A 72,089-nucleotide genomic window follows, 5' to 3' on the forward strand; every position below is an offset into this window, starting at 1 on the left:
TGCGTAACACTGCCCTCTACTGTCAGTTATGAAAGGTCCTGTAGCAGTCAGTTGTATTTTTTATGTCTGATACAATAATACAAATATTCCACTAATATAATCAGGTTGGTCTACTGTGAAATGTCCAGTGAGACCAGACGGCCCTAAATGGGAAGTGTGCCTGTCTTCAGACCTTCTATGGTTCATGGTGAAACATCGATTGTAAATAAAAAGGTGACATCATCTGTTACAAACAGCACAAGTCCGTCCTGGTAGAAGAATCCCTCATACATGACTCTCTCTGGGGTCTCTATGTTTTTTCCCCTATTAATGGGGTTTCTTGGTAGTTTTTTCTTACTCTTGCTAATTGATCGATTAACTGATTGATGCTAACCTGGCTTCACCATACTCTCACTGGTTGGAGGATATGTTGTTTACACCCAAAAAATATGGGTTAGTGTTAGGGTTACTGTAGCAAAGTGTGACAAATATACAAAAATAAAATAAATCAGGAAAGGGGGTGTTTGGTTCCAGAATCTTAGAACTGGGCAACTGAAGCTCCAGTTTTCATCAATCCTTGCCAGTGTACCCGACCCTTAGCATCAGCTGGGGGCCCTTCGATCTCTTCTATAGCCTCTATAGTCTCTAAAGTATATAAACGCTTCTCTCATACCATTATCTATGTTGTTATCACTAGTGGTAGTAGTCCACACATATATGTTGTTTTTAACAGTGAGTAAATAAATCCTACAAGATCTGATTATGATTTCAGATTAGAATTCCCGACATCAGTGGCAAATACTTCACATCTCTGTATCTGAAAGACATCAAGGAAGTTAAACAACTTTACATGAACTCGTATCACAACAGTCTCAGCGGCTAATGCCATTTGTCCTCACTTTTCACATCAGCAACAAAAGGTTTTGATAATCACAACTAATGAAATTCCACAACTTCTGTTATAATGATAACTGTTCATTAGATGATTATCCTAAGTTCAGTATAAGGTTAACAAAAGTCACTATTATAGGACATTTGTGAATAACTGAAACTATTGTGCAAATGATTAGGGTCAAAAGGCACTGAGCAATGAAGGTACAGGCTGGTATAAGCTATTATCAATACACTTCCCACAAAGTTAATAAAACTGTACACAGTTACAAAATGTATACTCACATTATAAGTGTAGAATAGAATTTAGACATCTCAAACATTTAATTGAACCTTCACATATATTGCACAGTACAACAAACAACAGTAGACTACACCTCAGGTTACCCACTAACAAACACACTACCTTCTTTGCTCTTGGGCTTACTTACCAATAAGCATGTTGCCCACTGAAATCAGACAAAGTCAAACTGTCCATTTTATGAATGGAAAATTTGCCTAAAACAATGCGTTGATTGATGACGCGTTTTTCAGTCCTGGAAATGTTGAATTTGGTCAAATAACTCATATTTTGTAGGGAAACCTAGGGTTAGTTGATATGTAGCAGTTTTTTTCCCCTTTATGAATATGACCTAGACATATATATGACCTAGCACAATGTGCGGCACACATCATCCTGCGGTGCACATCATCACCGCACATTATCTTGCAGCGCACATCATCCTTCGGCGTATATCTTCATCACCGCATCATCATGCAGCGCACATCATCATGCGCCGCAGGCACATCATCGGCGCACATCATCGTGCAGCGCACATCATCCTGTGGGTTGCCTGTGGCGCACATCATCACCTCACATCATGGTGCAGCGCACATCATCCTGGGGCATATCCTGCAGCTCACATTATCGTGCGGCGCCCTTCATCCTTCAGCGCACTTCATCCTGTGGCGCACATCATCCTGCGGCCCACATCATCACCGCACATCATCCTGCAGCGCACATCATTCTGCTGCGCACATAGCAGTGCGGCGCACATCATCTTGCAGTGCATCATCGTGCGGCGCACATCATTCTGCTGCGCACATCACAGTGCGGCGCACATCATCTTGCGGCGCATCATCGTGCGGCGCACATCATCCTGTGGCGCACTTCATCCTGACGCACACATTATCGTGTGGCGCACTTCATCCTGCAGCTCACATCCTCCTACGGCTCACTTCATCCTGTGGCGCACATTATCACTGCACATCATCCTGCGGCGCACATCATCCTGCAGCACACTTCATCCTGCAGCGCACATCCTCCTGCGCCGCACTTCATCCTGCGGCGGACATCATCATCGCACATCATCCTGCAGTGCACATCGTCCTGCGGCGCACATTGTCCTGCCAAGCACTTCATCGTGCAGTGCACATCATCGTGCGGCCCACCGTGCTGCTTACATCCTGTAGTGCACTTCATCCTGCAGCACATTGTCCTGCAGCACACATCATCCTGCGGCGCACTTCATCCTGCGGTGCACATCATCCAACGGTGCACATCATCACCGCACATCATCTTGCGGAGCACATCATCCTGCAGTGTACATCATCCTGGGGCGTACATCAGCGCACATCAGCGCATATCCTCCTGCAGAGCACATAGGCCTGCGGCACACATCGGCCTGCAGCGCACATCATCATGCGGCGCACATCATCCTGCAGCGCACGCACATCATCCTGGGGCGCACATTGGCACATCCTCCTGCAGCGCACATCGTCCTGTGGCGCACTTCATCCTGCAGCGCACATCATCATCGCACATTATCGTGGCATCTATTGCACTTCTGTCCGTCCTGGGAGAGGGATCCCTCACATGTGGCTCTCTCTGAGGTTTCTACATAGCCCTATGCGATCAATCAATCAATCAATCAAATTTGTTTGTATAGCCCATATTCACAAATTACAATTCATCTCATAGGGCTTTAACAGGGTGTGACATCGTCTGTCCTTAACCCTCAGCAAGAGTAAGGAAAAACTACAAAAAACCCTTTTAACAGGGTAAAAATATGTAGAAACCTCAGAGAGAGCCACATGTGAGGGATCCCTCTCCCAGGACGGGCAGAAGTGCAATAGATGCCACGTGCAGGAAAACATCATCAATAATCAAAGTCTCTAGAAGCATTGATGAGGGTGGACATCCCGAAGGACAACCCCAACATGACATGCCAAACAGTCCGGCTGCAAGCACAGTCCATGCTCAGCAACCATCTAGACCACGATCCACCATCCAGACCAGACGCCACTCCAGTCCTCAGTCACCGTCCACCGCCGCCCACCAGGGCAGATGGTGACTGCCTCCCGAACTGAAAGTGGTAGATTATTCCACAGCCGAGGGGCTTGATGGCTAAAAGCTCTGGCTCCTACTCTACTTTTAGAGAATTTAGGGACGACAAGTAGGCTTGAATTCTGGGAGCGGAGTGCTCTAGTGGGTTTATAAGGTATTAACAGCTCTTTAAGGTATAAAGGCGCTATATTATTAAGGGCCTTGAAGGTGAGGAGGAGAATTTTAAATTCTATTCTAGATTTAACTGGAAGCCAGTGTAGCGATGCTAATATTGGAGAAATGTGCTGTCTTCTCTTTGTTCTCGTCAGGACACGTGCTGCGGCATTTTGGACAAGCTGTAGAGTCTTTAACGACTTCCTGCTGGAGCCTGATAATAATGAATTACAATAGTCCAGTCTCGATGTAACAAAGGCGTGGACTAGTTTTTCTGCATCTTTTTGTGAAAGGACATGTCTAATTTTTGAAATATTACGCAAGTGGAAAAAAACGGTCCTAGAAATTTGTTTTAAGTGACTATTAAAGGATAAATCAGGATCGAAGATCACTCCCAAGTTCCTGACTGTTTCATTGGAAGCAAGGGCAATGTCGTCTAGCACAGCTATATCATTAGATAATGCATCTCTAAGGTGTTTGGGGCCAAGTATTATAACCTCTGTTTTGTCTGAGTTTAATAAGAGAAAATTGCGGGTCATCTAGGTTTTTATGTCCTTGAGACATGTTCGAAGTTTAGTTAATTGATTACTTTGTTCAGGTTTTATTGACAAATATAACTGGGTGTCATCCGCATAGCAGTGGAAATTTACCGAGTGTGTCCTGATAATGTTTCCTAGTGGAAGCATATATAATGAGAATAAAATTGGGCCGAGCACAGAGCCCTGTGGAACACCATGATTAACTTTGGTGCGCACAGATGACTCATCATTAATTTGCACAAATTGGGAGCGATCCGAAAAATACGATTTAAACCAGTTAAGGGCGGTTCCTTTAATGTTATTTAACTGTTTTAGTCTTGGTAATAAAATTTGATGGTCAATTGTGTCGAATGCTGCACTGAGATCTAACAGAACGAGGACAGACACAAGTCCCTGATCTGAGGCTATAAAAAGGTCATTAGTGACTTTTGCCAAGGCTGTCTCTGTACTGTGATTGGCTCTAAACCCCGATTGAAAGTCTTCATATATATTATTTTCCTGGAGAAACTCACACAGCTGATTGGCTACCACTTTTTCTAAGATTTTAGAAATGAAGGGGAGGTTAGATATTGGTCTGTAATTGGCTAAAACCTCTGGGTCTAGGGTGGGTTTTTTGAGTAGGGGTTTGATGACAGCTATTTTAAAAGACTGCGGTACATAACCTGATGATAATGACAGATTGATAATGTAAAGTAACAAACTATCTATTAGGGGCAGAATTTCTTTAAGTAATTTGGTAGGAATGGGATCTAAGATACAGGTTGTTGGTTTAGAACCTGAGATTAATTTGGTAAACTGATCACGGGTGATCAGAGAGAAGCTGTCTAAGTAATGGGTAGGATTCTCAGCCGTTTCTGAGATCTCTGTTGTTGGGAGGGTATTAGTGCCAACCGAGGGCAGGAGATGGTTGATTTTATTTCTAATAGTTTGAATTTTATCATTAAAAAAGGTCATAAAGATATTGCTATTTAGGGATCGAGGAATACTGGGTTCGGTGGAGGTGTGACTCTCTGTCAGCCTGGCTACAGTGCTGAAGAGAAACCTGGGGTTGTTTTTATTCTCTTCTATAAGTTTTGAATAGTAGGCGTCTCTTGCTTTGTGGAGAGCCTTTTTATATTCTTTAACACTATTCTTCCAGTCTGTGAGGTTTTCAACATTGTTGCTGGAGCGCCACTTCCTTTCTAGTTTTCTTGATAATTGTTTTAACTCATTTGTCTGGGAATTATACCACAGAGCTAATTTACTATGTTTGACATTTTTCTTTTTTAGAGGCGCTATTGAGTCTAATGTTAATCGTAATGAGTCTGCAGAGCTATCGACGAGGTGGTCGATCTCAATGGAGCTCAGGGTTTTAAAGAATTTGTTGTTTATATCTACTGCTAATACGGGTTTAAATGTAATTGGGATTATTTCCTTAAATTTAGCTACAGCACTATCAGGTAGACATCTAGAAAATGAATTTTTTATTAGTGGCATATATTCAGTTATTGAAAAATCAAAGGTTATTAAATGATGGTCTGATAGAACTGGATTGCGCGGAAGTACTGTTAAATTTTCAATTGCGACACCGTACGATAATACAAGGTCAAGTGTGTGGTTACCACAATGAGTAGGTTTGTGCACACACTGACTGAAACCAATAGAGTCTAGTATTGAAATAAATGCTACGCTAAGGCAATCTTTATTATCAACATGAATATTAAAGTCACCAACAATAATAATTTTATCGGTCTTTAGGACTAAGTTTGATAAAAACTCAGGGAATTCCTTTAAAAATTCAGTATAAGCCCTGGGAGCACGGTAAACTACGGCAAATATGATTGGCTGTTGGTGGTTCCTGGATTGGCGTGGAAGACTAAGAACCAGACATTCAAATGACTTGTAGCTGAGTTTAGGTTTAGGATTAATTGATAGACTGGAGTTAAAAATAGCAGCAACTCCACCTCCTCGCCCAATTTCTCTAGGAACCTGTGAATTGAAATGACTGGGGGGAGTAGATTCATTTAGACTGACATAATCATCAGGATGCAGCCACGTCAAAGTGAGGGACAATAAATCTATGTTGTAATCAGAGACTATTTCATTAACTAAAAGAGCCTTTTTTTCCAGTGATCTAATGTTTAAAAGACCACATTTAAAAGTCTAGGTTTCCTGTATTGTTTCAGAGGTTGTTTTAATTTGTATTAAATTTTTGTGTGGAGTTCTCGCTCTGTTATTGTTTAATTTCAATAATTTAATCGGACGGTGAACAGACACAATCTCTATGGGGTTTTGTGACTGATCCAGAGGGAGCGCAGAGAAGTGTTTAGCACTGCAGCTCTGCTTCCTGGTCCCAACTATGGGTTGTCATGTTATAGACTTAGTAATATTCCTAGATAAGAGAGCTGCTCCATCCCAAGTGGGATGAACGCCGTCTCTCCTAACAAGACCAGGTTTTCTCAAAAAAGTTAGCCAATTATCTATAAAGCCCACGCCGTTTACAGGACACCACCTCGACAGCCAGCGGTTAAAAGACAACATGCGGCTAAACATGTCGTCACCTGTTGTATTAGGGAGCGGGCCAGAGAAAACTACTGTGTCCGACATCGTTTTAGCAAAAGCACACATCGACTCAACATTCAATTTAGTGACCTCCGACATGCGAAGCCGGGAGTCGTTGCTGCCGACGTGAATTACGATTTTATTGTATTTACCTTTTTTAGTTTTAGCCATTAACTTAAGTTTAGATTCGATGTCCCCGGCTCTGGCCCCTGGGATACAATTAACTATGGTCGCTGGTGTCGCTAACCTGACGTTTCTCAGAACCGAGTCGCCAATAATCAGAGTTTGTTTATCAGCGGGTGCCTCGCTGAGAGGAGAGAATCTATTTGAAACGTGAGATGGTGGCTCTTTAATCGTGGGCTTTCTAAGTCTAGCACTATGCCCCCTATGGAACGTCACCCATCTGCCCTGGGCTCCCGGCTGCACGGGACTAGTCTGGGGACTGCTCGTTAAGGCTAAGCTACGTGCTAAGCTAGGTGGCTCCGCGGCTAACTACAACTAACGGAGTTTCTAAGCTGCTGAGCCGAGCTTCTAAGTCATTAAGCCGAGCCTCCATCCGTATCAACAAACTACATTTATTACATGTACCACTACTGTTAAGGGAGGCAGAGGAGTAAGTAAACATTAGACACTCGGAGCAAGAGAGAGCAGTAGAGCAACAGGGAGAGAGAGAAGACATCGCTGCTATAGAGCTACGAAAGTGAGCTCAGACAGAACACAGAATCACTAAGCACGATAGAATAAGGGTTGGTATGTGCAAGTGTTTAACTACAGACCGGTGATTTTAGCCGTAGTGCTACAGAGAAACAGTTGTGTTTAGCAGCGGAGCTAATTCGCAGAGCGACCACCACCAGTGGCAAGAAAACAGGAAATGACGCAGCAAGCTTACCGCAATGACGTCACACAATGCTGTGGCCTTACGAATAATTGTAATTTGTGAATATGGGCTATACAAATAAAATGTGATTGATTGATTGATTGATCGTGTGGCTCACATCATCCTGAGGAGATTATCATCATCCCGTACATTATCCTGCAGCGCACATCATCCTGCTGCGCACATTGTCCTGTGGCGCACTTCATCCTCCAGCGCACTTCATCCTGCAGCGCACATCATCATCGCACATCATCGTGCAGCGCACATCATCCAGCAGAGCATATCATCATCCCGTACATCATCCTGCAGCGCACATCAGCGCACATCGTCCTGTTGCGCACATCGGCCTGCGGGGCACACATCATCCAGCGGTGCACATCATCCTGGGGCTCACATCAGGCCACATCATCCTCCGGCGCACATCGGCCTGCAGCGCACATCGGCCTGCAGCGCACATCATCGTGCTGCGCACATCGTCCTGTGGCGCACTTCATCCTGTGGCGCATATTATCGTGACGCACTTCATCCTGCAGCACATCGTCCTGCGGTGCACATAGGCCTGCCCCGCATATCATCCTGCGGAGCATATCATCAACCTGTACATCATCCTGCAGCGCACATCATCCTGCAGCACACTTCATCCTGCAGCGCACATCATCCTACAGCGCACATCATCCTATGGCGCACATCATCACGCACATCATTGTTCTGCGCACATCATTGTTCTGCGCACATCATCCTGCAGCGCACATCATCCTGCAGTGCACATAATCCCTGGGCGCACATCAGCGCACATTGGCCTGCAGCGCACATCATCCTGTGGCGCACTTCATCCTGCAGCGCACATCATCCTGCAGCTTACATCATCCTGCAGCACACATCATTCTGCTGCGCACATCATCCTGGGGCGCACATCGGCGAGATAATTATCCTAGAAAACTGAATAATTTTTTTGATAAGTGATTGTAATACGCTTCTGTAGAAGAAAGCTTATTTTAAGTTCCTAACATATTTAGGGTGTTTTATTCTCACTTTCTGTACGTCCTATAGCGACCATTACATTATGCAAATTAGGCGATGACGTCATTTAGCGACATCTAGCGACTTTTAGGACAGCCAATAGCTACTTTCCTTACTGAGGAGTTGGCAACACTGATCAAGCGCTTGTTGTGCCCATAATGATTGTCGGAACTATCCTGCGCTGTGCTTAGTTTCGGTGGGACACTTACTTAGTGAACTCCAGGGGCTTGACCTTTGAAGTGCTTCCTGTCTGGCTGGCTGTGTGGCTTCCCCTCCAGCAGCAGACTGTGGAGACTGAATGGTCGGACCTGTCAACATGTTTCTGACGAGGCTGTGTGTTCCTCTGATACCGCGGTAAGAGCTCCATAACGTTACATATCTTACAGTTCATACAGTAGATACCATACAACCTGGTGGTGAATGTGCCTCGTGCAAGTACAGAGCACACAAACGCAGATACATGTTATTTAACCTTGTTCTCTAGTGGCGGATCCCACATTTTCTCTCTCACTCTCTCATTTTCTATGTCTATACGCGGGTGTGTGTGTGTGTTCGTGCACTCGCAGGTGTGTTTGCCCCGTGGTCACGCGGACAGTGTCCCCGCTCCACACTCACACAGCTCAGCTGGACTCGAACAGGACGTCCGTGGTGCGCTGTGGTCGACAGAGGTATGAGAGGCTGTACCCGGTGATGTTGGTCCGCCCTGACGGCTCCACAGTCAACATCAGATACAGAGAACCCAGACGCATCCTCATGGTCAGTGTCGGTCCTGGCCTCCGCTCTCTCTTTCCAGCGCTCTGATCTGTTCAATAACATGTTAATGCCTCATTGTCGGGATCGGTTTGACTGTGTTACTTGTCTTCTTTAAAGCAGGTGCTGAAAATGAGTTTCACAATGTTAAGGCACCTTATAAAGGGAAAGAATCCTTAGGCAAGCTCAATGTTAAAGTGGAAAACAGGATGCAGAATGGATGAAGGGGTGACTTACATTGGGCTGTGTTGTATCAAGCATCCACCATGATATCTTGATCGTTATTTTAAAAGGGTTAAGGGCAGACTCACTAATAACGTGTGTCGGCCACGAGTCTGCATATTCAGTGTCATGTTATAGTAGGATACCGTACATGTGTGACAATATAGGCATACACAGCTTCACAGTTAAGCTAGTGTAGCTGCCTAAAAAATCATGACTGAATTAAAAAATGTGAGAATAAAAAGCAAGAGGAGGGAAAAACAAAAAGCAAAAGCATTAAGTCGAGTTATGAATCGGTTCTTTAACCAGTTCTTGTGCTTGTACAAGACCTGGCTAACTTAACTGAAGAATGAAGAATGAATCACATGTTGTATCCTCTATGAGCTTTAGTTTGACCCACAATGTATGACTCTGATTGAGGCCACACTGTGATGGAAACTTTTGTTATTACTAGTCATAGAAAACATAGGGTCCTGTCCTGGGGCGCAACTGCACAATTCTTTGCTAATATGCCAGTGAATTGGTCAGGGTGTGAATGTTCACTGCATGCCTCTTGGTGCCTCAAGTGTCACCTATTTGTATGTGTGGACTGTGGAGGGGGTGCCAAAGTGAAACTATTAAGAAGTGGCAAACTAAACATAAAATTAATTTATAACTAGGCCCTACCACCAATAATAAAACATTAAAACATATTTTGGTAAAGAAATGTTTCTAAAAAATATTATTTATTTTTTATATGTAGCATTTCCACCTTTTCAGCACCTAACAATACATCATTAATTTACTAATATTTTTGCCTAAATGTATCCTTTATCAGGTTAACCCTTGTGTGGTGCTCATAGGATTAACCCTAACCCTTTTGATCACCCAGCCAATGTTCGTGGGTCTGGTGGACCCACCGCATTATTCGGTCTTTCAATTAATACAGCTACAACAATATATGTAAAAATACTTAACAGATGTTAACTTTATCCCAATAACAAGCAATATAAACAGCATATATGGTTAATGTTTGTCATTTACCCCTGTTAAATCACATTCATAAATAAAAGTGCTATCCGTTATTTGTGAAAAATGCAATTAAACAAAGAAACATGAATTACAATCAAGATATGTTCGGAAAAAACAAATATGAAACAAGGTTTTTCATCAGTATTGACGTTTATTTATTGAATTTAATTAGAAATTGAACACACTCATGTCAGTCTACTAACGAGCCCCAAAGAACAGATACAGTATCTAGAAATGATTTTTGAAGAGAGAACATCTTTGGAAGACAATGAAGGGGAAGAGTTTAGAGAATATGAAGATCATGTTTCTATCAATTCAGAGTCTGACAGTGAGTTTGGGTTAAAAGAGGATGAGATTGACCATCAGCCAGCTACGTAAAAAGTTAATCTGCAGCCAGTCCCAAATCCAGGCCAGGCCATCAGCAGCCAACATATGGATGACAAAAAATGATGACAATTTAATGGTCTTTTTGCACTTTAGCCACCCCATATGGCTACCAATGTAATAAGGTGCAATCAGGGTCGACACGGATAGCAGTGACTCATGTGCAGGACATCAAACCTTCTTACGAACTTTTCACTATGAAATTCATTCTGGATTGCACTAATTTGGAGGGACAGCATGTTTTCGTAGAAAGCTAGAATGAGATGGACCACACCAGTTTATTTGCATACTTTGGGGTTATTATCCGTGCTGGAGTTTTCAAATCCAAAGGGGAATCAACAGAAGCCTTGTGGGATGCCGTAACTGGCTGAGAACTTCTACGTAATGTGCAGGAATGTGGGAGCAGAGGTGATTGAAATATAAAATTTAACACTTTATGTAGACCTGGGTCCAGTGGACCCGAACATCACATATGTAATATAATGTGTGTGGTGGTGGGGGGGGGGGGGGGGGGGGGGGGTGTAAAGTGTAAAGTCACTGAATTTATGTTACTCTATATGTTCATCACAGCAAATGAGCCAAGGCCAATGAGTCTCATGTTGAAATTTTTTTTCTTTTAGCAAACATTGAAAACGGGTCCCACAGACCCAAACACCATACAAGGGTTAAACCTACACATCTCTATTAAGCTTCAGACTTTAACAGATATTAACATATATAAATAAAACAGTAAAAAAAACTTAAAATTGCACTCTGCAGCATACTGTTGCTGTTCAGTCCCAGCAGTAACCCTCTCAACACACAAAACCAGAGTCATAAGCTTCTTGTCTATAAGGGTGTTACTCCATTGTTCATGTTTTGTAAGTTGATTTGTGTCTCTGTGTGTTTTTAAAGATGCCAGTCAATCTGTCCACTCTGTCTGAAGAGGAGCGCCGAGCCCGACAGAAAAAGAGGGAAGTGAAGAAGCAGAAAAAAGAGACGCCGGTCCACTATGAAGACGATTTCGAAGCTGACAAATATAGCCAATTCTGGAAGAAGAAATGAACCCTTAAACAGTGAACTATGGCTGAGGCAACAACCCTGAAAATCCAACTCTCACTTAAAGCTTCCATGTGTCCCTGTGCAGTGTGTTTAAATTTGGTTTCATTTTCATTCCAGTAAAGGGATTCCTCCAGAAGATTCCATCAGAATACTGAAACCCAGTGTAATAATGTTTTTTTTTTATGGCACCATAAACTCTGCTATTGAGTTTTACTGTGACCATAGATTTCTTCTTAAAAATATAAAACAACCTTTTGAAGCTGAAAAATAAATCATTATCCATTTGATGAATTTTCATCAAATACACAAACTTGGTTGAATTGTTTTTGGGCCTGCTCGTGGCCTGGCCAGTGCCTGAACAACTAACGGCCTGCGGGCCTGATGCAGCCCTTCTGAGTTTTCCTATTTCCTGCAAGACTCTGGCGGATATGTGTGTGTATGTGTGTTATATTAAAACTAAGATCGTACTCTTTGCAGACAGATCCGCTCCCTGATTTTCTCTTCTTGGAGCTGCATATGTGTGCATACACACACTCACAGATGGCGTGATCACAACAAACACTTCGCTGTTGAAGTTAAATGCGAATATTTAAGAAAAAGCTGAAATAAAAGCTGTCTGTAGGCCGAATGATGATGTTAGTTTGTCATAAATCTGGTTAAACTCTTATAAACTTGTATAAATTACATTTGTGAATTATCTTGTCTCTTTGCTGTATTATGCTGTGTGAAACAAAGTGAATGATCATTCTTTAATTTCAAATTTCACTATTAAATAATCCCATTACATATTAACAATTTGGTATAAAACTAAATAAAATGTGCAATATTTTGGCATACCCCTGGACTCCTGTAGCTGGTTTGTTTTTCCCAGTGACTGATTACTCGTATTCTTGTGGATGGAAAGTCATGTCTGCTCTGAGCTACTTCAATCAGAGTTAAGTCTCAGTTGATACTGTTAATCTATATTCATTTTCTTTTTCTACATTTGTTGATATGGACCTGTCGGAAAAATTTGAATTTAGCTACTTGATATCATAGTAAAATAGCCTTGATACAGGCTGTTAAAGAAGACGGAGGTAGCAGTTTGTCACCTTCCTTCTGGTTACACTGACTCTACAGATTTCATTGGTTATGGAGGATCTCTGTACCTTCCTGGTAATTAAGTAATTATGCACATACATACTGAAACAAGAAACGTATACAAGAAAGTATCATCCATTAAAAATGGCACAAACCAGTATTAGGTATAAAGGGCTATTTTATTGCATATAACAAATGGAGGAAACGTATTGACCAAAGGAAGCCAAATAAGGAATGTGGTTTTAATTACAGAAAGTCATTTAACTAACCATGAAATGTGAAAAAGTATATTTATTCTTATTCTGGCTTTATTCAAGTCTTCCTACTCCATCCATTAGGTGGCGGTAATACAACATAAACCGGGCCGCTAGCCGACAGAAACATACGAGCGTATTACATGCGAAACTTCCGTAGTAAGTGTGTGTCCTTGCTAAAGCAGAAATGGGCTACTGGGACGTTCCAGAGGGCACAGGCTGCGTTGAAAAAACATGGATAACCACCAAACTGGGCACAGCTCTGGGTAAATATCCGTTATAATTAAACCAGTATTGAGCCGTGCAGGTTGTAGATGTAAACGCTCGTTTTGGGTCGTGAATGCAAAGTGTTGAACTAGCGTACAGGCTAACGAAGCTAGCAGGCTAGCCTGGTGTTCCAGTTTAACTGGTGATCATGGCAACTGGGGAAATGTTGTCTTTATTCCAGATGTTTCTGGTCGATTGCAGAGTGCAGACTCCGTCTCATCAGATTTAGACATTTTAAAGCCTTTGGATTTCTAGCACTGAATTTGTTCACGTTGATGGCATTACCATGTTCATTGTAGAAGAGGAAATACTCTTCCATACTTTAAGCCTTTCATGCACAAACTATGCAAGTCGTGTTATATTTGTGTGCAGTTGTATGATCTAGTTAGTGAGACTGAGTCTGACTAATAATCCAGCTGTCTATCACTGACACTTTTCAGTGTGATGCTTTCTACATGACTATAGTTTCCATCGTCAGCCCTGTGTGACCTATTGTTGATTTCAACCTTGTTAATGTGTGTTTGTCTTTGTCTGTACTTCTTCAGGCCTGGTGGGTTCAGCCTATCACATAGTGGCATTCCAGCCTGATTCTGCGTTGGCAGCAGTGCAGAGGGCGACCAGCACGACTGTCACCTTGGGTACATTTTGTAATTACTCATGTAAAGAGCTGTGAAGTATTAAGTGTCGTGTTTCTGATCATAAGAGGTCCAATTCCACTGCAGAAAATCATGGAGATGACCGATTTCTCCTGCTGATCCACTGATATTATCCAGTAATGTAAACATTAGAAAGATTAATTTAATTTTTTTAAATGGGCTTGTCATACTCCTGAGCTGTGAACTCAGCAGTAACAAATGTTCCTTTACTCCACCTGTTTTATTGTTATTTCTGTTCTGGAGTTCAGCGTACTCAATTCAAAATTAAAGAATAACCAAGGTTAATTTGAGCTGTATATGAAGAGTGTAGGAATAAAGAAGAAGAAGACAAAAATCGTTTGCAAAGACTTGATGTGTCTGACGTCAGCACATGCTTAGTTCTGTAACTACTAATTCTCTGATTCTTTATCAGTTCAGTGATTGTGGGAATATTATGGATTAAAACAATGTCTGTTATTATTTATATAGACTTGCAGCACTATCCCAAAATGAAAGCTGGAAGGAGGTACCTTATAGTTTGATATTACATGTACATGCGTCAAACTTGATAATGCTGATATTTCTGTCTGTCTGTGTTCTATCAGCCACCATGGGGGCTGTTTTTGGTATGGCGACCTGTCTCACTGCTCAGGCCCGTGAAGCTCCAGATGACCCACTTAATTACTTCATTGGGGGCTGCACCTCTGGAATCTTCCTGGGAGCCAGAAGTAAGTATCTGATCACTCACTGCAGATCACGTCAAGTATGTATAGTCAACGGAGTGAGGGAATTTAATGAGGGTCAGAGTTCAATGAGGCTCACCTCAACTTCTTGTCAATGCAATGTGCGTCTTTGAAAGCAAGATGTCGGTTTTGTTTATGAAATGTTTCAACACACCAGCAAACAAGCTAAGAATACATTATTCAACCAAATTGACCAGAAACAAATAGACTGTTATAAATTATTTTTTAGTAGTACTGGTATTTCCGGGTTTATTTTAATCTATTTCATCTTTTACCTAAGTGAATCCATATTGTCTGCTCTTTGTGTCCATATCCAGCCCACAGTGCTATAACGGGTACGTCAGCTTGTCTTGGTCTGGGAACACTGGCCTTCTTCACAAAAGTCAGCAAGGTGGAGGGATGGAGGCTTGTTGGACCACCCAAACTGTGAGGATCAAGATCACTGTAAAATAACGTATATGCTGTAAAAAGAGTTCATGAAATAAAGTTATTATGAAAACGATAAAATATTCAAGTCAGTGCACTTGATTTCATCTATGTTGTTGAAAACCATACTGGTTTAATCCCTTGAGCATCACCATTTAGGGAAGTTAAATAATTGGAAAAGTTAAGAAATCTAGATATTTACAATAAAATAGACTTATGCCTTTATGGTTATGAATGAATATAAAGCACACGTGTGATGGTATGTCCTGGGCCACCTTTTGGGACAGACTGCACCTTGAAATGTAGATCATAGGCTATTTGAGCGGTCAACAGATAGTTACTGAACTAATTGTGTGTTCTTCTGTTCATAATTTTATATTGGGATCAAAACTGGAAAAATACATCATAGATTTTTCAGAAAACAACAACCTGCACTAGTCTATATTAGTGAGAAAATGAGGGAATGCTATGAAAATTGAAGATCTATGTCATCAAAAGAGCCATCTTTATTTATGAGAGCTGGATTCCAAGACAACTACCTACAGATTGATCTTGTATCTAGGTAAGCATCAGAGATTTCAGACTCAGAATCAAGACCAAAAATTGCCTCCACATTTTCTTCATCCTGTTCATGGAGCAGTATCTTTATGAACATTTCAACTGTAAGTCTGAAATGATTGCGACCAACCTTCTGGATAAAGTAAATCAAAAGCATATTTTCAAATGCATATCAATCAGTCTATTAAGTATATACGGTTATATTCTGCCAGAAGGCAGCCAGGAGAGGGCAAATTAGCTAAATTTGTTCTTCAACAGGTTCATTGCACAGCACTCATATGTCCCCCCACCATACTCCCAGACTTCACACCCTCTCTGCCCCCAATGCTTCTGCCCTCCCCAACTCTAACCCCCACTGGTGTGCTCCTTGGACATAACCCCCTCACCATCAAAGTGCTGCTCCTCCACTGAAGGGATTAACATCTTCCACGTCCCCCGCCTGTCTGTGAGAACTGGCCAGGTGAGGAGACAGCTGGAGAGCTTCATCGATGCAAGGCCTTAGGACCAGACAGTGTCAGCTCTAGGGTTCTGAGAATCTTTGCCATCAGGAGAAGATACTGGTGCTGTGGAAAACATCCTGCCTGGTTCCAGACCCCAAGAAGAAGACTCCATCTGGCCTCAATGACTATCGACCAGTTGCCCTCACAACTCATGTGATGAAGGGACTGGTCCTGGCCACTCTCAGCCCACAGATGAAATCTTAGCTGGACCGCTCTACAGTTCGCCTACCAGTCTTACCTGGGAGTGGATGATGCAACTATCTACCTGCTGCAGCCAGCCCACTCACATCTGGATCAGGCTTGTCGCACAGTGAGACTCACGGGACTGTACTGTCGCCCTTCCTCTTCACACTGTACACCTCTGACTTTCAGCACAACTCTGAGTCATGGCACTTGCAGAAGATCTCTGATGACCCTGCAGTGGTTGGGTGTGTAAGTTATGGCAGGGAGGATGAGTACAGAGCGCTGGTGGACAGTTTTGTGGAGTTGGCCTGTAGAAATCATCTGCTTCTGAAAGTGGCCAAGACCAGAGAGATGGTGATCGACTTCAGGAGGAAAAGGGCTTTTCTCACAATTCTCACCTCTGATAGTTTCTATCCACACCAAAAATCTCAGAGTAATCCTGCAATAACTGTGAACTTGTTTTGTTTTGCACATATTATATTTATATTCATTTTTATCAATCAAATTTTATTTGTATAGCCCATATTCACAAACCTCAATCCTCTCATAGGGCTTTAACATGATGTGATATCCTCTGTCCTTAACCCTCAACAGGAGTAAGGAAAAACAGCTAAAAACCCTTTTAACAGGGTAAAAATAACGTAGAAACCTCAGAGAGAGCCCAGGATGGACAGAAGTGCAATAGATGTCAAGTGTACTAAATATCAAGCAGTCCTGCTGCAATCATAGTCTATGGTCAGCAGCCAGCAAGATCAGGATCCACCATCAAGATCGGATAACACTATAGTCCACAGTTATTGTCCACTGCTGCCAGTTAGGATCCATCATCAGCTGCCTCGAAGGTGAGCAGGAGAATTTAAAATTCTATTCTAGATTTAACTGGAAGCCAGTTTAGCGATGCTAATAATGGAGAAATGTGCTCTTTTTTTCTTTGTTCTTGTCAGGTAACGTGCTGCAGCATTTTGGACAAGCTGCAGAGTCTTTAACAACTAACTGCTGGAGCCTGATAGTAATGAATTACAATAGTCCAGATCCGATGTAACAAAGGCATGGACTAGTTTTTCTGAATCTTTTTGCGGAAGGACATTACTGATTTTTGAGATACTATGCAAGTGGAAAAAGGAGGTCCTAGAAATTTTATTTAAGTGACTATTAAAGGACAAATCAGGATCGGAGATCACTCCCAAGTTCCTGACTGTTTCATTGGAAGCAAGGGCAATGTCGTCTAGCGCAGCTATATCATTAGATAATGTATCTCTAAGGTGTTTCGGGCCAAGCATTATAACCTCTGTTTTATCTGAGTTTAATAAGAGAAAATTGTGGGTCATCCAGGTTTTTATGTTGTGATGGTCAATTGTGTTGAATGCTGCACTGAGATCTAACAGAACGAGGACAGACACAAATCCCTGATCTGATTCGATTAGAAGGTCATTAGTGACTTTTGCCAAGGCTGTCTCTGTGCTGTGATTGGCTCTAAACCCAGATTTATAGATTAGATTAGATTCGATTAGATTCAACTTTATTGTCATTGCACAGTACAAGTACTTATACAACTAAATGCAGTTTAGTGTCTAACCAGAAGTGCAAAAAAAGGAGTTAAAGTGCAGAATATTGTGCGTATATGAAATGTAAATAAATAAGATATGTACAGTAGCAAATATATATGGAATAATACAGTATTGACAGGTATTGTATGATATAAGAACTATGAGCAGTAAATAAAGGAAATAGTACAGTATTAACAGCTTTTGTATGATATAAGAACTATGAGCAGGATAAATATATAAAAATATATAGATATGAATATACTATAGGTGTATATATATGCTAGTCGGGGAACGGAGGACCCTGTAGCGCCTCCCAGAAGGGAGGAGGGCAAACAGTCTGTGGCTGGGGTGAGAGCTGTCCTTGACAATGCTGCGCGCTCTCCGCAGACATCTCTTGCCCTGGACAGCTGCAATGGTGGGGAGTGAGGAACTGGTGATGCTTTGGGCAGTTTTAACCACCCTCTGCAGTGACTTCCGTTCCGCAACAGAGCAGCTGCCATACCATACTGAGATGCAGTTGGTGAGGATGCTCTCGATGGTGCAGCGGTAGAAATTCACCAGAATCTGAGGAGACAGATGAGCCGTCCTCAGTCTCCTCAGGAAGAAGAGACGCTGGTTGAGGTGTTGAGGGTCCAAGAGAGGTCCTCAGAGTTGTGGACACACAGGAACTTGAAGCTGGTGACACCCTCGACCTCCGTCCCGTTGATATGGATGGGGGTGTGTGTGACGCCTTTCTTCCTGAAGTCCACAATGAGCTCTTTGGTCTTCTTGCTGTTGAGAGCCAGATTGTTGTCACCGCAACACACCGCCAGGTGCTGGACCTCTTCTCTGTAGGCCGACTCATCGTTGTTGCTGAGGAGGCCAATCACCGTAGTATCGTCTGCAAACTTGACAAAAGTATTAGTTACATATACAGGAATGCAGTCATACGTGAATAGTGAGTAGAGGAGAGGACTTATCACACAGCCTTGAGGCACGCCGGTGTTCAGGATCAGGGTTGAGGAGGTGTGGTTCTCTAACCTAACAGACGGGAGTATGTTGGAAAGGAAGTCCAGTATCCAGTTGAAAGTCTTCATATACACTCCTGATCAAAATCTTAAGACCAGTTAAAAAATTTTATGAATTTGCATTTTGCACTGTTGGATCTTAGGAAGGTTCTAAGTAGAGCTTCAAAATACAAAAAGAAGAAATGGGAACAAGAGACCAAAAGTTGTGAGCAGGCAATTTATTGAAAACAACAATTTAACTCAAATAGGCTGTTCATCAGCTGATCAAAAGTTTAAGACCACAGCCTTTAAAAGCCAAAATCTGTGCAAAAATTTGGATTCCATGTCATTTCCTGTCAAGTAATCACACTGTGAAGATCTCTTGATGGCAAAGGCAAAAAAGCTCACCGTCTTTGAACGTGGAAGGATTGTTGAACTGCATAAACAAGGCCTCTCACAACGTGCCATCGCTGCTGAGGTTGGACGAAGAAAGACAGTCATTATGGATTTCTTAAAAGATCCTCAGGGTTATGGAACAAAAAAATCAAGTGGTAGACCCAAAAAAATCTCACCGGCGCTGAGCCGGAGGATCCGAATGTCTGTCTGTCAAGACACGGGACAATCCTCGTCCCAAATTAAGACCATTACTGGTGCTGACTGCAGCCCAATAACCATCAGACGGCATCTGCGAAGGAAGGGCTTCAAAAACAAGAAACGTCTTCAAAGGCCACGTCTCCTTCAACGCCACAAAATTGCCCGTTTAGATTTTGCAAGGGAGCACCAAACATGGGACATTCAAAGGTGGAAGAAAGTTTTATTCTCTGACGAGAAAAAATTTAACTTTGATGGTCCTGATGGCTTCCAACATTACTGGCATGACAAGGAGATGCCACCTGAGATGTTTTCTACGCGGCACAGTGGAGGGGGCACCATCATGATCTGGGGTGCTTTTTCCTTCAATGGAACAATGGAGCTCCAGGTTGTGCAGGGGCGTCAAACAGCAGCTGGCTATGTGGAGATGTTGCAGCGGGCATCCCTCATGACTGAGGGCCCTCGTCTGTGTGGTAACGACTGGGTTTTTCAGCAGGACAACGCTCCAATCACAATGCCCGTCTGACCAAGACTTTTTTCCAGGAGAATAACATCACTCTTTTGGACCATCCTGCGTGTTCCTCTGATCTTAATCCAATTGAGAACATTTGGGGATGGATGGCAAGGGATGTTTACAAAAATGGACTTCAGTTCCAGACAGTGGATGCCCTTCGTGAAGCCATCTTCACCACTTGGCGCAACATACGCACTAGCCTTTTGGAAACACTTGCATCAAGCATGCCGAAACGAATTTTTTAAGTGATCAACAATAATGGTGGAGCTACTCATTACTGAGTCAGTTTTTGACCCTTTAATTTCTGTTTTAGGAGTTTTTTTTTTTTTTTTTTAGCGGTGGTCTTAAACTTTTGATCAGCTGATGAACAGCCTACTTCAGTTAAATTGTTGTTTTCAATAAATTGCCTGCTCACAACTTTTGGTCTCTTGTTCCCATTTCTTCTTTTTGCATTTTGAAACTCTACTTAGAACCTTCCTAAGATTCAACAGTGCAAAATGCAAATTCATGCAATTTTTTAACTGGTCTTAAGATTTTGATCAGGAGTGTATATAATTTTTCTGGAGAATCTCACACAGCGGATTGGCTACAACTTTTTCTAAGATTCTAGACAGTAAGGGGAGATTAGATATTGGTCTGTAATTTGTACAAACCTCTGGGACTAGGGTGGGTACATCACATCTAACAGTCATATTTATTTATTTTGGTCATGTTTCAAACAAATAAAACTTATTTTGTTAATAACCATAATAACTAGGGTTAGCTAGCCAGAAAAGAAGCTAGCTAGCTAACAGCTAGTTAGTATTGTACATATTTCTCTTTCCCACTAGTAATAGATTGCATTAGATGTGCAAAAGCAGCTGTGTGAAATGAATTGTAAGGGTTCCCCAGTGATTATATACTGTATGGGTCATTTTGGACCCATGTGTTTTAAAGTGATCTAGAAATACAAAATTTACATTTGTTCATAAAGTTAGAAAGAAAACAAGATATTTAATGAATACTTTTTTGATTTATATATTTCTCAAAGAAACTAATGAATGAAATAACACAGGAAAGGAACACGGGTCATTTTTGACAAGGGTTGCCAACCGTCCCTTGAAAAACGGATTCGTCCCGTATTTAAAAACAAAAGCACCCGTCCCGTATTGAGCTGAAAAGGGACGCTCTTTGTCTCGTATTACTGTGAGATTTTTCTGTGTGAGATTCATCCTGCGGCACACATCATCCTGCGGAGCACATCTGCCTGCGGCGCATATCATCATCACCGCACATCATCTTGCGGCACACATCATCCTGCAGCGCACATCATCCTGCACCAAACATCGTCCTGCAGCGCACCTCATCACTGCACATCATTGTGCTGCGCACATCATCCTGCGGCGCACATCATCCTGCAGCGCACCTCATCCTGCAGCGCACATCATCGTTGCTCACATCATCCTGCGGCGCACATCATCCTGTGGCAGACATCATCTTGCGGCAGACATGATCCTGCGGCGCACATCATCCTGTGGCAGACATCATGGTGCGGCAGACATCATCCTGCTGCGCACATCATCTTGCGGCCCGCATCATCTTGCGGCAGACATCATCCTCCGGCGTACCTCATCCTGCGGCTCACATCATCCTGCGGCTCACATCATTCTGTGGCGCACATCAAAGGAGGAGGGTTGGCCCTAGAGCTAGAAGTTCCACCCCACATAAAAGCCTTTTCATTAAATTTGATATTCTAACTAGGGCTGGGCAAGTTAACGCGTTATAATCGCGTTAACTCATCAATTATTTAACGCCGACAATTATGTTATCGCGCATTAACGCAGGTTTGATTATTTATTGTATTATTTTGAAAGTCAGGCTTTTATTTTCTGAAAGTCTGTTGCTGACTGCTGCGAAACCGGAAAAGAAAAGAATTGGCGGATAAACAAGCATGGATAAGGGTACGGATCTTTTACATGGCCATTTTCATTTTAAAGTTCTTCCAGGCGGCGGAGTCAACAGAACCAAAGTAATTTGTAACCACTGCCAAGTTGAATTTTCTTATCACCGGAGTACTTCCAGTCTAAAATATCACCTAAATGCAAAACACACTGTTGATACTAGTAAATCATTCAACGAAACAGAGAGTGGAGCGAGGCTTCGGCAGACTACGTTAGATGCAGGGAGGAGTATAGATAAACAACGTCAAGAGAAGCTAACAAATGCTATAGCGAAGTGGATAGCTACAGACTGCAGGCCGATCAGTGTTGTGGAAGACGTCGGTCTGAGAAACATTTTGAGAATCGCAACAAATGACAGCAGGTATGAGATGCCCTCAAGACGCACCATCACACGAAGAATACACGAGTTGTATGAAAAGGAGAGGACTGCTAAAGCGACAACTTTACAGCGTGCACCCGCTGTTGCGCTCACTGGGGACTACTGGACATCACTCGGTAACCACAATTACCTCGGAGTTACAGTGCATTATATTGATGAAAAGTGGGCGCTGCATTCACATGCTCTGACTGTGATGAAAACACAGGAGAGACATTATGCTGAAGCGTGCGCGGGACACTTTACTGACGTTGCACAGCAGTGGAATGTGTTAAATAAAGTCACCACACTTTACGATAGTGCACGAAATATGATCGCTGCTGCGAGACAGCTGACTTTTGATCATGTCCCCTGTTTCGCGCACAGTCTCCAGCGTTCTGTCACAGTATCTCTGCATAACAGTGCGTTTGACAATATCCTGGCCAAGTGCAGAAAGGTTGTGGGGCACTTTAAACATAGTCCAGCAAGTGCAGCAGAATTAGAGCAACAACAAGTTGAAAATGGACAGAAGAAGGAGTCGCTAATGCAGGACGTTCAAACCAGATGGAATTCTACTCTGGACATGATAAAAAGCATCCGCAGAAACGAACAGCCACTGAGGGACGTCCTCACCACAAACACCAAGATTGTCATGCCAACTACAGCTGAAATGGACAAACTGAAGAGGTTGGAAACTCTACTGGAGCCTTGCAGGTATGTTTTACATCATATTTCTCACTCTCCTGTCTGAGTGCATGTAAGAGAGAAATAGTGTAAATGTGTAAATGCAGCATGAATATGTAGAAGTTATTTTTTCTGTATACTGTAAGTGAATGCAATTTATTTTTGACTGAAGTGGAGTTGATTTTCTGTTGCAGATATTTGACTGAACTTTTGGGAGGAGAAAAGTATGTCTCCTGCTCTGTGGCTCTGCCTGCTTTTTGCCATCTGTCCCGGGTGATGGAGAGCTCAGATGATGACCCTGCCTACGTGACCAAGTTCAAGACTACATTCAGAAACGACATGGAGACACGCAAGGGAAATGCCAACATTGCATATCTGAGGATTGCTACTGCATTGGACCCTAGATTCAAGGACCTCAAGTGTATACCCAGAGTTGAAAGGAGTGAGGTGTGGGCCTCAGTCACCAACTTAGTCAAGAAACAGAGGGTTATTGCAGAGAAACCTAGGGAAGAAAAAAACTCAGAGCCACCAAAGAAAAAGTTAACCCTATTGGCTGTTTCATCTGAGTCTGATTCTGAACAGGAAGAAGACTCAATTGAGAACAGCGTGTGTCAATACAGAGCAGAGCCCGCCATCAGTTCAGACTCCTGTCCATTAGAGTGGTGGTCCAAACATGCAGGCTCACACAGCAGGCTGGCCCCCTATGCACAAAAGTACTTGGCCACACCGGCAACCTCTGTCCCCTGCGAAAGGTTGTTTTCTCTTGCTGGTCATATTGTCCAGAAGAAGAGAGCTTCTTTATCATCTGAAAATGTAAATAATCTTGTGTGCCTTAGCAACTGGCTTAGTGCAGAGGAGTAAAACACATCAAGTTTTAGGAATCTACAAACTGCACTGAAAGTGTTTTCTGGTTCTTTTATGAACAAAGGGAATCCAGTATAAACATGGACTTTACAGACTAGTCCTGCACAGTTAATGCAAGCAGTGACTTTTTTGGTGCATCACCACACTCTAACATTAATGCCCTTTCAGTGGCAATAAGCTTTAGTTCTGTGTTTGTTTTGATAACATTGTTTAAGTTGAGATTTACAAAAAGTATTTATTTAATTTAACTGCTACTATATAAAAATGCTGATGTTAAGTGTCTGTTTGCACAACAAATGTTATGGCACTTTAGTTCATATGGCAGTACATTTAAAAAAACAGTGTCAAGTTCTAGGAATTGACAAACTGCACTGAAAGTGTTTTCTGGTGTCTCACTCTAACAGGGATATTTGGTACTAGACTGGTTATGCTGTTCCCTGAAGAAAGTAAAATGTTTCTGCTGTTACCACAGAAATTGCCTGTTTTAATGATATGATTGTGGCTCAGGATTTTGTGGCCAGTTTTTTTCGTTTTCATAACGAAGAGGATAACATTAATGCCCTTGCAGTGGCAATGAGCTTTAATTTTGTATTTGCTTTGATAACATTGTTAAGTTGAGATTTACACTGAATATTTTATTTAACTGCTACTGTATTAAATGCTGATGTTAAAAGTGTTTGCAGAACAAATGTTATGGCACTTTCGTTCATATGGCAGAACGTCGGAAATAAAAGTGCGCTATACACTACTTTTTAATTCATTATTGGATTTTGCGTATACAAATGCGATTAATCGTGATTAATCAGGGAAATCATGCGATTAATCGCGATTAATATTTTTAATCGTTGCCCAGCCCTAATTCTAACATTTAACAATACACACAAAATCGATTTTTGTATGTGGGTCTAGATACAGCATTAAAGTCATGAAGTTATTTTGAGAAGTGATGGCCTATTTAAATGGCAAGATAAAAAAAAAAAAAAACGAATCAACAAAAGAATACGGAAACCTATTGCATTCACTTTTATTTTTTATTTTGTTTATCCCAGAAAAACAGAATAATTTTTTTGTGAAGTGAATGTAATGCGCTTCTGTAGAAGAAAGCTTATTTTAAGTTCTAAACATATTTAGGGTGTTTTTTTCTCACTTTCTGTTATCGTATATTTGATGCAGCCGAGAGGTCAATGATGTTGTAGAAGTTGTTGATGATGAAGGAAGGATTCCGGGGACCCAGTAGTTTCAGTGTAACAAAGTTTATTACAAGAAATTACAGGTCGGGACGGGCATCTAGATACCCGGAGACACACAGCCAATAGTGAAAGTCTGACGTGCTGGGGTCTTACACACATTTATATAGGGAGTTTGGTTCCACCCATGACTTCAGGTAAAACACATCCCACATGGGATTTCTGACTAAATAAGGGCCTGTTTCTGTGTCCGAACATGAAGACACACAGGTCAGGAACATTCCTTCTTAACCCATCCATTAGCTGGTCAGAGATAATTCCCTAATTCAAAAGTAATCCCAAAAAGTCAGAGTGCAAATAACCCAAACACCTGGAGGACTCTCCGAGAATGTCTGAGAGTCCAGAAGTATATAAGCCTGTCTTTGTGTTTAAGACACGTCCCAACATGGTCTACTCTAATGAATATACACGACACTGTACGTCCTATACATTAAGGAAATTAGGCGATGACGTCATTTAGCAACATCTAGCCACTTTTAGGACAACCAATAGCTACTTTCCTTACTGAGGAGTTGGCAACACTGACAGTGAGATCAGAGCTCGTTCACCTGAAGCAGCCGCTCACTGACTCACCGGCTGCTTTTTAACAGTGGAACCAGTGAAAACACAGAGTTTCTCTGGTCTCAGCCGCTCAGAGATCAGTGCCGCAGCTTCTTGATCAGAGCAGAAGCTGCAGTTGGTTTCTACCAAGCTTCAGTATCCAGAGGTGTGGACTCGAGTCAGACTCGAGTCATGAATTTGATGACTTTAGACTCGACTTGACAAAATGTAAAGAGACTTGCTACTCGACTTGGACTTCAAAATCAATGACTCGTGACTTCACTTGGACTTGAGCCGTTTGACTTGATAAGACTTGCTCCTTTCCCCAAAACACAAAGATTAAAAAGTATGTTATTAAGGAGCGCTCTGTATCTGTCATCGTGTTTGTGTGCGTCTGTGTGTGCAGCGCCGCCGCTCCCAAAACGCGCACTACGCGCTGTGCGTCGGGCACCAAGTCCTGAGGGGGCACCAAAAAAAAGCAACTGAAAAATTATCATAGTTATTATAATTATGTAGCCGAGCGTTTGGTTGTATCATAAGTCCGGCTTCAGCCGACAAAGGACACGAGAGCAGGTCATGCGCTCGGGACAGCACACCCGTTTATTCTCCGTTCATTTTACAACTTCACTCATCACAGCACCCACTTCCTTTAAAACCCCTTTCAAAATAAGAGTCACTACCAACAACCCACTTAAAACAGGAAATACAAATCAACCCTCAACAATAACGTCATTAAATAAATTAGCTTACAATTATAATGCCGATATTATTTCAGTATAGAAATATTAGGTACCTTTTAGCCATGTATATCACAAAAAAGGCAGAACAAGAGATATATTAAATTGCTCAAAAAAAGTTAAAGAAGATTGACTATTCTTGTTTGTACTTATTGATGATTATTTAATGTAATCATAGAGGAGTTATGCTTAGGGCACCAAAATGGCTCGCAGGGCCCTGACATATAAAAAGCACAACCCTGTTCATTGTTATGTTCAAGTATTTGTTATGTTTCTCGAAACATAGCAAATGAAGAATATGAAGTATATTCTTGCAAAATATGAGTTAAATGTTAAAAATGACTGGTTAATAGTGCAATAGGGAAGTGCAATGTTGGCACAATTTTTTTCTGCAATTTCAATTGCACTTGTTTTAATAAATAAATAAATACAGATTTTAAAAGCATACATGATCTGTGTAAATATATTATTACTCAGTGATCAAAAGGACTCGAAAAGACTCGAAACTCAAACTGCAGGACTTGGACTTGACTTGAGACTTGTCAGTCTTGACTTTGGACTTGACTTGGGACTTAGCTGTCTTGACTTGGGACTTGACTCGGGACTTGAGGGCAAAGACTTGAGACTTACTTGGGACTTGCAAAAAAATGACTTGGTCCCACCTCTGTCAGTATCTGTGTTCGTCTCCAGTCTGACCTGCTCTCACTTTTAATTTTCACATTCCCCAACAAAAATATATATGATTGCATGTATGTTGTTTTGATCTATTTCAAAATAGGGTACTTCTTATTTCATACATTTCAAATATGGGGAGGACTCAAATAGCCCTATAGTTCTGTGTTTAATTTATTATAAAAAGTAGGCCGATACTTGCCCGTGTATTTTCTTCTCCTCTTCATAAGCGTTTGGGGTTTTCTTTTGTTGGAATTGGTAAAAATAGCAATAACAGTTTTCTTTATTGTCGTTCTATAATTTCATAAATGCAACAAACTATAGTTTAGTATAGTATAACTTTGAAGCGTATATAAAACTTTATTAGCTTTGTTATCAAATATGTTTTGCGGCTCAGACAAATTTTATTTGGGGGAAGTGGGGGCAAAATGGCTCTTTTGATAGTAAAGGTTGCCGACCCCTGCTATAGACCTATGCTAGGTGGGATATCTAATGGACATCCTAAGTACTGCAAGCTAGACTAAAACTAAGAAGGATAAAAATGACTAGATGTGACTAAAACTAATATGCATTTTCCTCTAAAGACTAAGACAATCAAAAATAGCTGCCAAAATTAACACTGCTTTATATGAAAATTTACAGTAAACTTGTTCCCAGGCAATGTCCTGCTCTGGGATCAATGAGCTGACAGCATATTTACACACGAGTACGATGATACAGAATACGCTCATCCCATTGCTTGCGGAGAAGATAGTGCAAGATAAGTAAGTATAAGGATAAGATAGTAGAAGACAACAAAGCAGCATGGGTGACAGTGACACAGACGCCGATGCTGCTTTAGAAAGAAATACAAGTGGAAAAAGTAGGCTATCTCCACATAATGTGGTATTGAGCTGTTGAGTTCATGATTTTTTCTTCCTGTATTACTCTTACTACAACTGTAGCCTACAGTCATGGCCTTTGAGGCACAAATATGTTTACAATTTTTCTACAGACATTCTGTTTGCACTTTTGTTATTGCACTAAAAATATGCACTATTTCAGGATGGATGTTATGCTTTCTATCTATTGTTTTATATTAATGTATACAGTTTTAAGTTAAGCAAGACAGGTTTCTGTTTAAGAAAGATTCTTATTTTATTCAGTTAATGAATTAGTTTATTATTAAAGTGTATTGCTGAATAATAATTTGTTTTCCACATGTTCATGTCACTCAAAAATATGCATCTAATTCAATTCAGGGTCAAATAGTTAAAAAATCGTTTCACTCACAAAAAAAGGGCTAAAAGAATTCACCAGGCCAGGAAGGGTGAAGGCAATGGGGTCGGCCAGCCCTGCCAATGAGGTGTCCCTTATTTATTTTAAAGGGAGTTGGCAACCCTATTTTTGACCCATGTTGTACATTAGAAAGGTACTTATGAAAAACTATTTTTATTCAAAATGTAACAAAGGAAAAAATAAAACAAGGATTTGTGAGTCAAGTTAATTGGGGAATACCTGAAATACTGAATGATGAAATTCATGGCAGCCCTAGTGCAGGGTGTGATTTAAAATGTTAAAAGACGATTTTGGACAAAGTCTATGTATTTATTTGATCTGTAGAGTATAAAAAACATATATCCCCCGCCTGACCGCAGCTGGCGCTGTGGGCGGCTTGCATAGATTTTTTAGTAGCGCTGTTTCTGTATATGTTAACACTTCCGGTGTACGTCATACTGCTAATTCAAGTATGTTTTTTTCCTGAACATTTAACAAAGCATTTGTCCAAACACAGAACTTGCTGACTGGTATCCGATCCGAACATTTGTGTCTGGCAGGTTCGCAGGAACACGAGTCAATCATGGACATCCCCACTGCCCCCGAAGGTGAGCGGTGTGCTTTCCATTGAACGTTAGCTAGCAACTATGTTTCCAACACAGCTAACCGCTTCATTTAGCATTTCAGCTAACTCCAGCAACACCAGTGGCTCACTGTTAATCTCAATAAGGTTCTTATTGAGATTAACAGTCCTCTCCAACACTTTGAACTGTAATGAGAGAATAAAACAGTAACAGCTGGCTAACAAGTTGGTGCTTATGTTGCTTTTTCTGATTAAGCTGACGGCCAAAGATATGTTGTGATTTCTCCATTACTATTTTTTAATGTAGTGCGATTATGAAACTATCGATAAATCTGATATGGAGGCATCGTGAGTCATGTACCTCACTTAAAGATGGGTCTTATTTACGTATGGCACTCAATTAATGTATCCAACAGTCATTGTAATGTGTTAAAACAGCGGTTGCTGATGCCGAATATGGATTAGGATGAATTAAACAATAAACAACACACTTCATTCATACACAATAAGTTAGATGGCTGTACACAGTTGATACTAATGTATATGTAGTAATAGTAGTATTAGGGCCTTCGAGATTAAAAGCAAACACTGATGATTAAAATCATCTCCTGTTTTTTCCCACTTTAATGAGAAATACCCTGGTCTTTTGATTGGTATCTGCTCAATTCAGAAGGAAGAAAGAACGCTGCTTACCAGATTCAATGGCGTTTCCTAATCCAAGCACAGACGGTAGCCAGAAGTGACACATTTCCTTACTTAGTTTGATTGTGGATACAATTTCCAAACTTGTATTTTTACTTCTAGGTTCCTTCTTGTTGTAGATTTACATACAGCTGCCTAAAGAGCAAACTTTGTAGTTTGCAGGAGATGAGATACTCTTTCATTTAGATTGGTAAATCCTTTGCTGCAACAACATCAAAATAGACATTGAATAATTATGTCAGAAAATTGACCTTAAATCATTACAATTAAAGCTTTGAGTGTGTCTCAACATTAATTGTTCTTTCTTTCATTATTTGCTCATCATCACTTTTTGACAGATCGGCTGTCCCAGCTCTGACCATAGGTTTTTCTGTTTCAGATCAAGAGCTGAGGAATGTGATTGACAAACTAGCCCAGTTTGTCGCTCGCAATGGGCCAGAGTTTGAAAAGATGACGATGGAGAAACAGAAAGACAACCCAAAATTCTCCTTCCTCTTTGGTGGAGAATACTTCAGCTACTACAGATGCAAGCTTGCCATGGAACAACAACAGCGTATGTAGTTAAAAGGACAGCCTACCAAAAATGAGGATTTTTACATAGATAGTTGTGTGATGGTGGAATGTTAAACTCATTAGGGATATAGTAGCACTTCTTCAGTACTACATGCACTTTGGGGAAAAGTATGAAAAATAACAGAAGAAATTAAGTTCTCATGGAGCTTAACATAATCAAGAGATGAAACCCCGTTTGAACACCCTTATAGAGATAAACAGTCCAGTATTATTTCCTGTTTATGAGAGGAACTGTTGATTGAACACTCATGCTTCATAGTGATCGTTAGTTTTCTGGGAGGGGATTTTTCTTTTGTGTATAACCATAACCATATCGCAAACAAGGCAGACTAAAATGATAAACCCTGTGATATTTCACAGGGTTTTTCATGACTGAATCCAATTTGAAAATCTACCTGTATATGCTAGCACCTGAAGTTCTCTAATTAAAAGCAGTAGAGTACAGCTCAAACATAAATGTCAAGCTAAATCAAGTATATCACAGTATCTCCTAGACCTATTGCTATTTGATTATCAGCTTATATAAATATAATAATAATATAATAATAATAAATATATCTCCTTCCACCTCATAGGCCACCTTCACTCCTAAAGTTTTAGTATTGTTTATGAATCAGTTTGATTAAGTACTGTGGATGAATTGAAATACATCATCAGATATAACCTGAGACACAGTACATCATGAAGGAGGAGCCCTTTAGTCAATATAGAAAATATCTTGAAACTGAATGGTTTTGACTGCTTCCGGTTTTCAAAATAGGTTGTTAACACAGGGTACTGAATCACCTGGAATCAAGATAAATTAATATTCACTGGAAAGTAAAACCAATAAATGGAGTATTTCCTTCAACATTTCATATATTATTTGGTCGTGTGTATCGTGCATTATCTGCGCTGAATGTGATGTGTGTCTGACAGCATTTGTCATGATAGACACAAGCCGAACAGAGCTGAATGTACCTGGTACTCAAGAGAAATTACTGTATCTGAGAAGTGCACATCTGATAAATAGTGTTTCCTTGTGCCAAGAGCAGAAGCAGAGAAATATAAATATATAAGTTCTTATACTAGCTTTTAAACACACAACGTATCTTCTTAACCAAGTCATTCCAACTATAAGAACGAGCAGATGCCACTAATGTCACATCAACTATATTTTCTGAATATGTAAATTAACAATGCAATTTCCTAAATAATTCAAAGCGCATGTTAAAGTTCAAGTGTTAAGAATTGATTGACACTCAAGGCCTAATTATAGTCCTGCGACTGCAACCGCGGAAGGCCACGCAGCTGCATCGACGGACTCGTTTTGGTTTATACTTCTCTAACGTGCTGCGCGTGTTGCAACGCAATTCATCGCCAGAACCATAGGCGGAGTAACGTTTTTTTTTCAAAGACAAAACACACAAAGAAGAGACGTCTTCTTCTTCGTCGACTGTTTATTTACATCGCCACTCCGGCTCCTCATAGCCTATTTCTGGCGGACAAATCGGCCAGTCAGTGACGGGTTATACAAGTGGTCATACTTTCGGATCTCTTCTGCCAAGTGCTCTTCCATATTCCATATTTGTTCTTCTAAATCTTCCGTGATTTCCGCGTATTGTGGGGCATGAAACCGGAAACTAGACTCCGGACGGGATGTAGTCGGCCAAACAATCACAAGCCTTGCGGGCTGCGTGAGGCTCGCGTCGTTTTGTCGTATAGTTAGAAAAATCGACCGACGCATGCAACACGCCAGAGGGCATGAAAGGGGCGTGTTGCGTGTCTTGCGTGCATGCGTGCGTCCGTGCAACACGAGTATAATGAGGCCTTTAGTGGGGAAGTTGCATGCTGCAGCTGAATACACCTCATCCAATGTGGTAGCCTTCAGTTCTAATAAAAATGTAAATGGTGTTTAGTTTTTCCCCTTAAAACGACTGTAAAAAAGATGGCGGCCTCCGTAGAGAGGACTCGTTCAAGATGTAAATATTAGCTAGTAAAATATAAAGGGCCCATTCTAGGGTAAATAAAACTACAATTCGTTCCATTAAGATGATTACACAGCCGTGAAACCATCATTAGGATTTTTATAACATTTTTGCCAATAAATTCCTTTTATTCAATTTACAGCGTTAACCTTTAAAGGAACTATAAATATACATCACATTACCTGAGCCAGCTACAAGTCTAAATATTCAAGTGTGAGTTTTAGTTTAGCCCAGTGTATGTGAATGGCTGCAATGTAATATGTAGGGTTGGGTACCGAGAACCGGTTCCAATATGGCACCGGTTCCAACACAACCGGTACCTACCCGGACCGAAATGCAGCGCAGATTTCGGTGCTTCATTTCGGTGCCTGAGCCAACTGAACTGAGGTCTTCGTTCCTCCCGCCTCCTCACACTTCCAGTCCTTCCTTCACGGGAAGGGGCGCCTCCCGTCGGGCCGCCGCATGAGTCGGGCGCGGCTGCCGGTGGACAAACTCTTGTCTCCATGCTGCCCACGTTACGCGTGCGTCAGGGCTTCCGGCGCTGGCTGGCCCCCGCCGGGCACATTTCTTCCGTGGCGGTGCGCCGTAACCGGCTCTGGGTCAGCTTGGAAAGGCTGGGGGCGGGAGGAACGAAGACCACGCCGAGAAAGGTTTCACAAATGCGTCTGCATTATGGGGAGACGAAGGCGGCCCGATGCCTTGCCCGCGACAGTCCCAGCTGCGGTGACACGGGGGTCTCTGAGTGATGGAAAAGCCATCCTCACTCTTCAATTAGCTCAGGCACCAAAGTCAGATTCACAAGTGTATTGTATATATTTTTATTTATTTAAGTATAGTGTAAACTTTAGTTAACAGTTCATATATTATTCATAGTTTTAAGTTAAAATATGTTTTGTATTTATTCATATTTATAATCTACTTTAAACAGTTCATGTATTTGGGATAAAAAAAGAAAGCCATTCTTAAATGTCGTCAAGCTTTGTTTTGTCGTTTTTGTAATTTTTTAAAAATATTGGTTCAGGCACCGTTTAGGCACCGTTATCGTTTTAAAAGTATCGGTTAAGCACCGGTATCTGATAAAAACCTAACGATACCCATCCCTAGTAATATGTGTTCTCAGATGTGTGAGTATGGACGGAAATTATTTCTGTTACGAAGCTTAAACACTTGCCTGGATGGATGTAAACATAGTGATGTGGATGTTTGTTTAAATGGACCTTTTATGAGCTTTAGCTCACATCCCATCGCCAGTACAAATCTGTGGTTTTGAGTCTGTCTCTCATTGACGTGGATCTTAAGATCATGATTGTAATTGTAAGAAATTCTATTCTATTTGCTTCTCATCCAGACCTAGTATCATATGTCCACTCTCTTAGCCAGCCTTTAGCTCCAGCTCCCTATGTGGCCAATATTATCAGTCAGGTTTTGATGTGCGATGTGGTCAAACAGGTCATCTTTCATTCGGACAGACCATGAGTCAGCTCTTGTGTGGATAGAAATAAGCATCACATTGTACCGTATCTCATCCCAAAAAAACAAGAGGATCAAGCACATAATTCACATGACTTTTAGTGGCTCGATCCAACAGAAAAGTTCCTGCTGTATCTGCCAGTACTTAAAATGTATTTGTAATTACTCATAGTTTTAACTCATCGCCGTGTACAGGCTACTGGTTGCTTCTTAGAGGTAGTGAGGTTCTCTCACAGCACCCACAGTGAGGCTTTAGTCATTGAATGATGGTCATGTGGTAATAAAAGCCCAGTGCATGGAGTTCCTCTTTCAGTTTCGAATACCACTATAATGCATTAAAGTTTGCTTTTCTCCACTTAGATCCCTCTACCCACGATGGAGAGGAATATAAATCTGAAGGTATTTATTTGGAGCAAGATTTGTCAGATCAATTAAAAAGATTTCCAGTTGGAAAATTACATTTTGTATTTTGCACTTTTTTTGATGGACATTATCACACCTGTGCCTGAGAGCTTTTTAGTTAAATTTTTTATGTTGGCATTTTGATATTGATATTGATATTCTTTGTTTTCCACAGTTGTTTAGAAGTTTAACTGAAGATAATGTAAACATATCTTCTTGCTCTTGTTGGAGCTTATTCCTCCATCTGAGGGTTTCAGGGTGCTGACAGACATAAGGGGGTGGAGCTTGTTGACTTGTCTTTGAATGAGGCCTTGTTAAGGCTGCTTGTCTGTTAGCGCTAGTCTCTGGGCTGTTACTGCCATGTCACAATGCTGTCAAACTAACACTCTGTCATAGTTAATTATTTTAGATATGTGGACTCTGTGTTTGATCGGTAATTACTATCTGGGATATATATGTTACATTGTAATAGCTTTTTAATAACTGAGTTTTGTTCAATAGGATTAAACTCTTTAATTGGTTGAGTAATATTTGAAAACTGCTGCGCTTGTGATTTTGGGGTTTTGCAGATGCCAACATGTTTCCTATAAACAGCAGTTGGTTCTGCGGCCACTGGGTTAGAGATAATGATATAGGTCATGTGAATGCTGGTTGCATGACTTTTAAACTTTGTTTCTGGGATGTTATATTGTCTTGCTGTATTAACGCTGATATATATAATTTGACCTGAAAATGGTAGCATGATTGATATAGTTGAGTGTAAACAAACAACACAGTATCTGCCTTGTATATACGCTTTATGGAATCAACCTTCCTATTTTGACTCTGCATCTCATTGCCTGCTGTTTTCCTGCTGCTCTTTTTGCAGATTTGTACAACCCAGGTGCCAAAGAGGTGGCTGATATCCTTCCTCCACAGATGGCGATGATTGCTCCACCTCTTATCCTTCAACCTACTGCACCAGCTATCGATGAGCTAGTCCAGCAGAGTCAGTGGAATCTGCAGCAGCAGGAGCAGCATCTGCACACACTCAGACAGGTACAGAGCATGCAAGAAACTAATGCACCTGGCAAAGAGGACACCTCAGGAATGATTTACTTATCCTATTTGTTGGCTTATTATTGTTTCTCCTCGAAAAAAAAATAGGCCCTTTGCACAGAGGAGTCATGTGAAAATGAAATGAAAATCTATAATATGACATTCAGGCCCTCACATTGAAGGTAAAGAGTGCAGGGTTCTAATCATCTCCATCGACTGCCACCTTTATCTAACCAAATAGAGCTTTGGTTAATGACCTGATTTAGACACGCACAATCTGTAATTATACATTGCTGTCCCATCGTGGGGGCCTGTAGCCTCATTTATAGCTTTTACACTAAAATTTGCAGGTATACATCGGATTTTTAAATGGAGGTAAACCTGCTAGAAAAGGTGGCTGACTAATTTCCCATTGCCTATGCAAGAGATTGCCTCTCAGTTTTTGTTCCCCTGGTGCCTCATGTTCAATATTGCGAGTGTACCGACAGCTCTGTCACCTCGCTATTGTGTTGATATCTGTGCCGATATGAGTCTGAGCCGTATATAACCAGTTTCTAGTAAAGAGTTATTTGGCCCATAAGTGAATGGTTATAGTGATCATTCACATTGCAAACAAGAGTGCTAGTGGGTCTTTTGACCAGTGAAAAAGAGGCTATAGAGTAGTTTTCTTTCTTGGTTATGTTTCTTAGGTAGAAGAAATGCAGTGTTTTCAAGCAATTGGTGAATGCAAATTTAACTGCTTAAACCCAGGGTTTTATACTTTTTTTGCTTCCCCTAAATGATCATCCTACATAAGCACAGTCATAATTACGTAACCTCATTAATGAGTAATCTTTCTCAACCTGTTCAGGTGGAGCTAATTATGGTATGATCTCACAATGGAAAGTGCCTCAAAATATTGTACAATGTTATTAAGTGCTCATAACATTGACTGGAATTGATCAACAATTTATATAAATATATATATTTATTAGGGCTAGGCAAATAAGCAAAAATGTATTGAAACAGAGACCTTTATAAGCGCTTACCAACTTAATCTTGCTCATGTCAGTTATACAAAAACTTTTTCCGCTATTGTACCATTTTTTTGTACCGTGCTGTATTACCCTGCTGAATGTCCTCCCTCCTCACTCCCCCACCACAAGTTATTAGGACATGTACAGGACTTGAAATTTACTTTGTGTTTGTTTGATTAGCTCTAAAGTTTACAAAATGTATATTTAAAGACATAAAAATAGTCCAACATTCAAGACGTACTGTGATGGGCACAGCCAGGACATCATTGTTATTGTAATTAAATAAATGTGATCATGCAAAAAGCTACAGGTACGAGCAGACCCACATATATAAAAATATATATACATATTTATATGTACCGTGCTGGAGTTTCTGTGTCCTCCTCCACTCTGCTGTCACTTGAACTAATAAACACTTTTATGAGGCTGCATTTAAACATCATGAAAATGACATATCAACATGTTATGCTCATTACAACACGAGACATGACGCTGACAGTCAGGACTCAGTGTTAAAATGAGCGGCGCGACACACAGACATGATCCGACACCATTGATTCATAACCAAACACATGACCGTACGTTTGTCAACTAAAACATCCCAATAAGAAATTAACTATGATCGTGAACTATTCATTTTCATATGCATGAACTGATCTTGTAACATTTTAATTTTTAAGTGTGAAATGGCTCACCACTGCTTCTACAGATGGGTTCAGATTCAGATTTCACATTCACATTTAATGCTGTGAAGGTTTGGTTGTTCGTTTGATTTAAAAAAGAAAAGAAAAAGTTTTATTCGACCATCCATCCATTTGGACTTGGTCATTAATCCAAAAAACTAATGTTATATGTATATATCTGCCTTCTGTCATTTATCTTTCCGTTTCCGCAACAATACATAGAGAAAATGGGGATTTTTCAGGCATTTGGAAATGGTGATTAATCACAGCTACCCTGTGATTAATCTGATAAATTATACAGCATAACAATTACCAACTTTATTTAATATTCTTCCTCCCAATAAGAATCCTCACTTTTGAAGTCCCTTTTATTAATCTCTATAAACAGGTTCCTTGTATGGCATCTTTTTATGTTTTGTCTTCCTCCTGTTACAGTGTTGGAAACATCATGAGAACAGTTGCAGGCTATAAAAGGAAGGGTAAAAGTATTTTAAAATGTTTTTGTATCTGCCTCTCACAATGCAGGAGCAAGTGACTGCAGCCATTACTCTGGCCATTGAGCAGCAAACCCAAAAACTGCTGCTGGAGTCTCAGTTAGACATCACAGAGTTTGACAACTTGTTGCAGCCCATCATAGACACCTGCACCAAAGATGCTATCTCTGTAAGCCTGCAATAAATATTTCATAATTTGTTTATTAGATTCCTTAAAATGAAAGATGTTATGTCTTACTTATGTGTTTTGTATTTTTCCCAGGCTGGTAAGAACTGGATGTTCAACAACGCCAAGACTCCACAGCACTGTGAACTGATGACATCGCATCTCAGTAACCGCATCATTGCTGATGGGGCACATTTTGAGCTCCGTCTACATCTCATCTACTTAACCAATGACGTTCTCCATCACTGGTAAAAACGCCTAAATACATACATAAAAACATGTGGTCTACTTTACATATACATCAGAATAATAAGATAATTTCCCTGCTTGGGAGTGTTATATAGCCCTAATTTGACCTGCACTAAAAGGTGGTCTAAATATGAGACATACATGGATAGGACAAGAAGTCTTAAAACCAGCCACTGTCTCTACAGTCTCAAACACTGAACAGACATGGGTTTTTGGTATAGCAAGTACCCACTGCTGATTAATTAACTAATATCTGTCTAAATATTTTGATATGATTCCTATAAATGGAATATGTATTTTACCTAAATAAGAGGTTCAATGGAATGGCTGGTGTATAAATGCAAAATAACATTTACACAATGGTTCCTCTATTCAGAATGTATCAATGTGGAAATGGTCTTACTTGAAAAAATGAAACCGCAACACCTTTAATCTGTGAATTTTTTTAATCAGATATCAAACATAATCTGTTTTACGTTATTTTAAATTGATCAAATATGTTAGCTTGGGCTCTGGAAGACTGTCGTAATTTTTTAATAATTCCCTCACATTTCATTAAATGAATGATAAGTTGATTAAGTGAAAACATAACTGAGAAATTGAACAACTAAAAATCTTATTTGTGCATTAAAGAAAAAAGTATTATATAGGATGATTTTTATGAGTAGTAATGTGATGTGTTTTAATCTGTCCTTCCAGCCAGAGGAAGCAGCAGAAGGATTTGTTGGCAGCACTGCAGAAAGTTGTGGTTCCTATCTACTGCACCAGCTTCCTGGCAGTGGAAGAAGAGAAGCAGCAGAAGATCACACGGGTAAACTGGATATTGTTTCTGTTTTCAACATTTTTAAAACTCCGGATGACACAAGTATTTTAATCCTGACAGCAATATAAATATCATGGAAGACTAACCACATCCTCACAACCCAGAAACATAAATACATATTACAGATTTTTTTTTACATATTAACATCATCTTAAAACAAACTTGATGACTCATTGTCAGTTAAGGGGGTAGTGGTATAAAGTATAACAAGAATGTCATTGAATGTTAGTAGGACAGTGTATATAAATATACAATGCTAAAGTTTAATAGTCCTTCAGAAATTGATTGGTGGAAAAAGTTTGAGATTCAGTGCTTAGTTTCTCTGTTCATTTTGTTGCTGGTTTACTGAACTGGAGAGCTGTAAGAATCTGTACCTCTGTTTGGTTCAAACGATTATCTCTCATTCTAAAGCCATGTTTTTCTGGTTCTTAACTTGCTTCTCGCCAGTTGCTGCAGCTGTGGGAGAAGAATGGCTACTTTGATGATGAAACCATTCAGCAGCTCCAGAATCCAGCACTGGGCCTCGGCCAGTATCAGGTGAGTGGAATAAGACTCATGGCTTTACTTTGGTGCCTTTTCTAAAATCATCCATTGGTGCACCTCGCTTACAATTTTTTTTATGTAAAAATATAAATTGTGATGCAAAAAATTTGGTAAGTATCTTACCAATATGATGTGTAATCAGTTTGACCTAATGAATTGTTGTTCCAAATAAATGATGATGTAGGAGCTGTACAAGATGCTATCTATTGACAGCATATTCAGATTTTGTATTTTGTTTGAAATGTGTATATTTATTTATTTTGCACTTTGGTGCAGATAAACTTTTAAAGTATTATCACCCAAAGGCCTCAGGCTTACTCATTCTGTAAAGCTTTTATTAATCATATATTCAGTCTCTCTATGGAATGGTGCGAGCCGTACCTGCTTTGGACCGTTATCTGTTTTCTCCAAAATTGTGCTGGTCAAACCAGTCTAACGCCGGGTTCACACCGGACGTGGAAGCGACACAAGCAGTCATAAAGATAAAAAGAGAGAGGGGGCTGTATTCTCCACATAGGCTTGAGTGGAGAATACGTAATTTACCCTCGACACCCGACATTGAACAGAGCAAACAGCTGAGAAGTTCTTGAAGATGGATTAGATTAAATTAATAATTGAAGTGGAGAAGTACAGTGAGTTGTATGATCCTCAACATGTGTTTTATAAAGACAACCCGAAAACAGACACATGTTTGGACGCTGTTGCAGTTAATGTTGGAGAAACAAGTAAGTATATGCTTGAAAAAAATTATTAAATGCCATTATTACTGTAGGTTGTTAACAGCAGAAGTATGTAACATTATTAGTAATGCGCGGCGCTTCCGCGGCGCTTCAGCGTCCGGTGTGAACCCGGCGTAAGTGTGTACTTTTTGGAAAAACAAAGTTCTTAGTGATTTATATTCACTGATAACACTGTGATAGCCTCACATCACCCGTTTCTCTCTCTGTCAGGCTTCTCTAATAACAGAGTATGCTGCAGCGGTGCAGCCCATCCAGCTGGCCTTTCAGCAGCAGATCCAGGCTTTGAAAACTCAGCATGAAGAGTTTGTTGCCACCTTGAAGCAGCAGCACCAGCAACCGCAGCAACTACAGCCTACTCCTGTAGCACAGCTAGCAACCACCACTGAGCCTGAAAATGCCCCATCTATGACCACACAACCTGGTGAGAAGATGCTTAATGAACACAACCAGAGGCACAACCTGATACATGCAGCCAGATTTGTTATTTACAAGTGCAGTCCCAGTTCTAAACAATTCTCTTTGGAATGGGCTGTTTGCTTGTGTCAGCTTTTTTCTCAAACCGTAACTGACATGCATTAATTGAGCCACGACAAGTAAACTATGCAGAACCCAGAATAGGAGAATCAGTTGTTAATGCTTTTGTCCGAATCAACACTTTACTGTCTTGAGCCCTTAACAGCATGCATGCCTTATGTGATTTCTGGAGTTAGTAGATTGATTAGATTTTCTCTATAGATTAATGACATTTATATTGGGTAAGTACATGTATGTTTGTTTTCAATGGTTTGGTGTGTGTGGTGTGCAGGGGATGTGAAGCCTGCCATGTCAGGTCCTCCTTCAGGAGAGTTTGATGGTGCCTCCTCCAGACCACAGGACCCCAGCAACCCCAGTGGACCCTCAGATATCCCCACCAACAAGCCTGCATGGTTTGAACCCCAGCACATTGGCCCCTGGAACCCCAACCAGCCGGTAAAGACCCATGTGTGTATTGTGCATTATAGATCTCAGTTATTGCTGTAACAGATCATGTTACAGCAGTCCTCATAGACTCCAGCATGCTAAACTGGAGTAACCAAACTCTTTAGGGCTGATTAACTCTTAAAACTGACTTGACAGTACTTGCTAGCCTAGCAACCTTAAAACTAAGTAACAAACCATAATACAACACTATTAAAACTGAATATTTATTGTAATGAATAAGAACGTAACTGTCTAGTTGTGAAAATGGAGAGACAACCCTCATCATTTTAATCCTGAGTTTTCAGAAAAAAATTATTGTCTATATTTTGGCCAATACATTGTCCTTTGGGGCTGATAGCAGCTTTTTTGTTGTCTCCAGTGCTGATTGCTGCCCCACTTCTTACATTTACACTACACCATACCATACAGTAGAGCCCAGCCTTGCCTCCTGCTTTGTCCATTTTACAGCAGACTCAACCCCCTGAAGTGGGTTCAGTCCTGCCCCTGGTCTCAGGCAATAACCATGACATTCCTGACTTATGTCCCTTTCCCAGCCACCTTTTGACCCAAACCAGCCTCCACCTCCTTGCCCGCCCTGGAACAGCCATGAGGGGATGTGGAATGACCAGAGGGAGCCAGGGAACTGGAGCGGAGGTCCACCCAGAGAAGGAGGTCCCTGGAGTGGTCCAGGTGGGTCTGAACCAGGCCCTCCATCCTGGAACTCATATGACCAGCAGCCACCATGGGGGAACCAGCCCGACCAGCCCCCTTGGGGCCAGAGGGAGCCCCCATTTCCTCCACGCATGCAGGTTTTTACTTCCATTGCTATGTATTCTTTTATCTGCTTATATTGTTTTTGACTATATCTTTCATATTTATTTCTTTGTTCCTTTACACAAATAACAGTATTGTCTAACTCATTTTTACAGAGACCTCCCCATTTCAGAGGGCCCTTCCCTCCCCACCAACAGCCACCTCCTTTCAACCAGCCCCCTCCACCTCCACACAACTTTGGACGCTTCCCACCACGGTTTATGCAGGATGACTTTCCGCCCAGACACCACTATGACAGGCCACCGTACACCCCACACCGCTTTGACTATGCCCAGGGAGAGTTCCCTGGAGGTGAGTGCAGAGGCACAAAGTGATATAACAGAAAAAAATGTAAAGGCCTTGTTTTGAACATTATCCATCTGTTTGCCAGACATCCCAGGTCCTCCTCCTCCTCCTCCTCCTCCTCCTCCTCACCACCATCCCAATCAGAGGCTCCCTCCCCCAGGCTTGCCGGCTGAACATCCTCCCTGGGGTGGAAGCCAGCACCAAGATTTTGGCCCACCCCCACACGGCTTCAATGGCCATTCTCCACACGTTCGCCATCGGCCGACTCCGGTGCAAGATGACCCAAGTCTGGTGCCAAATGTACCCTACTTTGATCTACCAGCTGGTCTAATGGCTCCACTGGTCAAAGTAAGTCACCTGCTTCTGATGTGAAGTCAAGGGCATTCAAAAGTGTAATTTAGTTAATTAAACTTTTCAGCCCAAAGACAGACTAATTGACTGTTACAAGAGGAGAGAAGAACAATGGTAAAGACTGAGGCAGCACATCTACAGTGGCTGACAGATTTAACATTTAAATTGTGGGAGAAGTTTACAAAAAACCATTTGAAATAAGTTGCGAAACAGTCTGAACAAAGATTGCTAGTTAATGCTGGAGCAGAAGTTGCCAAATAGATTGTAATAATGAATGAAATGATATCCCCAAAAATGATGCACTTCCAGCACAGTTCAGAATTGGCTCATTGGCTTATTTACCTACAGCAACTAAACTATCATGTCGCCTGATCCCTCTTCTTCTGTCCACTGCTCAGCTTGAGGACTGTGATTATAAACCTCTGGACCCTAAAGACATCCGACTGCCCCCCCCCATGCCACCTAGTGATCGGCTGCTTGCTGCTGTGGAAGCTTTCTACAGTCCTCCATCCCATGATCGTCCTCGGAACAGGTACATACATACCTAATTTAAGTAATTTTAGTTGCTGTTGTCTGACTAAATGGAAGCGAGGCACAACAGATTTATTGTTATGTTATTTGGGTATTTTATTGTGTACGGCTGAAAACATTTTCAAAAGTGTAGACAGAGCTCTAATGTGATACATCAAGTGTTTTTTATTTTATTTCATACAATAGTTTAACCTTATTGGCAGCTGAAAGGCATCTCCGGCAGCTCAACAGGCTGACAAACCTCAGTATGTTAACAGCAATTAGTGAGCTAGGACTAACTTAAACAACAAAAAAGCAAGTCCGATTATTCATCTACAGTTGATATCATGTGTTACAGAGATGATCAGTGGTGGGTTACACGTGAAAGGCTAACCAGCTTCACACTTCCATGCTGGTCTTCCAATCCCCCCTTCAGTACTTTTATTGGCCATACTCAGTCAGAATGAGGCTGTCCTTCCAGCCACTGTATGTCTGTGTCAAAGGATTTAATGATAAAATGGTTTGACAAGTATCAGTTGCTATTAGTTTTGTAGCAGCAGAAGCAGTTACAACAAACAGCATCGGCGTAAAGCCGATAAAGAAATGGTTGTAGGTCACAGAGATTTGAGCTGGTTGTGGTTTGTTCATCCTCCAGTGAAGGCTGGGAGCAGAACGGCTTGTATGAGTTCTTTAGGGCCAAGATGAGAGCCAGGAGGAAAAAGGGACAAGAGAAACGGAACAGGTAAGTCCCTCTTTATCCTTATTATTTGTGGGGAGTATGTCACTGGTGCAAATAAAGCCGATTGAGAGACTCACCCAAATGTTTATTTTGAACATTTTAAATCCCCCTCCCTCACTGTATGTCTCGATCTTTCCAGTACTCGTGGTGGAAGTCGTTCTAGGAGTCGTTCACGCAGCAGAGGAAGGTCTTCTTCTCACTCCAGCTCTCGCTCTTCGAAGTCTTCGAGGTCACGATCCCGCTCATCTCGTTCCCGCTCCCGCAGCGGCTCCCGCTCCTACTCACGATCCAGGTCTTTAAACACATATCATGCAAACATGTATCGGGATGTGATTTGTCAAATCTTGAAGAACTCGGAAACACAAATGGCAATCTTGTCAATATGTTTGGTGGACCAACCATTTGTGTTGTATGAAAGAATAAAAGCAGTTGTTCTGCAGACATGGGAAAAGCAGAGCTGAAATAGTTAATTGGTTTACTTATTTTTATTTTTTTATTTACTCTGAATTCAGGTCAACAGGAAGACATGCGATAACGCGCATGAAATTAAATCTGGGTTTTTGCTTAGAAAGAGGGAGTGTAGTAGTGCATTTACACAGACAGGAGGTGCTAAAAAGTTATCTATGTCCTGTGTGTGTGGCATCATCATTACAAGCATTACAAACATAAGGAACTAAGCTTTAACCTGTCTCTCTATAGGTCCAGGAGTAGATCCAGGTCATCTCGGAGTCGCTCTCACTCCAGGTCCAAATCCCGTTCATGCTCACCCGGCAAGAAACGCCATGGACCCAAATCCCGCAGCTCTTCTCCTCCGTAAGTCCACCTCCCTGCACGTCCGTGCTTTCATACAGGACTACTTTATTCTTAACTGAAGTGTAGATAACCTCCTCCTCTGCTCTCTACAGCTCCACATCAGTGCTGGGTGGTACTCCCTCCAAACTGCCAACAGAGAACAGGCTTGGGGAGGAGAACAAGGGCCATCAGCTGCTGATGAAAATGGGTATGCTCTTTTTTTAAATAAAATGTAATTGATCATTTGAACTGCAAATTTTTCAACTAAGAATATTTGAAATGTTTTAATGAGATGAAATTGTGCTGTCTGTGAACCACTTGTGTCGTCCTGTTGGCTATAGGCTGGAGTGGTTCAGGTGGTTTGGGGGCAAAAGAACAGGGCATCCAGGACCCCATCAAAGGAGGAGATATCAGGGATAAATGGGATCAGTACAAAGGTGTGGGTGTGTCATTGGATGACCCTTATGAGAACTATCGCAGGAACAAGAGCTACAACTTTGTTGCCCGCATGAAGGCACGAGAGGAAGGTACAGACAAAGACTTGTGTGTTATTCTTTACTGCTCTCTCTCAAATACCATGATATGCTCATTAGCTCTTCAAAATGTAATAGGTCTCTGTCTCGATCACTCAACTTGCACCATATATTAGATTAGATTCTGGATTACAATAGATCATAATAATAATAATAATAACATAATTTGTATAGCAGTGCTTCACACTAAAGTCCAAGGCAAAAATTAAAAATTTGACTAGAGACATAATTTACAAAAATGTTAAAATGAAAATATAACGCTTCTTTTATTTTAATTTTTTATGATTCAGTGAACCGGGAGCCTACAGAAGCCCCTCCAGCCGAGTGATGTCATCAAATGGCACCAAACAACCTCCTCATCTTCTCAACCCCCATCAAGGATCAGATTCTCAGATGTCCGACCAGGACTCTAGTCATCAGTCCTAAATCCCTTCTCCTTCTGCAGAAACCAGAGTGACAATACAAAGCACCACCACACTTGTGAGGTTTGTGAATAAGTGCAAAGCCTTTTTGCTTAGTTTAAGAACTTGGGATGAGTGTGTCATAGAAGAAAGCATCCAATCTGCAGATGGAGCAGTGGTCATTATCTAACAAATGTTTAACTCAGCAGGGACTGGAACTAGAGTCTAATACAATGTATATCTCACTCTGAATGTTAGGATATGATTTTTTCCCGCTAAAAGTGTCTCAGAGGACTGAGAGTGTGTCTAAATATGTAATCACTGCAAAAGATAAATGGGAAACTCATTGAAACAAAATGGGAATACTAAAAGTGAAATGCTTTTAAAAGGGCATGGACCCGTTGTAATTTATTCACACATGTCAACAGCTACAAGTATGTACAATTATTTAATATGGGGTTTTAAACTGTTCTCAATCTTGCGTTACAAAATGATTTTTTCACCCATAACAGGAAGATGTGTCTCCAATAAAGTCCTCTGTTTTATTTACAGAGAATTTCGAAAATTACATAAACATTTAAAATGGCCAACTCAACTGTAGTGTTGAGTAAGTATTTTGTTCTGAATGAAAATTCCTGAAGAAAGCCGCTCACTGTGTGCGGTGTTGGAGATTGTATTGGTTGATAAATCATAATTTCTGCATTTGTGTGTACAAACTGTTTGAGGGAAAACATTTGAACAAGGTCTGGTGGCTCTAGTTGGCTTTTCACTGCTGTTTGGGGTGATATCTTTTCATGTTATGTCTTCTTCCATAGAGATACACATGTCTGTCATTTAGTTATACAAACATACCCTAAAATAAACAGAGCTCTGTTTCCCAAATGTACCTTTGCTTTGATTGCCTATCAGTGTTCAGTGAAAAGTTCTTTCAACATGCCTCAGATCATTGACTTCTTCATCTTTTCTGTCATTATTTCCAAGGCTTGTGCTTTCTATGAACTGCAGGTAGCGAGTGATCTTTAAGAAATATAAAAAAATCGTTTTTGGGAAGAACCACCGAGATAAAGATGGAGGGAAGCACACAGGCACCCAGAGTCAGAAATGAACATCACAGAAGTAAAAGCTCAATCGATCATCCATTAAGAGAAACAGATCGAGCGCATCATGCTCATCTCAAAGTACAAGCGAGAAGAGGGAAACCTGCCCTCCATCCTGGCCCATGGAGGAGTCCTCTTTATTTCGATTAAAAATACATTATCTCAAGGCACTTTACAAAGCAGAAAAAAGCGTTTGTACGCTGATGATCTCTATTCACACAAAACACTTGGAAAGTATTAAGCTGAATCTCTTATTATTCCGGTTTTAGTTGGCAGACAACAAAACTGAACTCAGAACTGAGTTGTTCTCATGCTGCTGTCAGACATCTGAATTTGCATCTTTTCATTGAGAAGTGATTTCAAATAGTTCAGTATCAAGTTGCATTATTCAACATGAGTGTATCGAGTCAATCTTTGAGAAACACCCACACTGCACAATCAAGTACATCACCTCAAATCTTCTCTTCAGGGGGTCAAACTGATGACTGTTCATCAAGATGAAGGCCTGACAGCTCCCATCAGTGATGCCTGGAGGCTTGCTGCAGCAAACATCATCAACCCTAACTCCATGAAGATGAAGAATGAAAACCCCTTCACTTCAAATACATTTTACCAGAGATGATTTTGGTCACATCAGGTCATTGTTATCACGCTAAGCTCAAATGTTCACGTGTCTGATAAGGGATTGTATGGAGTTATTTAATGCTTTAAAAATAGGCGGAGATGTAATGATTGACCACTTAGACTGACTCAAGATTGGTTTGGCAGGCGGAAGGGCTGGACTTGGATACTGTGGCTCCACTCACTGATCGCTACGGCACAACCTGTGAATGATGGCACCTCACAAGTCATTAGTGTCGTCACCCTTATCCGGAATATTTATGTTAACTTTTTGTACAGTGGGAAGAAGTGGAGACATTTAGATACAATCAGTGGTCAAACATATAGAGCATTAAGAGAGATATTTATAAATGATGTTCATCAAAATAATTGCTGAATGACAAATATATATTTACACTACCGTTCAAAAGTTTGGGGTCACCAAGACAATTTCGTGTTTTCCATGAAAAGTCACACTTTTATTTATCGAATGAGTTGCAAAATAAATAGAAAATATAGTCAAGACATTGACAAGGTTAGAAATAATGATTTTTATTTGAAATAATAATTCTGTTCTTCCATCTTTTCTTCGTAAAAGAATGCTCAATTACAATTGCAGCAATTACAGCATTGCAGACCTTTGGCATTCTAGTTGTTAGTTTGTTAAAGGTAATCTGTAGAAATATCACCCCACACTTCCTAAAGCACCTCCCAAGTTGGATTGGCTTGATGGGCACTTCTTGTGTACCATACGGTCAAGCTGCTCTCACAACAGCTCAATGGGGTTGAGATCTGGTGACTGCGCTGGCACCTCCATTACAGACAGCATACCAGCTGCCTGCTTCTTCCTGAATAGCTCTTGCATCATGTGGAGATGTGCTTTGGGTCATTGTCCTTTTGTAGGAGGAAATTGGCTCCAATCAAGCGCTGTTCACGAGGTATGCATGGCGATGCAAAATGGAGTGATAGCCTTCCTTATTTAAAATCCCTTTTGTACAAATGTCCCACTTTACCAGCACCAAAGCAGCCACAGACCATCACATTACCTCCACCACACTTGACAGATGGCATCAGGCACTCTTCCAGCATATTTTCACCTGTTCTGGGTCTCACAAATGTTCTTCTGTGTGATCCAGACACCTCAAACTCTGATTTTTTCCAATCTTCCTCTGTCCAATGTCTTTGTTCTTTTGCCCATATCAATCTTTTCTTTTTAGTGGCCAGTCTCAGATATGGCTTTTTCTTTGCCACTCTGCCTAGAAGGCCAGCATCCCTTAGTCGCCTCTTCACTTTAGACGTTGACACTGGCGTTGTGCGGGTACCATTTAAAGAAGCTGCCAGTTGAGGACCTGTGAGGCGTCTATTTTCTCAAACTAGAGAATCTAATATACTTGTCTTCTTGCTGAGTTGTGCACCAGGGCCTCCCACTTCTCTTTCTATTCTGGTTAGAGCCCGTTTGTGCTGTTCTCTGAAGGGAGTAGTTCACACTGTTGTAGGAAATTATCAGTTTCTTCGCAATTTCTCGCATGGAATAGCCTTAAATTCTAAGAACAAGAATAGACTGGGGAGTTTCAAATGAAAGTTCTCTTTCTCTGGCCATTTTGAGAGTATAATGGAACCCACAAATGTGATGCTCCAGATACTCAACTAGATCAAAGGAAGGCCAGTTGTATAGCTTCTCTCACCAGCTAAACAGTTTTTAACTGTGCTAACAAACATGCACAAGGGTTTTCAAGGGTTTTCTTATCATCCATTAGTCTTCTAAGGTGATTAGCAAACACAATGTACCATTAGAGCACTGGAGTGATAGTTGGTGGAAATGGGCCTCTATACGCCTATGTAGATATTTCATTAAAAAACAGATGTTTCCACATAGAATATTAATTTACCACATTAACAATGTATTGAGTGAATTTCTGATTAATTTAATGTTATCATCATTGAAAAAAACAGTGCTTTTCTTTGAAAAATAAGGACATTTCTTTGTGACCCCAAACTTTTGAACGGTAGTGTATATATGTATCTGTTATTATATATAACAGATTATTCGCCAGTTTAAGAGGAAGTCAGCCAATAATCTAGGGATACACGTTCCTTAAGCTGAGTCACCTAAAATTAAGACTGTGGGCAACATCAGCTTGATCACAGAGAACGTTGAAATTGTTTTGTCGATCAAATCCTTGATAATTTTTCCAACGACAGTAATGTGTATTGCTCAGTTTTGCTTTCTGTCCTAAACCCATAATGTTTTTTATTATTTCCAATATTGTTTGAACTTCACCACTGTGTCCTGGTGAACTTCAGAGCGGTAAATACTATCTGATGAGGGCCCACTGTGGCCTGCCCCTCTTGGAAGCAGAGGACAAAGAAGGTAGGGTCCTATCAGTCACAAGTTTGAGATTCCCTAATTCACGACCTCTGGCATCCACAGGGGCGGTTCTGGCTAATTGGAGGCCCTGGGCAAAGAACAATTTTTAGGCCCCCCTCAGCACAATATACTGTCAAACAATAAGCACATAAAAAATAACATTTGGCATAGTGAGATATGACCTTTTGAAGGTGATCTATGTAGTTGTGCTGAACCATATGGGCTATTTTGCCAATTGCACTTAGAGCTCTGAGAATGTGATATCTGTTTCGTGAAATGAGCAAAAGCAATGGAGAAAAACTGTAAAATGTTCAGAGGAGTCATAGTTCCTAGTGATGCCACAGGATGTGATGCCACAGGAGGGCGATGTTGTAAAAGGAATAGAGACAAACGCAGCGTGGGAGCGGAGCAGGAGAAAACATTAGTGTGTAATAAACACTGTTAGCATCAAAGCATTGCAGAAACAACAGTGATAATGAAAGACTGATGCTTAGAATCAAATCAGTAGATACACACACACACACACACTCAGACACACTGTGTCTCTTTACTATTGAATTAATCCTTTTCTATTTAGATCGGGCTTTGGTGTATCTCAGGATTTGGCACCACTAAGTGCTCAACATAAAAACTTTGAGTACACAATCGAAGAAAAAGACACAACACCGAGTGCAGCTAGACCCCACACAGTGCAGTACGGATGGGACGCAACAATTTAGTAAAAAAATATCATTGGACCAGTATGTAGAATTTCGGGGGGTCTATTTGCAGAAATGTTGTATAATTTTCATTTTTGTACAATCTCCTGGAACTAAGAATTGTGTTCTCATAACCCAAGAATGAGCATTTACATGATATCCATGTTTCTACAGTAGCCCAGAAGTGACAAACCAAATTCTGGTTCTTTGAGGGCCTTCTCTTATCTTCTTTATATTACCAAATGGCCACTGTCGGTTCTCCTTCCCATTTGGAAGGGGAGAGTGAGGGGAGGGGTATTCAGTTGGTTGCAATCTACAACTTCACCTCTGGATATCAGTAAAGTCTACACACCAAATACTTAAAAGCAGTTGCATAAAAGTTGAATCAAATTGTATTTGCAGAGCCCATAAATCACAATTTTCCACATGGGGCTAAACAATCTGTACAAGGTTCCACATCCTCTGTCTTTAACCCTGGAATAGGGTGAGAAAAAAGTACCGCCCAGTGGTAGAACGGTGAATATAACAGAAACCAATATAACAGAAACCTCAAAGAGAGCAAGAAGATTTCAACCTTCCTGATTACATAAAAAATCTAAAAGGTTTCAAAGGAGGTCACCAAGATCTCCAGGTGAACTGAATTAGGTAGGTTCAGTAATTGTGTAGAAAATCTTCAATGTGTAGAGAGTAGGTGAAAGGAGAGGTTGAGACAACATGTAGACAGAGAGAGAGAGGAGAGGGGAGAGATAGGAGTCAGATGAACCAAAACACGGACACATAAGTCGATGTAACCACAGTGTTTGAAATGAAACGGACAGAACTGTCTGGCCCTTGCTCAGTTTAGAACCTGATGTTTATGAAACCTTTCAAAGTCCACTGATGTCATTTAGACATTTGTTTTTATTTGATGAAAGCTTTGGAAATACAAGATTCCCCTCTGTCAGTATAGATCTATAGAGCCGCACTGAGAGTTTGGGATGGAGCAGAGCTCTGTAATGTTGAGGTTATCATATTTTACAGTATAGAACCAGTGTCCACTGGGTCACTCTTAACGGTGGCAACCCAATAACAGATGCAGACTCGAAGACCAATCAAACTGTTCCACTCACATATTCTCCCAGACTTGATTTGCATTCAATGTTTTAGCTTCATATGACTAAATTGCATAGATGTTGCCGGAGATAGATAATGTATCATTGTGTGTCCGCTATTGTTCCCACGGTCGAGTTATGTGATGGTCATGTGATTATGCCGTTGAGAGCAGAGAGTTCATAAAGGTTCTTGTTTTTGTGTTGAGCACCAGAGAGTGCACGTTTTTAATCAAAAGGTGTGGGTGGATTTTTAACTTTGACCTGCGTAAACCAACATTTTTTACTTCATCTGAACTTCAGGTTGTATTTTATGTAAACTAAAGCAGCCTAACACAGCAGTCTTACAATACATGTATCAATTTTTTTGGAGGATGTAATTTAAAGAGAGAGAAGCGTTAGAAGATGATAAAGAGGAAGATTTTTCAGAATATGATAATCACATTTCTGTCAATGCAGAGTCTAACAGTGAGTATGAAGAGGAGGATGAGATTGACCATCATCAAGCTCCAAAAGGTCTGTCAGCAGCCATCCACAGGCCCGGTCCCAAAGTAGCCATCCATTCAGCAACGAAAAGAGACACTACAATGTGTGTGGACCAAAGACAGGCAGACACGGTATAGATATAACAAGTATTAAAAATAGATTTGCAACACACACAGTATAACTCTGCGACATGTGTCGTACAGGCTAGCATGAATAGACTGGATTAATGGGCTTATGTAGACTGACGTGGATACTTTATCTGGTCATTGGGTTTTGTGACTGAAATGATTGTGCTCAATTTCTAATAAGTTCAAAGTAATAAACATCAAGGGATGGAGGGATAGTTCATATTAGTTTTTTCCAACCAAAACTTCATTGTAACAGATTTTCCCTTTTTATTGCTTTTTAGCACAAAATACACTAGCCCTTTCTTTCATAAATGTGATCTTACAGGTGTAAATACTAACCAGTCATGCTGTCCATATTGCTTATAACTGGGGTTACATCTGCTTAGTATTTTTGTTATGGCTGTATTGATTTAAAAACCCTATGCAGTGGCTGTACCAGACCTGCGGACACTGGCTGAGTAACAAATAGATCAACACCTCAGGGTTTAACAACCTCAGTCAAATTTTTATGGGGCTGATAAATGGTGTAGTTATATTTATATCAGATAGAGCAGAACTCCTTGGTGTAATGCAACAAAAGTCAACAGCAGTATTATATCTTCCAAAAGCATCACAATGTTGAATCAACACAACAAAAGCATTATACAACATTATAAACTTCAAACATAGGCAGGATTTATTGCAGGGATGATGTGTCACGCTGCATATCTTTTATGTCAGTGTTTATACAGCAGCTTTGCTAAGTAATTACATATATTACTCCAGTTACAATTCTCTTATACAAACTATGCAGTTCAAGAACATTTTAGGATGTATTTCTCCACTAAATATTTGCCAATTCTTTGGCAAACATTCTCCGCATTATATAAATATCATGTTTTGATTCCAAATAGTGAAGTGTGAAAAGTAGTGAAGTAGTGAATAGTGAAAAGTGAACAGGCCTTGAACACACGGATTTGGAGGGAATCTGAGAAAACAGAGAAAACTCTAAATAAGAGAAATGTGGTTATGATGAATCAAATAAAAGCTGTCAGGCAGGTTGGAAACAAATGTCCTTAGAAGAGACAACAACATAAGTGATTGGTGAAATTGCAGTACGTTTCCAAATCTCAGCAATTACAACAGAATTTTCAAAACTACTTACAGAAATATTGGACAAAACTGCCAAAAGACAAGTAGTAAAAGTTGTAATAAACCGGAAACTAAACTTGAAGCTGTGGTCATACAGCTTTTGTACTGACAGGATTTCGTAAGTAGGTTTTGTTCAGGAGACTGGTTGACAGGGCAGTCATTGTCTTGCTGTCTTGGTTTCCTGTGAGTGTAATAATAAACTCCAGAGTCAGTTGTTGAGCGCTGAACCACAGACTTTTACCAGCCCTTATTGTGAACCCCAAGCCAGAGACGCTGCCTTAAATTAGCACCGGCCTTTTCATCATCATGAGCCCAGATCAACTTCTAACCCGGCCACACTCACCTCACAGGCTCAACCTCAACTAATGGCACCTTGTAAAAGACAGAGACGAGCGTGGAGGCGGGTGGCAGAGAGACCACAGTTTCCTAAAAATAGCTTTGTGGACTTGGATCATTGGAGACCTCATTAGAGAGATGCTGCCATTAGCTGCTATGAGGCCTACTATTACTGAGAGATCACTTATGATGAGGAGTTATCATGTGGCCTGAGGCAAGACCCCCAAGGTCCCTGCTGGTGCCACACACACACACACACACACACACACACACAAGATGCCGCAGAGACATAGTAGCAGTTGAGTGGAGGGAGCACTTCTGCAGGCATCTGTTATTAAAGGGGACACATTGTTAAAGTTTGTCAGTGTGTGTGTGTGGGGGGGGGGGGGGGGAGTTAAATGTTGCTGCATGGTGCTATGGTGAAGAAATGTTTACTATGTGTGTCTTAATTATACAGTGGTGCAAATCAGCACATATAAAAAGGAATATCTCACACACACTTCTTCACATAAACCCATTAAATTGAGCTTATCTTTATTTTTATTCAAGGTCTTAAAGATTTATGTTTGTTGTGATTTTATTTGTTGCTGATTAGAAGTCACATGAGAAGTCGCTTTATCTTTTCATTCATTCATTCACCTCATCATCCAACCCACTGCTCGGCATATTGTAATTGTTGTCATATCCTCAGCAGCATGATGTAAATAAAGTAAGCAGTGATAAAACGCAGTATGTAAGAGTTAGTAAAAGCCTTAAATCATGGACATGCGAAGACCTTTAAAATATGAAGATTACCTTCCACTAGTATAAAGGTAAACAAGTGAAGTCATAGTTTTCATTTCAGCCATACATCGTTAAGAATGACATGGATATGATTTGCAGTATCTGTTTTTGTGTGTACTTGCTAAATTCATACACAAACAGAAATAAAAAAAAAAGAGTTAAATGCTGAAAGTATTTGGTGGCTCATCACATGTTGCAATTGCTCATGTCATCTGGACTGAAATGAGCACATGTCAAGCTTCAACTTTGAAAATGCTTCGGGCCTTAGTGTAAAATGTGTCAAAATACATATGCATTATGTCTTCTCACATGATAAAAGTGGACTCCACTTGATAGAATGGAAAGTGTGCTACCATACTGAGAGGCAAGTAAAAAATGCAGCAGGAAGAAAACAACATTTTAACAGTGTTAACCGGGGCAGTGAGAACACAGTAAAGATCTTACTTCATCCAGCACACTCTTAGAGCAGTGAGAGAGAAGTTATCTTGGCCTGTCAGGCTCGTTGTTGCTCTGACTGGGCAGATGGATGTTCCCCTGGTGTTAAGGGCCCTAATTTCCCAGAGCTGAAAATCATCTGCCTCCATATGGAACAGATCAAAATATCAGTTATATTTATGTGATGCAAGCTGTGCTGCGGGAGGACATTTATTCAGTGTCACATCTTTCCACCACTGTAACTTCCTGACAGACTGCTTCAAGTTTATAATCTTTAGGGATGATTTAAGAGATAATACCTCTTTCTGTCTTTTCTGCCTTAATGTCTGTCTCATCTGTGAACATATGCTCATGTCTGTCCAGTGACAATTTCAATTTGTGATTGGTGCAAGTTGTTCAACAAAAATCAGTTATGACTCATTATGATATGCATTTCCCAGAATAACTGATATGTGCCACATCTGTGTGGAGGTTTATACATTTTTTGGGGTTCCTTCAATATCTGTAGCTTCTGTTGGCTGCATGAGACAAGATCTCCATGTAAATTAAACAAGAGAACAGGTCTAATAAGGATAATTGTTGTTCATTACCATTTTGTCTGCATAATTTTTTAAGTCATAAGGTATGAAGGGGTTCAGACAGTTTGGAATTCTGAAATACAATGTTCCATTTATTCTCATCAACTCCGCTGCCTCACTTGTTAAGTTTACATTACTGTATGCAGGTTTCTCTTAACTGGGATTTGTAAATGAAGGAAACATTTTTTTCTCAAAGTATTGAGTTGCACATGAGGAGTATTGTATCCATCCATTGTACCTCTTGATAATAACCTGTATCCCTCTAAAACTAGCATTCTAAAGCTGAGCGCTGCTTAAAAAAAACCTTCTAATTCTGAAAAAATTGATTTCCACTAAACTTTCTCAGCCTCTAAAGCAGAAAGAAACATGAAACATAAAAATAAATAAAATTTTTGTAACTCATGGTCTTTGCCCTATTGTTCATAAACATTTAAAAGAAACATATATTAATCAAACAAAGTGGTCATGCAAAAATTATTAAAGTATATCACCTTCTGTTCTGTGTACACACAAAAAACAAATACCAATAACAATTCATTTTGTCCTCCATAAATGTAGCAAATCCCCTACCCTCTGCTTTACATCATCTTTCATCTGTCCAACATCTGCACTGATTGGTGGAGGTCTACAGGTACACCACATGATGATCATTGAGAATTACTGCTACCACGCCCTTCCCTGGGTCAGATACGTTACTTAGATACATTACACACAGACACACACACATGTACATGCACGCACAAACATCCACACAAACACGTTACCTTGTACTTCTATCTTAGCGAGGACACTCGTTGGCATAATGCAGTCCCTTACCACCAATACCTGACCCTAACTCTTATCCTAACCTAAATCTAACCCTGACCCTAAACTCAATCAATCAATACAATTTAAATTGTATAGCCCATATTGTACATCTTCTCCTTTATGCTTTGCACTTCTGTCCGTCCTGGGAGAGGGATCCCTCACATGTGGCTCTCTCTGAGGTTTCTACGTTCTTTTTACCCTGTTAAATTTGTTTTTTTTGTGGTTCTTCCTAACTCTTGTTGAGGGTCTAAAACAGCCCTCCTCAGATTGACCGGTTTTGAGTGCCCCGGTCTTTGATTGCTAGCCGGGGAGCCGGGCTCCCCTACCCGGGGGGAGCCCATAGGGACTCGGGCTCGCGGGCCCGGCTCCCCGGCTAGCGTTAGCTCGCGAGTCCAAGGCCATGTAGCGAGACTCGGTCATAATCCCATTCGATGCACTCTAGCGTATCGTTTCTGAGATAGAGGAACCACAACAAATCGCGGGGGTTGTTTTTTTCCAGAGTTTTGGGACGGTAGACATACTAGATACCCAAATTAACGTGTAAAAGCACTACAAAAGTGGAATTTTCATAATATGTCCCCTTTAACCCTCAACAAGAGTTAGGAAAAACTATCAACAGGTGAAAAACATCGAAAGCCACATGTGAGGATCCTTCTCCCAGGATGGACAGAAGTGCAATAGATGCTGCGTGAAACTGAACACATCAACAAAATTAAAATTTTTAAAGCATTGATTAGAAGAAGCAGTATTACACATAAGAAAATGTCTGACAGCGATGAAGGGAGCTAGCCTGTATGCCAGACGAACTTAGTCCCGCCCACAACATTTGAGGTCGGGAAGTTCGGTCTGGCACTGCTCCGTTAGAAACTATGCCCGAACCGAGCTTATACGATGATGGACAGATGATCAACAGTAACGTATCAACCACGTCAACAAAGAGCACATGGGTTGAATTCGTTTTCAACAAACATGCCTGCCGCTGGAGAGCTGAGATGTGTAGATGCTGCCATTGAGTCTGTTTTAGAAGACATCGACAGAGCATTCATTTTGAAAGAGGAACAGAGAAACGCGATCAAGGCATTTGTAGATCGAATGTTGTGTTTTTGCCGTCCTTCCTACGGGATTTGGAAAAAGTTTACTAGTTTACAGCTGGCCCTGATGGTCGCGAAGAAGATGGGACACAATGAAAACCCAGTGGTCATTGTGGTTTCTCCTTTGGTCGCACTCATGGAGGACCAAGTGAAAGAGGTGACCGAAATGGGCATCACGGCAATGCAACTCGGCGTGCACGACGAGGTGGACATTACCAGCGGTCGTTGCCAGCTCCTCTTTGGAAGCCCGGAATCCTGGCTGCTGAACAAGAAGTGGATGGACATGCTAGGCTCCGATGTTTTTCAAGCCAACATAATAGGTATCGTCGTGGATGAAGTTCATCTTACTTACAAATGTAAGAGAAAGTCTTGACTGCCTGACGCCAAGTTCACACCGGACGCGATGGCGACGCCAAAGCGCTGCGCTGATCCCTAGCGTTCACACCGGACGCTGAAGCGCCGGGCAGCGCTAATAATATCACCCATTGATCCAGTGGTATATACTTACTTGTTGCTCCGACAATAAGCAACATTGTCCCAACATTTTTCTTTTTTGTTGTTTTCAGAGATGGGCAGTATTTCTATTATTTGTATTTGAAATACGTATTTCAATTACTTTGAGTATTTTGTCATTTGTATTTGATAGGGCCGATAGAAAATCAAATATAATTTGTAGCAAAATTATTTAGAGTGGAGTAATTTGTATTGAATATACTTAAAATACTTTCTTCACTAATCAAAAAACAATTCACGAGTTCACCCATTCTTCAAAATGCTACCACCACGATTGTCAGGAGAAAGAAGGTGAATCCACCGGTTTATGCTTCACTCAGCTGAAGATCTTGGCGTGGTGGCAGAGAGTGAAACGGCTTCCTCCAACCTCCAAGATGGTGAGGAAGATGACTTCTTTGTTTTCTCAGCTGAAGAAACCCAAGTCCAGGAAAGACAGGAGATCACAAGCCACAGCAAAGTTGAGTTAGAGACCCTTCGTTTTCTGGAGGACACCAGAAAAGACCTGCTTTCTCTTTACCAGTACCCCCTTATCAAGCTTCTTTTTGTTCAATTTAACACAACCCTCCCCTCTTCAGCTCTGGTTGAGAGACTGTTCGCATTTGCAGGAATAATATTCTATCTGCACAGGAGGCGGTTAACAACAGAAATATCTTAAAAGTCAGTTGTTCTTAAAGGCAACTCAACTGGCTGCTAAGTGGTTTGGTCTCAAGAACCAAAATGGAAGGATTATTATGTCATAAAGATGTGTGTGAACCTGTATGAGACACTTAACACTGTAATATAGAACTATGTGGCCTACCATGTCACTGGCAAATGTAAGAGAGAAATAAGTAGGCTACCATGCCACTGGTAAAAGAGGAGTAAGTAGGCTACTCACTTGTTAAGTTACCTATTCACTTTTGTATTGATTTACTATTTACCTTTTATTATTATTCATTTTTCTGTCCAGAACATGATGGACAGTAATTTATTTAGGCTCTTTACCTGTGAACAACTGGTTTTAGTTCTATATTTTGCTTTTATAGTATACATAGGCATAATGTGTGAAGCTATTCATAGGTGATGAATATTTTCTTGTTGATAAAAAGCCAACGTTTATGGGCTGTCAAGTTGATGTCTTTTAATAGCTGTGCTTAGTTAAACTGACATTCTGTGACTGTTCTTCCTTTTGGTGGGGTTCAACAGAGCTTTGTATACATTATATAGCCCAAACCTGAATGCTCTGCTATACCAAATTGTGAGAAAATCCAGAAAAAGTATATATATATATATATATATATATATTTTAAATTTTGTGGTATCAAAATACATTTTGATGTATTTTTGCCCATCTCTGGGTGTTGTCTTTATACAACATGTTCCAAGGATCATACAACTCACTGTACTTCTCCACTTCAATTATTAATTTAATGTCCTCCATGTTGAAGAACTTCTCCACTGTTTGCTCTGTTAAACATCGGGTGTCGAGGGTAAATTACGTATTCTCCACTCAAGCCTATGTGGAGAATACGTAGCCCCCCCCCACCCCCCCCTCTATCTTTTTATCTTTATGACTGCTTGTGTGGCTGTAGAGGATGGGCAGAAGGGGACATTTAATAATATTATTGGTGAAAATTGTAAAATTAAAACTCCAGGACAACAGAAGGGGAATTCAAAGTATGCAATCCATATTTGATAATTTATATCATATATGTCATCAATATCGTAATTAAACTCATTTTTCAGTGTGTTTCCTGGTGCGATATGCTCGCGTCAAGCGCAAAAAATAGCACGCCACTAGGCAGCCTTGGCGCAGCGCGGCGCTTCAGCCTCCGGTGCGACCCACACAAAGGTTTAAAATGGGAGTGGATGGGAGCCAGCTGTTATTTAAGGCTTGGCGCTGCGCTTACGCGTCGCTTCATATCACAATGTTGTGATATGATTCAAATGTTGTAAACATAGTATCATAGGTGTCGATGTAAGTTCGCTTGAGTTCTGTTGACAATAACTATGCGTTGCTTAACATACGACACATACTATATTGCTCGGATTGGTTGTAGGTCTATCTAATTGAGCGAACAGGCATTTCTTTTCCTGGTTCGGTTGAAACACGCCCCATAATCCCAGCCAAATGGAGCAGTATCAGACTCATATTCAGACTAGAATTATGAGTATGACAACGTCAGGCTAGAAGGGAGCAGCAATGACAAATTAATTGAGGGATTTATTCTCAGTAATGGTAAAAATGTAAGTAGGCGTATTATATAGTCTTGCTGTAAACATATATCATGATCAGCCCAATTTATTCCCATTATAAATGCTTCCACTAGGAAACATTATCAGGACACACCCATTTATACTTCATGCTACAAAGTATTTATTTTAATCAATCTTGCAAATACCCTTAGCTTGCTGATGTTCTCCTTTACAGTTGACATCTATTGCACTTCTGTCCGCCCTGGGAGAGGGATGCCTCACATGTGGCTCTCTCTGAGGATTCTACATTCTTTTTACCCTGTTAAGGGTTTTGGCAGTTTTTCCTTACTCTTGTTGAGGGTTAAGGGCAGATCACACCTTGTTAAAGCCCAATGAGACAAATTGTGATTTGTGAATATGGGCTATACAAATCAAATTTGATTGATTGATTGCTGAAGATCTAGGTGGCATAATGTGGAATTTTGAAGTTTTGCTGTGAAATACAATGTTTTTGTCATTTTAGTGGACATGCTTATATCGTCCAAACTTCAAATGTAATTAAATATCCTCAAAGCAGTTTTCATATCATCTAGCAGTATTTTGAGTCGCTCAGCATGGTACAACCCCCAGAGCATCAAATGTTTTGACTACAGCACAGTCATCCCCTTATGAGGAACAATAGGGACCAAATGGCTGAGGGGTAGACTGGTCGTCCTCCAACCTGAAGGTTTGCAGTTCGTTCTGACCCATATGCATGCCGAAGTGTCCTTGGGCAAGATGCTGAACCCCGAATGGCCCCCCATAGAATAACTAAATGCTGCGAATATATGCACTGTATGAATGTGTGTGTGAATAGGTGAATGTAGAACTGTACTGTAAAGCGCTTTGAGTGGTCACCAAGACTAGAAATTGTATATAAATTGAAAGGGAAATGTAACATGTGGTATACTTTGATTGATCAATATTGAATCTCTAACAAATGTCACTTTGATGTTGCTATTTCCTGTTGAACTGAATGAGTGTTAGCCTGAATACTCCAGTCACAGTAATCTAATTAGTCTGGATGTAAAGAACTACTTTGATGTCATGTGACTTTCTCACCCACAAATTCACCTAACAAAGACTTTAAAGCACGGGGGATTTATGGTGGTAGTAGACATTAAGACAGATGTTACACTCCAGGGGTCTGAGATTAAGCAGGGAACAGGGAACATACTTTCACCTATTTCCTGAATATCAAAGAGGCTGATCGATAAGTTTTGTTCCTCTCTAGAAGGAGCTGTGAGATGTTTGAAGTGCTCCCTTTCTTGCATGTCATTAACTGTTTAACCACCCCCTCCCGAATGGGTGGGTTAGCCAAATGTATAAATACCAACCACTGTCTTCCTATCTGGGTGCATATGACAAACTCAACTCTGTTGTATGTACCATGCTCGAGCATTAAATGTGTGACAATACTGTAAGAGAATTGTGTCTCGTTTCCTCCTTGCTAAAGGTGGGATTGTAGAAATTGCCACGACAAAATACAAAGCCATTTACCATTCACCAAATGACTCCACTGCTGTTCTGTTTCATACCGTATCTGATCAGATACCTGCACAGTGCAGATGTCCTTTGGCTGATCTAACAGCAGTGTTACATTAATGTAGGGGCATCAGACTTTGATGTGGCCAAACTGTGACGATAGGCCAAATGACTGCTGCTGGCATATTGTAGAAGGTGTATATATGTGTTTGTGTGTGGTATAACATGGTGACGCCACTCTAATAAGCTTGTGGTTTCACCCCAGTTTTTTTCTGTGCACCACATATGGCACAGCTTTGCGCAGAGGAAAGTATGTTTGGGACAATACTAAATTAAGAGGATTGTGTCAGCAACAGGCGTGAAAATGCAGAATGAGGAACTACACTTTAGATTAGATAAGATGATTAGATTCAAATTTATTGTCATTGCACAGTACGAGTACTTATACAACGAAATGCATGTGTGTGTGTGACTATTCGCATTGCATGTGCAGAACACACACAAAAAATATAAACGACCTCACTCGGCACAAGGGGGAGAGGGGCGTATGTAGTTGCTTAAATTAAAGACCTCCCATGAGGTTTTTGAGTTGAAGGACCGCTCTTTAAACAACAAGCTACCACTTACCAGCAGCCTCCAGCCGTACCCATCTATTACCACATCCAGAGAAGAAGTGGGGACCTCAGCTGTCTTCCTCTCCTCCCTTTCATGTTCTCTCGCTCCAAAGCCTTGTAGGAAACCAGAGGCAGTGTTTGATGGTTACAGGACAGGCAGTTAAAGCCATGCTTCGGGGGAGGGGGTAAGCTGCACTCCATTTATTGTCTGGCCCGGTACAAAGCTACGCTACAATTAGACATACACTAACAGGCTGCTGCCAGACCAGTTGACTACGCTAAGGCACACAGCGTCTACATCAAGCAACTCAAGGCAGAAGTTTGTATGTAACGCAATCAATTATCCAGGTCATTGCAGTTAATTGTTCACTGACTTTGCTTCATGATGTTCAGATATCAACTTTCTTCAAAAAAAAATTAACCAGTTTGTCAAAACTTTGTTGTGGTGTCAGCTAGTGTGTTTAAATGAATGTGAAATCACATAACAAGTTTAATGTTGTCACATTAAGTAGCACCACCGTCCTAGTTTAGTTCTTTTGTTTCTTTGTTTTTAGTGTAAACTGAATGAATGTAGAAAACCTGTAGCTACCATCTGAGACAAAATATTATGCACATCACACTTCAGCTTCTTTTTTACAGAGCTGTTTTACACCGCCAGATCATTTTAATAAAGAACAGAAGCCACTCAGCTGGTCTGATCAATATCCAGATTTGGCTTCTTTTACTCAAATAGTTTCTGGGCAAACACAGACTCCAAGTTATAAGAAGCACATTAATTAGACAACATTAAAAAATGACATTCACTTTTTAAACAATTATATTAATTTGAATGTTTTGTTGTGGATATAATATGCTACAAGTAACCATTTAAACCACCTAAATCTGAACGTAAGCGATTTTCTATGAAATTTGCTCTTTTGTTTTCTCTATCATTGATTGTCTGCCCCTGGACTTTATCTTAAACAAATGATGTGGATTGCAATAATTACAATAATGACAATAATGTTTTGACTGTACTGAGAATAATCATGAAGAAATATGACAATCTTGTCCTGAGTGACAGTGCATTTAAGTATTTACTGTAAACTACAAACTGAACAAATAGAATCCATAGAATCAGATGTAAACTGTGGTTAAAATGTTTCACTGAAGAAAATGAACTGGATATATTCCTGTAGATTTCACAACAGTTCAAATTAGTATGCATGTTTTCTAAAGCATGTACTTAGATTGCCTGAAGATTGTCCATGTGTTTAACAGTCTATAAACTACAGTACATAATGTTGATATTTTTATCAGCACAAGCGTCTTTTCATTTGTAACAAATTAGGAGTGTACACAGCCACCAGCACCAAGCATTTTCTAGTTGAAAATCTAATTTTCTGATATTTTTGAAAACCACAGGTTTTCCCTGTAGCTCCTTCACGGACAATCAATCAGAACTCAGAAAATGGAGGAGAAGCTTATTCTGTCCATGGCTGTCTGCCTCAATCTGCCCATGTCAGAGTGAAACATATCACAATGTGGGGATTGTGGGGTTTGTTGTTGTTGTTCTCCTCTTTCCCTGTAGTGTTCCCTCGGCGCGTGTGGGTGTCAGGGGGCGTGGCCTGTTTCCTGGCGACAGCAGACGAGGCACACCTGACCCTAATCATCTCATTCACCTCCTCCATAAATGCCTGGCTCGATCATCACTCCAGCGCCGGATTATTCAGTATCCTCGGTAGTTATACGGCGCGACCTTCTCGACTCAGGCACCGTGTTGGGATTTATTCTAAACCTTGTTTTCTACTTCTACGCAGACCTCCGTGTGCCTGACTGCTGTCATCGCCTCCTCGCTTCCGTGCTGGACTTCATAGCCAGCCGGCACCCTGCCACTACTGCCAGCTCCTGTAATCATTTAATAAACCTTCCTCTTACGTACTCTCTCGTCCGTGTCTGTTGTGGGGCCACGATCTACTAAAACCCTAACACACAACACAGACAGAATAGCCAATTTGTGGTAATGTATTTGCCAGAAAATGAATGTAGACACTGTGTTGTCAACAACACAACTCCCTTCTCTGTGTCTGTCAGATTGGGTCACAATAAGCTCATCAATAACAACTTTTTTCGATGTCCCATAATATTAAATTGCATTACATTTCATATAGCTGACGCTTTTATCCAAAGCAACTTACAATAAGTGCATTCAACCCCAAGGGTATAGACCCAGGATGACAAGAATCAAGAAAGTACAATTTCTTCAAAAAAAAAGCAAACTACAAAGTGCTATAAGTATATCTGGAGTCTCTTTCATTTGGTCACCACCCAAAGCTCAGGACCAATGGTGAGGTTCCAAATGTTGATTGACTACGTTCTGCTCCCTCATCTGCTTTACTGCTGAGGCTTTACCTGTCAGTCTCCCAATCAGTCCTCCCCTCCCTAATGGACCACACCCTGAGAAGGGAACATCTTCAGTGGTGTCACAGAGTAGCTCCAGAGATGGAAACTTAAAACCGCTATGGTGAATAAGTGAGTCAATTCCCTGGGTTGAAGGAATGACACACCAGGACAAAGTGAGTGATAAAGTGAAACAGCAGATCTCAAGTTAATACTAATGGTAGTTAAACTATGGTTGATAAAGCAGTGCATAACAGTTCCACCTGATGACAAGCAGAGTGAAAGGAAATGGATTGGGGGAGTTAAAGCTATGGACCTTTGCATGTGCGGGGGCCACCACAAGATCCAGAATTGGGTTTAGAATTACAATAAGAATCAGGATTAAGTTAGTTATGTTAAATGTAAGAGTTGAGGCTGGTGCACATGATTAAGTATACTCTAGTCAGTGGAAGATCCTCATAAGTGTAGAATCACAGTGTTGTGGGTGTGTGTGTGCGAAGAGCAACATCTGGCAGCATCTGGCATGAAACTGCCCACAGTTAACAGAATTTGGCAGTTAATTTCTGTAAACTCACGTTTGCATGTTAGCAGAATTAGAGCAATGCCAGCGCATTTTACTAGAAAGCTGTGCTATTGTTTCCAAAGTGCCCCTGTTTGCCACTAGCAACGCTCAGAAACACGAGGCTGCCATGGGCTCTGGCTCTAATTGCTCCTAAAGCAGGTCTTATTTAAGGCAAATGATATCCAGATACGCTGGGCTTACAGAGCAATGAGTTTCACCACTCCCCTGCCTAGCCTTAAGCACACATAACTGTGTTTCCATAACAAAACCCATGTGTGTTATTGTTATCATTACAGAAATCATAGTTTGTGTTCTTTAGCAGCTGAGTGCAGCTTTGGAACTGTTTCCATGAACACGCCATTCTGATCTCCAGCCTGTTTGCCTAGTTTGACTAAGACTGTGTTAAGTACCTGAATGTGTGTGTGTGTGTGTGTGTGTGTGTGTTTGTGTGTGTGTGCAAGAAGGAAGTGCAGATCATGAGCGAACCCTTAATCTAAATTCAGAGATTCTTCCAAAAATAAGCAGGCAGTCAGATGTTGGCCAGGGCAAGAAGCCATAACCTAGCTCCAGGTGGATACATACTGCACATACATGAATAAGCATGTGTCTGTGTCCATGGCTGTGTGTGTTGCCTGCACTGCTCTTACTGTCCATTTCAAATGTTTGTGTGCCAGTTTTAAGAGCTGCAGCAAGTTCAACCCCACAGAAGCTTGGAGCTGGAAGAACAACAATCGTTGACATACATTAACATATTAAATTGTGTGGAAACAGGTGTCCTTGATTCTTTTCCCTGACATCTTTTCACGGGTTGTTTTATTAATTGTCTATCTGGCCTCTGGGCCATATTCTGCCTACAAGACAGTGATTAAGTCCATTCATCAAAGCAGGTTTGGAAATGTTCAGATTCTTTTTCCCACCTATTTCAGAAAGTGCATCATGCAATCCTGTATGCCAAGTGCCAACTCCTCCCACTTCCTCAATGTAGTGAGTTCACTCACTCTGTTGTTTCTGTCCTGAGGATTGACGCGGTGTTGGACTTTACCCCGGTAGACGAGAGGGTCGCCTCCCTGCGCCTAAGGGTTGTAGGGGGGAAAACTCTGACTGTTGTTTGTCAAATGCACCAAACAGCAGCTCAGAGTACTCAGCCTTCTTGGAGACCCTGAATGGAGTCCTGTATGGGGCTCCAGTAGGGGACTCCGTAGTTCTGCTGGGTGACTTCAACGCCCACGTGGGCAACGATGGAGACACCTGGAGAGGCGTGGTGGGGAGGAACGGCCTCCCTGATCTGAACCCGAGCGGTCGTTTGTTATTGGACTTCTGTGCTAGTCATGGATTATCCATAACAAACACTATGTTCGAACATAAGGGTGCTCATAAGTGTACCTGGTACCAGAGTACCCTAGGCCGAAGATCAATGATCGATTTTGTGATCGTGTCATCTGATCTGAGTCTGCATGTTTTGAACACTCGGGTAAAGAGAGCGGCGGAACTGTCAACCGACCACCATCTGGTTGTGAGTTGGATCAGGGAATGGGGGAAATTTCCGGATAGACCTGGTAAGCCCAAACGAGTAGTGCGGGTGAACTGGGAACGTCTGGAGGAGGCCCCCGTCCTAGGTATCTTCAACTCACACCTCCGGCGGAGTTTTTCTGGCATTCCTGTGGAGGTTGGGGGCATTGAGCCGGAGTGGGCGGTGTTCAAAGCCTCCATTGCTGAAGCTGCGGCGGCTAGCTGTGGCCTCAGGGTCTTAGGCTCCTCAAGGGGCGGTAACCCTCGGACACCGTGGTGGACAGCGGTGGTCAGGGAAGCCGTCCGATTGAAGAAGGAGGCCTTCCGGGATATGATATCCTGGAGGACTCCTGACTCGGTTGCAGGGTACCGACAGGCCCGAAGGGCTGCAGCTGCTGCCGTGTCGGAGGCTAAGCAGCGGGTGTGGGAGAAGTTCGGAGAGGCCATGGAGAAGGACTTTCGGTCGGCACCAAAGTGTTTCTGGAAGACTATCCAGCACCTCAGGAGGGGGAAACGGGGAACCATCCAAGCTGTGTACAGTAAGGATGGGACTCTGTTGACCTCAACTGAGGAGGTCGTCGGACGTTGGAAGGAACACTTTGAGGAACTCCTGAATCCGAATAACACGCCCTCTATGTTGGAGGAAGAGCTCGAGGTTGATGGTGTTTCATCATCAATTTCCCTGGTGGAGGTCACTGAGGTGGTCAAACATCTCCGCAGTGGCAAGGCCCTAGGGATTGATGAGATCCAGCCAGAAATGCTAAAGGCTCTGGGTGTTGAGGGGCTGTCATGGTTGACACGCCTATTCAACATCGCGTGGGAGTCGGGTACAGTGCCAAAGGAGTGGCAAACCGGGGTGGTGGTTCCCCTGTTCAAAAAGGGGGACCAGAGAGTGTGTGCCAATTACCGGGGCGTCACACTTCTCAGCCTCCCTGGTAAGGTCTACTCCAAGTTGCTGGAAAGGAGGGTTCGGCCGATCGTCAAACTTCAGATTGAAGAGGAACAATGCGGTTTTCGCCCCGGACGTGGAACTACGGACCAGCTCTTCACTCTCGCAAGGATCCTGGAGGGGGCCTGGGAGTATGCCCATCCGGTCAACATGTGTTTTGTGGATCTGGAGAAGGCGTATGACCGGGTCCCCCGGGAGAAACTGTGGGAGGTGCTGCGGGGGTATGGGGTAAGGGGGTCTATCCTCAGAGCCATCCAATCCCTGTACTCCCAAAGCGAGAGCTGTGTTCACGTCCTCGGCAGCCAGTCAGTTTCGTTCTCAGTGGATGCTGGTCTCCGCCAGGGCTGCGCCTTGTCACCAATCCTGTTTGTGATATACATGGACAGGATATCGAGGCGTAGTCGTGGTGGGGAGGGGTTGCAGTTCGGTGGTCTGAGGATCTCGTCACTGCTTTTTGCAGATGACGTGGTCCTCATTGGATCATCGGCCTGTGACCTTCAGCACTCACTGGATCGGCTGGCGGCCGAGTGTGAAGCGGCTGGGATGAGGATCAGCACCGCTAAATCTGAGGCCATGACTCTTAGCAGGAAACCGATGGATTGCTTACTCCGGGTAGGAAATGAGTCCTTAGCCCAAGTGAAGGAGTTCAAGTACCTTGGGGTCTTGTTCGCGAGTGAGGGTACTATGGAGCGTAAGATTGGCCGGAGAATCGGAGCAGCGGGGGCGGTATTGCATTCGCTTTACCGCACCATTGTAACGAAAAGAGAGCTGAGCCGCAAGGCAAAGCTCTCGATCTACCAGTCGATCTTCGTTCCTATCCTCACCTATGGTCATGAGGGCTGGGTGATGACCGAAAGGACGAGATCGCGGGTACAAGCGGCCGAGATGAGTTTTCTCAGAAGGGTGGCTGGCGTCTCCCTTAGGGATAGGGTGAGAAGCTCAGCCATCCGTGAGGAACTCGGATTAGAGCCGCTGCTCCTTTACTTAGAAAGGAGTCAGCTGAGGTGGTTCGGGCATCTGGTAAGGATGCCTACTGGGCGCCTTCCTTGGGAGGTGTTTCAGGCACGTCCAGTGGGGAGGAGACCTCGGGGAAGACCCAGGACTAGGTGGAGAGATTATATCTCAACACTGGCCTGGGAACGCCTCGGGATCCCCCCGTCAGAGTTGGTCAATGTGGCCCGGGAAAGGATAAGCCCGGATAAGCGGACGAAAATGAGATGAGATTGGTTGTAAATAAAAGAAGGAGTGTCTGGGCTGCAAAGCGCTGCATTAAATGGAAAATCTGCAACAACCAATTAAAGACCAGCCTCAGGTCCTTTGCTTGCCCAAAGTTGAAGGACACACTTGGCCACCGTCCCACACCCTGAATTATATGTATTTAGACAGAAATGAACTAAATACAATTTGAAAAGGATCACTGGTGCTTAAGGTCTACCAGGAGCATTGTCGAGTAAACTTTTATTAGTAAATATAAATTATGTTTAACATGTTTATACAGGCTTTTTTTGTTTCAGGATGTTGGATGGGGCGGTGCCCCGTATAGCAGCCGCCACTGATAATACAGACTATTTACCATTTACATATTTAGAATTAACATGTTATGATGCTGCACGGCAGATCAACAATCATCGATCAAATCATTCAAAAGATGGCTTCAAATTGATGACTAGTCTCCTCATAGTTGTCAGGAGTTCTGAGTAAATTTCAGTCAGACTACACACCAGGATGGTTTGGGGGATTATGAGGACCTGATTGTTTCAGTCCCTTCTGTCTCCCTGTTAGGGATTGATCAGCAGTGATGAAGGCAACATACATCATGGTAAATGGTAAATGGATTTGTATTTATATAGCGCTTTTCTAGTCAATCAATCAATCAAATTTTATTTGTATAGCCCATATTCACAAATTACAATTCATCTCATAGGGCTTTAACAGGGTGTGACATCCTCTGTCCTTAACCCTCAGCAAGAGTAAGGAAAAACTACAAAAAACCCTTTTAACAGGGTAAAAATATGTAGAAACCTCAGAGAGAGCCACATGTGAGAGATCCCTCTCCCAGGACGGACAGAAGTGCAATAGATGCCACGTGCAGGAGAATATCATCAATAATCAAAGTCTCTAGCAGCATTGATGAGGGTAGACATCCCGAAGGACAACCCCAACATGACATGCCAAGCAGTCCCGCTGCAAGCACAGTCCATGCTCAGCAACCATCTAGACCACGATCCACCATCCAGACCAGACGCCACTCCAGTCCTCAGTCACCGTCCACCGCCGCCCACCAGGAGGACCCATCACAAGCCACCACCGCGGTCCTTGTCCACCGCCCGTGCCCAATGCCAATGCAACACAGGGTCCGCCACCAGCACCACGATCAGCCCACATGACTCAGAATCCGCCACACTGGATCCAACACCGCGACCCCCGGTGCGCGATCCACAAACCGCAATCCATGGTGCGGCCACAGAGGCCCCGGATCTGCGGGTGATAAAGCAAAGGGATTCGGGGGAAGGGGGATAGGGATGGAGAAGAGGAAGGAGAAGCTGGAAAGAGAAGCTCAGTGTGTCATGGGTCATAAAATAGAAGAAGTAACGTTCTGGCGCACTAATTAGCTCTAACTATAAGCTTTATCAAAAAGGAAGGTTTTGAGCCTACTTTTAACGAACAGATGGTGACTGCCTCCCGAACTGAAAGTGGTAGATTATTCCACAGCCGAGGGGCTTGATGGCTAAAAGCTCTGGCTCCTACTCTACTTTTAGAGAATTTAGGGACGACAAGTAGGCTTGAATTCTGGGAGCGGAGTGCTCTAGTGGGTTTATAAGGTATTAACAGCTCTTTAAGGTATAAAGGCGCTATATTATTAAGGGCCTTGAAGGTGAGGAGGAGAATTTTAAATTCTATTCTAGATTTAACTGGAAGCCAGTGTAGCGATGCTAATATTGGAGAAATGTGCTCTCTTCTCTTTGTTCTCGTCAGGACACATGCTGCGGCATTTTGGACAAGCTGTAGAGTCTTTAACGACTTCCTGCTGGAGCCTGATAATAATGAATTACAATAGTCCAGTCTCGATGTAACAAAGGCGTGGACTAGTTTTTCTGCATCTTTTTGTGAAAGGACATGTCTAATTTTTGAAATATTACGCAAGTGGAAAAAAACGGTCCTAGAAATTTGTTTTAAGTGACTATTAAAGGATAAATCAGGATCGAAGATCACTCCCAAGTTCCTGACTGTTTCATTGGAAGCAAGGGCAATGTCGTCTAGCGCAGCTATATCATTAGATAATGCATCTCTAAGGTGTTTGGGGCGAAGTATTATAACCTCTGTTTTGTCTGAGTTTAATAAGAGAAAATTGCGGGTCATCCAGGTTTTTATGTCCTTGAGACATGTTCGAAGTTTAGTTAATTGATAACTTTGTTCAGGTTTTATTGACAAATATAACTGGGTGTCATCCGCATAGCAGTGGAAATTTACCGAGTGTGTCCTGATAATGTTTCCTAGTGGAAGCATATATAATGAGAATAAAATTGGGCCGAGCACAGAGCCCTGTGGAACACCATGATTAACTTTGGTGCGCACAGATGACTCATCATTAATTTGCACAAATTGGGAGCGATCAGAAAAATACGATTTAAACCAGTTAAGGGCGGTTCCATTAATGTTAATTAACTGTTTCAGTCTTTGTAATAAAATTTGATGGTCAATTTTGTCGAATGCTGCACTGAGATCTAACAGAACGAGGACAGACACAAGTCCCTGATCTGAGGCTATTAAAAGGTCATTAATGACTTTTGCCAAGGCTGTCTCTGTACTGTGATTGGCTCTAAACTCCGATTGAAAGTCTTCATATATATTATTTTCCTGGAGAAACTCACACAGCTGATTGGCTACCACTTTTTCTAAGATTTTAGAAATGAAGGGGAGATTAGATATTGGCCTGTAATTGGCTAAAACCTCTGGGTCTAGGGTGGGTTTTTTGAGTAGGGGTTTGATGACAGCTATTTTAAAAGACTGTGGTACATAACCTGATGATAATGACAGATTGATAATGTTAAGTAACGAACTATCAATTAGGGGCAGAATTTCTTTAAGTAATTTGGTAGGAATGGGATCTAAGATACAGGTTGTTGGTTTAGAACCTGAGATTAATTTGGTAAACTGATCACGGGTGATCAGAGAGAAGCTGTCTAAGTAATGGGTAGGATTCTCAGCCGTTTCTGAGATCTCTGTTGTTGGGAGGGTATTAGTGCCAATTGAGGGCAGGAGATGGTTGAATTTATTTCTAATAGTTTGAATTTTATCATTAAAAAAGGTCATAAAGATTTTACTATTTAGGGATCGAGGAATACTGGGTTCGGTGGAGGTGTGACTCTCTGTCAGCCTGGCTACAGTGCTGAAGAGAAACCTGGGGTTGTTTTTATTCTCTTCTATTAGTTTTGAATAGTAGGCGGCTCTTGCTTTGTGGAGAGCCTTTTTATATTCTTTAACACTATTCTTCCAGTCTATTCGATTTTCAACATTGTTGCTGGAGCGGCACTTCCTTTCTAGTTTTCTTGATCATTGTTTTAACTCATTTGTCTAGGAATTATACCACGGAGCTAATTTACTATGTTTGACATTTTTCTTTTTTAGAGGCGCTATTGAGTCTAATGTTAATCGTAATGAGTCTGCAGAGCTATCGACGAGGTGGTCGATCTCAATGGAGCTCAGGGTTTTAAAGAATTTGTTGTTTATATCTACTGCTAATACGGGTTTAAATGTAATTGGGATTATTTCCTTAAATTTAGCTACAGCACTATCAGGTAGACATCTAGAAAATGAATTTTTTATTAGTGGCATATATTCAGTTATTGAAAAATCAAAGGGTATTAAATTATGGTCTGATAGAACTGGATTGCGTGGAAGTACTGTTAAATTTTCAATTGCGACACCGAACGATAATACAAGGTCAAGTGTGTCTACCACAATGAGTAGGTTTGTGCACACACTGACTGAAACCAATAGAGTCTAGTATTGAAATAAATGCTACGCTAAGGCAATCTTTATTAGTATCAACATGAATATTAAAGTCAC

General features: G+C 41.4%; 4 protein-coding genes across 5 annotated transcripts; all 4 read left to right on the plus strand.

The window, feature by feature from the left end:
• Positions 1-8,524: 8,524 nt before the first annotated feature.
• Positions 8,525-12,487, plus strand: mrpl55 (mitochondrial ribosomal protein L55). The gene is made up of 3 exons (XM_062396172.1): positions 8,525-8,680; positions 8,893-9,082; positions 11,588-12,487. The coding sequence occupies exons 1-3, from the start codon at positions 8,625-8,627 to the stop codon at positions 11,735-11,737; spliced, it is 396 nt and encodes a 131-aa protein (XP_062252156.1). The 5' UTR covers positions 8,525-8,624; the 3' UTR covers positions 11,738-12,487.
• A 700-nt stretch (positions 12,488-13,187) lies between these two features.
• Positions 13,188-15,220, plus strand: ndufa11 (NADH:ubiquinone oxidoreductase subunit A11). Its single transcript, XM_062396427.1, has 4 exons — positions 13,188-13,334; positions 13,881-13,973; positions 14,576-14,698; positions 15,031-15,220. Exons 1-4 carry the CDS (start codon positions 13,256-13,258, stop codon positions 15,141-15,143), a joined length of 408 nt encoding a protein of 135 aa, XP_062252411.1. The 5' UTR covers positions 13,188-13,255; the 3' UTR covers positions 15,144-15,220.
• A 7,451-nt stretch (positions 15,221-22,671) lies between these two features.
• On the plus strand, positions 22,672-24,593 carry LOC133960950 (zinc finger BED domain-containing protein 4-like). Its single transcript, XM_062395842.1, has 2 exons — positions 22,672-23,027; positions 23,192-24,593. Exons 1-2 carry the CDS (start codon positions 22,858-22,860, stop codon positions 23,856-23,858), a joined length of 837 nt encoding a protein of 278 aa, XP_062251826.1. The 5' UTR covers positions 22,672-22,857; the 3' UTR covers positions 23,859-24,593.
• A 4,174-nt stretch (positions 24,594-28,767) lies between these two features.
• Positions 28,768-46,054, plus strand: cherp (calcium homeostasis endoplasmic reticulum protein). Of its 2 annotated transcripts, XM_062395837.1 has the most exons (21): positions 28,768-28,784; positions 28,875-28,922; positions 29,979-30,152; positions 33,970-34,008; positions 34,880-35,049; positions 37,274-37,411; positions 37,505-37,656; positions 38,357-38,468; positions 38,928-39,017; positions 39,974-40,184; positions 40,569-40,732; positions 41,278-41,532; positions 41,653-41,848; positions 41,928-42,190; positions 42,592-42,725; positions 43,359-43,445; positions 43,582-43,734; positions 44,142-44,255; positions 44,348-44,442; positions 44,576-44,761; positions 45,058-46,054. In XM_062395837.1, exons 2-21 carry the CDS (start codon positions 28,898-28,900, stop codon positions 45,093-45,095), a joined length of 2,796 nt encoding a protein of 931 aa, XP_062251821.1. In that variant the 5' UTR covers positions 28,768-28,784; positions 28,875-28,897; the 3' UTR covers positions 45,096-46,054. The 2 variants fall into 2 exon arrangements, with proteins under 2 accessions (XP_062251821.1, XP_062251823.1); XM_062395839.1 differs by lacking the exon at positions 33,970-34,008 and having other exon boundaries at positions 28,768-28,922.
• The last annotated feature ends 26,035 nt before the right edge of the window (positions 46,055-72,089 follow it).

Source organism: Platichthys flesus, chromosome 9, assembly GCF_949316205.1.
Source record: "Platichthys flesus chromosome 9, fPlaFle2.1, whole genome shotgun sequence".
Lineage (NCBI taxonomy): Eukaryota > Metazoa > Chordata > Actinopteri > Pleuronectiformes > Pleuronectidae > Platichthys > Platichthys flesus.

Coding starts and splice junctions, on each gene's coding strand:
- cherp (XM_062395837.1), top strand. CDS start 28,898: ATGGACATCCCCACTGCCCCCGAAG. Junction 34,009..34,879: donor AGAGGAATATAAATCTGAAG/GTATTTATTTGG, acceptor CTCTTTTTGCAG/ATTTGTACAACCCAGGTGCC. Junction 35,050..37,273: donor ATCTGCACACACTCAGACAG/GTACAGAGCATG, acceptor CTCACAATGCAG/GAGCAAGTGACTGCAGCCAT.
- LOC133960950 (XM_062395842.1), top strand. CDS start 22,858: ATGCAGGACGTTCAAACCAGATGGAATTCTACTCTGGACATGATAAAA. Junction 23,028..23,191: donor ACTCTACTGGAGCCTTGCAG/GTATGTTTTACA, acceptor TTTCTGTTGCAG/ATATTTGACTGAACTTTTGG.
- ndufa11 (XM_062396427.1), top strand. CDS start 13,256: ATGGGCTACTGGGACGTTCCAGAGGGCACAGGCTGCGTTGAAAAAACA. Junction 13,335..13,880: donor CAAACTGGGCACAGCTCTGG/GTAAATATCCGT, acceptor GTACTTCTTCAG/GCCTGGTGGGTTCAGCCTAT. Junction 14,699..15,030: donor AATCTTCCTGGGAGCCAGAA/GTAAGTATCTGA, acceptor GTCCATATCCAG/CCCACAGTGCTATAACGGGT.
- mrpl55 (XM_062396172.1), top strand. CDS start 8,625: ATGGTCGGACCTGTCAACATGTTTCTGACGAGGCTGTGTGTTCCTCTG. Junction 8,681..8,892: donor TGTGTTCCTCTGATACCGCG/GTAAGAGCTCCA, acceptor GTGCACTCGCAG/GTGTGTTTGCCCCGTGGTCA. Junction 9,083..11,587: donor AACCCAGACGCATCCTCATG/GTCAGTGTCGGT, acceptor GTGTTTTTAAAG/ATGCCAGTCAATCTGTCCAC.